The 67307-nt window shown below is 66.8% G+C and overlaps 2 protein-coding genes across 2 annotated transcripts; one reads left to right on the top strand and one right to left on the bottom strand.

Annotated features, from left to right (window-relative positions):
- The first annotated feature begins 27593 nt into the window (after positions 1-27593).
- Positions 27594-47556, top strand: COL18A1 (collagen type XVIII alpha 1 chain). Its single transcript, XM_060184507.1, has 41 exons — positions 27594-28041; positions 32371-32924; positions 33648-33740; positions 34007-34066; positions 34267-34390; positions 35165-35226; positions 35358-35534; positions 35618-35644; positions 36093-36155; positions 36242-36328; positions 36627-36680; positions 37303-37461; positions 37599-37661; positions 38057-38083; positions 38324-38446; positions 38566-38622; positions 38917-38943; positions 39133-39168; positions 39250-39321; positions 39534-39569; positions 39785-39874; positions 40142-40171; positions 40418-40444; positions 40665-40727; positions 41023-41097; positions 41508-41534; positions 41617-41670; positions 41837-41911; positions 42756-42824; positions 43140-43182; positions 43451-43513; positions 43826-43869; positions 44101-44214; positions 44461-44614; positions 44685-44758; positions 44839-44967; positions 45127-45159; positions 45455-45697; positions 45848-46045; positions 46546-46661; positions 47271-47556. The coding sequence occupies exons 1-41, from the start codon at positions 27609-27611 to the stop codon at positions 47479-47481; spliced, it is 4266 nt and encodes a 1421-aa protein (XP_060040490.1). The 5' UTR covers positions 27594-27608; the 3' UTR covers positions 47482-47556.
- Positions 47557-48483: 927 nt separating this feature from the next.
- Positions 48484-55661, bottom strand: SLC19A1 (solute carrier family 19 member 1). The gene is made up of 6 exons (XM_060184506.1): positions 55548-55661; positions 53963-54169; positions 51241-51973; positions 50418-50610; positions 50119-50260; positions 48484-49041 (listed from the first exon to the last, which is right to left on the bottom strand). The coding sequence occupies exons 2-6, from the start codon at positions 54131-54133 to the stop codon at positions 48823-48825; spliced, it is 1458 nt and encodes a 485-aa protein (XP_060040489.1). The 5' UTR covers positions 54134-54169; positions 55548-55661; the 3' UTR covers positions 48484-48822.
- Between the last annotated feature and the right edge of the window lie 11646 nt (positions 55662-67307).

The following is a 67307-nucleotide window of genomic DNA, read 5'->3' as shown; positions in this document are numbered from 1 at the left end:
CTCCCTCTCTTCCACTCTCCCACTCTTTCTCTTTAAAAAGTCTTTTATAGCTCAAGGACCGGCATAAGGATCCCAGTTTGAGCCCCCGGCTCCCCACCTGCAGGGGAGTCGCTTCCCAGGCGGTGAAGCAGGTCTGCAGGTGTCTGTCTTTCTCTCCCCCTCTCTGTCTTCCCCTCCTCTCTCCATTTCTCTGTCCTATCCAACAACAACGACATCAATAACAACAATAAAACAATAAGGACAACAAAAGGGAATAAATAAAAGTCTTTTATTATCTCTATTTATTTGACAGAGACAGCCGGGATCTGAGAGAGAGGGAGAGAGACGGAGAGACACCTGCAGCCCTGCCCCACCACTCGCGAAGCTTCCCCCCTGCAGGTGGGGATCCGGGTCCTTGCTCATGGCAGCAAGTGCGCTCAGCCAGGTGTGCCACCCGGTCCCTCTGTCCCCCCCTCCCCCGGCCTTTGCCCTGAGGCATGAAGTCTGGAAGGTTCTGGGCCCCCAGCCTGGGAGCAGTGCCGGCCGGCCAGGTGTACAGCCAGGTGTACAGGGCTCCAGACGGGGGAGGTGTCTGGGCAGCCTCCCGCGCATGGATCCTGCTGGAGCTAGAAGGCCCACCTTCTCCCCAGGGCTGTGACCCCCAGCTGAGACCACAGAGGCCCCTCAGGCCAACTGGGGGGACACAGCCTGGAGGTGTCACCTGGAGGTGGACCCCTGCAGCCTGGGGACGGCCCACTGGGGGGGCTGACAGCCCTGAGGGTCCCCAGACCCTGGGCGGGCATGTCCCTGGGAGTCAGTGCTCCTGGGGTCTCACAGATGCCTGGTGCAGGGAGGAGGGACGGAGTAGGATGGGTCCTCCCGGGCCTGGTGGGTGGCTCTAGGCCCCTGGGTGTCGGGGGCATCTGGAAGCAGGGCCACAGGGGCTGGGGGTGGCTGAGGGCGGGGTGCGGGTCTTGCACACTCCCAGCAGGGCACAGGCTGGTGCAGGGCCCCTGAGCCCCTCTGCCAGCTGCCGCCCCTTGGCCCAGGTCGGTGCCCCTCTCAGGAACCCTAGTGTCCGCCGTTCACCTGGGTTCACCAGGGCCATGGGTGGGGGCGGGGAGGGCTCCTCCCCCAGCTGCTGGCTGTCCCGCCCACCCCGCCTCACAGACTGGATGACAGGTCTCCCGTGGGTCCCTGTGGGTCAGCACACGCAGAGACGCACACAGGGGGTACACAGACATCTGTGCAGACAGACACACATGCTCACACACAGGCACACGCACACGCACACACACACACGTTGACACAGCCTGGGCCCAGTGCCCCAGTCGGCCAGGTCTGGCCCCAGGACCCCGGCTCCCCCCACCCAGCCTGGGTCCCCCAGCACCTGGCCCCCTGCTGGGAGGATGAGGTGCCCTCCCAGAGGCTGCCTCCCTCTCTCCAGGGCCCCTCGCCCTCCCTGAGGGAGCCCCTTTCAGGAGTACTGGGTCTGCGGCCTGCGGCTGGGTGCTGCGGGTGGGAGGTCCTTTCGGGGGCTTCTTGCCAGGGTCCCCCCAGGGTCCAGGCCCCCGCCCCCCCACCAGGCCAGGAGGGGCGCACGCTGGAAAGTCTGACAGGCCTGCCCTGCCCACCTGGGGGCGGCATCTGGGAGCCATTTCCTGCAGCTCTGCAGGCCCTGGACGGCAGCCAGACGGTCACGGGGTCCCCTCCCCCTGGGCAGCCCTGACGGCACAGGACGCTGCAGACGCCACCTGAGACAGGCTCCCAGACTGTCCCTCTGTGCCCCAACCGGGTTTGAGTCCTGACCCCGCACCTGGGCAGGTGGCCTCTGGACAGAAGAGGCTGCAAGACTCAGGAGATGACCGGCATCACCCTGTGCCAGGGACAGCAGAGCAGGACACCGGGGCCTGTGGGGGTGGGCGCTCCATGCGGCATGGCATGCGGGGGAGGAAGGGCCGGACGGAAACGGGACAAAAGCCGGCCGTGAGTCACAGCAGCCTTCTCCCTGTCTGTCCGGAGAGGCCTCACTGCTGTCTCAGAAAAAGCCCTAGAAAAGTGTGGGGGGGGGGGTGAAGGGGAGGGGAGGGAGGGGAGAGGAGTAGATAGAGGGGAGGAGAGAGGAGGGGCGGAGAGGGAGAGGAGTAGATAGAACGGGAGGAGAGAGGAGGGGAGGGGAGGAGAGAGGAGGGGAGGGGAGGAGAGAGGAGGGGAGGGGAGGAGAGAGGAGGGGAGGAGAGGGAAGGGGAGGGGAGGAGAGGGAGAGAAGTAGATAGAGGGGAGGAGAGAGAAGGGGAGGGGAAAGGAGGGAAGGAGAGAGAGGAGGCCTCTTGCCTCAGCACCCAGCACCCTCCCTGCCCACAGCCCACCCAGCACCCAGCACCCTCCCTTGTCGTATGCGTTACATTGGTTTGTTCTAGCCCTCCCCAAACCAAGAGAATTGGATCAGTCCAATTAATTTCGCGGGCCTGCTTGGCCCCGCCCCAAGGAACCCTGAGGGAGGGTTCCTGAGTTCATGAGTTCGAGAGTTTCTGAGTTCGAGAGTAAGGGAGAGGGTTCCTGAGTTTGAGAGTGCCAGAGTTGGAGAGTTCCTGAGTTCCTGGGTTCGAGAGTTTCAGAGTTACAGAGTAAGAGAGAGTTCCACAGTAGAAGAGTTTTCAGAGGGTTCCCCAGTACGAGAGTTCCAGAGTTCCAGAGTTGGAGAGTTCCCGAGTTACAGAGTAAGTGGGAGTGCTTGTGCCACCGCAAAGAGACAGCCGAGTTCTGTTTGGTGATTAGTTTGTCTTAGTTTGTGAATCGTTGTTCCTGAATAAAGAAATACAGCTTCCCTGCCCAGCCGTTGTCTCCGCGTCTCTGTTACCCACCGTGAAGCAAGCCAGCCTGGCCAGAGCCTCCGAAATTTTAACAACACTCCCTGCCCACAGCCCACCCAGCACCCGGCACCCTCCCTGCCCACAGCCCACCCAGCACCCGGAGCCCTCCCTGCCCACAGCCCACCCAGCACCCAGCATTGATGGGATTGGGTGAGACAGGGTGCCCCACAGCCTGGTGTGGGGGATCTGGGCGGGTGTGGGGGTGGCCCTGCCCTCAAGGAGGGGACGACACAGAAGCCGGGACCTGGCAGGCACCCAGGGATGGTTCCCATGGAAACGGGCATCGGCATGGAGCCAGTCTGGCCCTCCAGGGTCAGGGCCCCGCCAAGCTGCCCTCCCGCCAGCCTCTCCACACTCAGGCCATTCCCAGGGCCCCTGACTGGCAGCAGGAGGGGTGGAGGCCATCTCCCCACCCAGAGAACAAGGGGCCTCTCAGCCCCCCAGGACCCCCTCTGCCCATGCTCAGACAGCCCAGTACAGGGGCCACCATGACCAGCACCTGACCAGCTTCTGACTTGCAAGGTGCTGCACTGAGCTGGGGCTGCCACCCACAATGGAGGGAGGGCTCCACAGGGCCACTGTCCAGCTGCCTTGACACTGTAGCCCTGTGCCTGGCAGGATGAGCCCGGGGGCTGAGCACCTGTGGCCCGGCCAGGCCCCTCCCCCCTTACAGGGGACTAGGCCAGGGGGACAGCTCTGGACAGGGGTGGCTCAGGGGCAGGGGATACAGGGACCTGGTGACACTGTCTAGGGGCCTGGTGACACTGTCTAGGGATCTGGTGACACTGTCTAGGGGCCTGTTGACACTGTCAGGTCCTGGTGACACTGTCAGGGACCTAGTGACACTGTCTAGGGGCCTGTTGACACTGTCTAGGGGCCTGTTGACACTGTCTAGGGCCCTGGTGACAGGGTCCTTGTGACACTGTCAGGTCCTGGTGACACTGTCAGGGACCTGGTGACACTGTCAGGTCCTGGTGACACTGTCTAGGGACCTGGTGACACTGTCAGGGACCTGGGGACACTGTCAGGTCCTGGGGACACTGTCAGGGTCCTGGTGACACTGTCATGGTCCTGGTGACACTGTCTAGGGCCCTAGTGACACTGTCAGGTCCTGGTGACACTGTCTAGGGACCTGATGACACTGTCAGGGTCCTGGTGACACTGTCAGGTCCTGCTGACACTGTTGGGGTCCTGCTGACTGTCTGCGTCAGCCCCCCTTATGGTTTGTGTGTCCCCTGAATCTGCTAGTGGGGTAGGGCTCAGTCCAGAGAGTGTTGGCTGTGACACAGGCGGGTACACGTGCCAGGACTGGGCCGGCACTCTTTCCAACCACAACCTGGCCACACCCAGCCCCACCAGGCTCCCCAGCCCAGCACCCAGCACCCAGCGCCCAGGGCCCAGCATGAGTGGGGGGCATCTGGGGGTGTGTGAGCTCCAGGCAGGGGGGAGGATGTGAGTGTGTGTGTGCAGGTGGAGTGTGTGTATCCCTGGGGCTGTGACAGACGGCCAGCCCTCCCTGCCTCACCAGTGTCCTTGTCCTCCTCTGCTGCTCTGAGGCCCAGCATCCCTGTTGGGTGCAGTGGGGCTGAGCCGGGTGCAGTGGGGGCTGAGCCGGGTGCAGTGGGGGCTGAGCCGGGTGCAGTGGGGGCTGAGCCGGGTGCAGTGGGAGATGAGCCGGGTGCAGTGGGGGCTGAGCTGGGTGCTGTGGGGGCTGAGCCGGGTGCAGTGGGGGCTGAGCCGGGTGCAGTGGGGGCTGAGCCGGGTGCAGTGGGAGATGAGCCGGGTGCAGTGGGAGATGAGCCGGGTGCAGTGGGGGCTGAGCCGGGTGCAGTGGGGGCTGAGCCGGGTGCAGTGGTGGCTGAGCTGGGTGCAGTAGGGTCTGAGCTGGATGCAGTGGGGGCTGAGCTGGGTGCTGTGGGGGCTGAGCTGGGTGCTGTGGGGGCTGATCTGGGTGCAGTGGGGGCTGAGCTGGGTGCAGTGGGGGCTGAGCCGGGTGCTGTGGGGGTTGAGCCGGGTGCAGTGGGGGCTGAGCCGGGTGTAGTTGGGGCTGAGCCGGGTGCAGTGGGGGCTGAGCTGGGTGCTGTGGGGGCTGAGCCGGGTGCAGTGGGGGCTGAGCTGGGTGCTGTGGGGGCTGAGCTGGGTGCAGTGGGGGCTGAGCTGGGTGCAGTGGGGGCTGTGCTGGGTGCAGTGGGGGCTGAGTGGGGTGCAGTGGTGTTGTTTTTGACGGGTTATGTTGTTTTCGTCGGGCTGGCTTCACGGGCAGGTGACAGATGACCAGGGACTCATGGTTGAGCTGTAGGCAGTATCTCTTTATTCATGCAGGACGCAGCACAATCTAAGACGAGCTAAGCTAAACTCAAGGTAAAGTACTCTAAAACTCACAATGCTGTCTTTATATATACTTGTCAAGTAGGGTGGAAACAGGATGTGACATAGAGAGGGTGGAGAGAAAAGTGACTGGTGAAAATCAGAGTGTGACAAAGAGGGGGCAGATTAGGCGAGAATCCTATCACTGAACCACAAATGCCCTGGAGGGAGGGTGGAACTTGTTAACAGTGGTTATGTAAATAGAATGAAGTGGTTATGTAAATAGAATAGTGTTAAGCAGGGGGGATTTAAACCAAATGAAAGGGGTCTCATGCATACCAACACTGTGGGGGCTGAGCTGGGTGCAGTGGGGGCTGAGCTGGGTGCAGTGGGAGATGAGCCGGGTGTAGTTGGGGCTGAGCCGGGTGCAGTGGGGGCTGAGCCGGGTGTAGTTGGGGCTGAGCTGGGTGCAGTGGGGGCTGAGCCGGGTGCAGTGGGGGCTGAGCCGGGTGTAGTTGGGGCTGAGCTGGGTGCAGTGGGGGCTGAGCCGGGTGCAGTGGGGGCTGAGCCGGGTGTAGTTGGGGCTGAGCTGGGTGCAGTGGGGGCTGAGCCGGGTGCAGTGGGGGCTGAGCCGGGTGTAGTTGGGGCTGAGCTGGGTGCAGTGGGGGCTGAGCCGGGTGCAGTGGGGGCTGAGCTGGGTGCAGTGGGGGCTGAGCCGGGTGCAGTGGGGCTGAGCCGGGTGCAGTGGGGCTGAGCCGGGTGCAGTGGGGGCTGAGCCGGGTGCAGTGGGGGCTGAGCCGGGTGCAGTGGGGGCTGAGCTGGGTGCAGTGGGCTGGGGATATGGGGGGCAGACATGTCAGGGAAGGGGCAGGCAGGTGTGAGTAGAGCTGGGGAGGGTGGGGTAGGGGGTCCTTTCTTGTCCCCTGGGGGTGCATACTGGGTGGGCTTTTAGCGGGGACTGTGTGGGTGGGATGGGCCTCAGGTCCTGCTCTGGGCCCCGGAGGCAGCAGCCCGGGGCTGGTGGAGTCTGCAAAGGCTCCTGGGCTAGCCGGGCACCCTGGCGTGCAGAGTTGTCTGTCCGCCAGACCTGTGTCCATGCTGGGCCCCCGGGGAGCCCCAGGCCGAATGGCAAGGCACCCACTTGGAGGGGAGACTGGTCCTCCAGCCCCCCTTGCACCCACAGCCAGAGCCCAAGTGGGGAGGGAGAGGCAGGCAGAGACCTCTGCCCTGTTAGGCCTGACTAGGAGCCGGACGCTGAGGAAGTCCCAGCTGCCCCAGTCCCAGGTCCCCGAGTTCCTGGCCGGTGACTCAGCACTGAGCGCAGGCCTCTGCCAGCTCTTCCAGGATTTTCCTCTGGGGTCAGACGCCCACGGGGAGGACCTCCGGGCCTCCCAGGAGGCTCTCCCTGTGTGCGCAGAGTGCAGGGCAGGGCCACTGGGGAACCCTCAGACACGTGGGGGATCTCCCCGTGGGAGCCCTCCCCTGAGCCCCACGCCACACCCAGCCCCTGGCAGGCCCGATGGCACAATAGCCAGGACTGGGAGGATGGGGACGAGAACAAGCTCGCGCTGTGCTCACAGCCAGGGAGCCCCGGCGCCGTACGGGAGGCTCTGGGTCCATGGAGGAAGCTCCCAGATGTGGTGTCTCCTGCTGGCCTGCTTCCTAGAGTTGGGAGTGGAGTGAGAAGGGAGCCCTCCGGCCTTAGGGACCCTTCTGAGGACAGTGCCCGCCTGAGGGTGGCTCTGGTTAGCAGGGCAGCCAGGCACCTGGCCGCAGGTGGCCCGGTCGGCCTCAGCCGCCATCCCAAGTGACAGGCCAGGAGCCTCCTGAGGGGCAGGTGCAGGGGGCCTGGAGAGGGGACAGCCACCGGGCCTGTGAGGTCCAGTGCACCCCCGGCCGTGCAGGCTCAGGGGCATCACCCCAGCACGTGCCACATCTGCACTGAGTCCTGTCCACGGCGTGGCCCTCGTCACGTCAGGACCCAAGGGCAGCACAGGGGGACGCTGGCGGAGGCAGGGCTGCTGCTCCGGGGACTTGGCCCTCGTTAGAGGGAAGACCGCCAGCTGCCCATGGGGGGGCTGGGAGGAAGCCGGGACGGCAGCCCCCAGGGCCTGGCACACCGCCACATGCCCCCTGCCCCCGGCTTCCTTCCCTGAGCGGGGAAGGGTTGTGAGAAAACAGGAAAAGGGGGAACCAGGCAGGTGAGGCTCAGAGGTTGGGGGCGCTGACCGAGGCGGGAGAGGGAGGAGGGAGGAGAACCGGAGGGTGGGGCTCCTGACCCAGTCCCTGGGTCCTGGGGCTAGTGGACACCCCAACCCCCGCTTCCTGGACTGGAGGCACAGACACCGTGAGCCTTGTGGGCCCTACGTCCTCCCATGGGGTGAGGGTGGCTGCCCCAGACATGAGGCCAGGGGTCCTGGGACAGGAGGTTGGAGGTTGGGCCACCAGCTGCCCAGGAAGCTGGAGCAGCCCTGCACCAGCCTTCGTGGGCCCATGGGCAGGGGACTATGGGAGGGAAGGCAAATGGGACGTCCACGGGCTTTCACCGTGTCCTGTGGCCAGCGAGAGGTGACCCCGTCCTGTGACCCTCCACGGCTGCCGTGACCCCGTGTCACATCCCCCAAGTGAAGGCCCTGACTCACGGCTGCCTCCTAGATGAGGACGTGTCACCGCTCGCTTGTGTGTTACTCAGGCTGTGTCACAGCCCCTGGGCGGGCTCCTTCTGCCCCTTGCTCCTGAGTCCCCCCGTGAGGTCCATCTCTGTGACACTCAGGGCCGCGCTGTGGCCGCCTGTGGCCTCGGGTCCCCATGGAGAAAGGCCGTGTGGTGGTCGGGGGTGACGCAGTGGGTAGAGCACTGGATTCTCAAGCAGGAGGCCCTGAGTTCAATCCCCGGCAGCACACGGTCCACAGTGACGTCTGGTTGTTTCTCTCTCCTCCTATCTTTCTCTTTAACAAATAAATCTGAGAGGGAGAAAGAGCGGGAGAGCAGGGATGGAAAGACAGGCAAACACGAGTGCTGTCAGACCTCGGTTTGGGGACATCACAGAGCGGGGTGGACCCAGGTGACTGGCCGGGGGCATGTCCTCTGCGTCCTGGGCAACGAGGTCACATGGGGTTTGTGTAATTTCTTCCAGAGAGCCAGGCAAGGTGTCGGCAAGGCCTGAGGGGCCAGCACTGTCCCCAGCTGCAGCTTGGCGCTGTTGTCCTCCTGTCCTCGCCTCCTCGGCCTGGCCTGGGCTCACTGTCCCCATCCTGCACAGCCCTGACCCACCCCCCAGGGTCCCGTCTGGCTGGGGCTCAGGTAGGCGGTCAGTGACCAGCCTGGTTACTCGTGGCCAGGCCTGGGGCTCCACGTCCCACCTCAGGTCTCCGGGACAGCTGGGCCATGGGGTGAGAAGGCCCTGGACTTGGAGAGGCGGGTATGGGCAGATGGTGGCGCAGACGGCTGACCAACGGCTGTGGCCTGAAGGTTCGGAGTGGGCGGCAGGTGGCACCCCAGACTCCCCTGAGCTCAAAAGCCCCTGGGAGGATCTGGGCTTGGCCTCTCCCAGTGGCCATCGTCCCTGGGCCATGGCTGCTGCAGGACGGTGACAGCCAGGTGGCAGGACAGTGTCCCCTGTCCCTCACGCTGTTTCCCGTCTTCTCTGTGTCAATGGCTCCTTTCCAGATGATCGGAGGCCGGCAGAGGATGGGACCACAGTCTGGAAGCTTCCACCAGTGCTGGCCAGGCTGCACACCTGCACTGTCCCTGTCACCCCTTGCTCAGTGCCACCACCCCGTCACCCCTCTGGGTGTCACCACCCGTCACCCTCCTCTCTGGGTGTCACCATCCCTGTCACCCCTGTCCCACTCAGTGTCACCACCTGTCCCCCTCTCTGGGTGTTACCACCCCTGTCACCCTCTCTCTGGGTGTCACCACCCCTGTCACCCTCCCTCTGGATATCACCATCCCTGTCACCCTCTCTGGATGTCACCATCCCTGTTACCCCTGTCCCACTGAGTGTCACCACCTGTATCACCCCCTCTCTGGGTGTCACCATCCCTGTAACCCATCCCACTCAGTGTCACCACTCCTGTCACCCCCTCTCTGGGTGTCACCACCCCTGTCACCCTCTTCTCTGGGTGTCACCATCCCTGTCACCCTCCTCTCTGGATGTCACCATCCCTGTCACCCTCTCACTGTCACCATCCCTGTCGCCCCTGTCCCACTCAGTGTAACCACCCCTGTCACCCCCTCTGGGTGTCACCACCCCTGTCACCCTCTCTGGGTGTCACCACCCCTGTCACCCTCTCTGGGTGTCACCATCCCTGTCACCCCTGTCCCACTCAGTGTCACCACCCCTGTCTCCCTCTCTGGGTGTTACCACCCCTGTCACCCCCTCTCTGGGTATCACCACCCCTGTCACCCCCTCTCTGGGTGTCACCATCCCTGTCACCCCTGTCCCACTCAGTGTCACCACCCCTGTCACCCCCTCTCTGGATATCACCATCCCTGTCACCCTCTCTGGATGTCACCATCCCTGTTACCCCTGTCCCACTGAGTGTCACCACCTGTATCACCCCCTCTCTGGGTGTCACCACCCCTGTCACCCCCTCTCTGGGTGTCACCATCCCTGTCACCCCGTCCCACTCAGTGTCACCACCTGTATCACCCCCTCTCTGGGTGTCACCACCCCTGTCACCCCCTCTCTGGGTGTCACCATCCCTGTCACCCCGTCCCACTCAGTGTCACCACCCCTGTTCCCCCCACTGTCCTCCCTCTGTTCCCTCCCCAGGTGGTGCTGTGGGAGCAGCTCCCTGTCACCCCATCTGGGCTAGGCTGGCACTGTTCTCTGCTGGCCTGTGGCCACTGCCAGCTGACAGAGTGGGGTGGCTGTGGCCCGGAGGGGACCGGAGCTGAGCTGTGAGGCTGGAGTGGGGTCTCCCCACGACACGGGGACTTCACACCCAGTGGCTCACAGTTTGGAAGGGGGGCTGAGCTGCAGGGACCCCGGTCCTGCTGTGTCCTTTGGAGGTCCCAGGGCCCAGCACCTGGGGGAGCCCAGCCCTGCCCCTCCCTCCTCAGCGTGGGCACTGCCGGGAGAGGGTGGGGGTCTGGAGTGGGGTGCACTGAGCTCCAGAAAGGGGGCTGACACTGGGGGCCGGGGGTCTGGGTGAAGGCGGGGTGACCTGGGGGGGTTGGGGGCCTCTGTGAGTCCCAGGGTTCCATGGAGGTGGGAGGCTGCAGCCTGAGGCCGGCCCCCCCCACAGCCCCATGACTCAGCATTTCCTCTGGGCAGCAGACAGGATGCTTGGGGGGGGGGCTCAAGGCTGGAGCCCCTTCCAGACCTCCTCCCTCTCAGAGCCAGCCAGGTCCCCAGGGGACTCTGCCATCACCAGGACCCCTCCTTGGGGGTGGCGGTGGGTGCCCAGTGCCGGGCTCTGCACCCGAGTCCCAGAGCCGCAGGCTGGTGGCTGGAACTGAGGCTGGACCCCTGGAAGCTGAACATCCACAGGCACTGCAGCCGGTGATGCCCAGGGAGGGGGCAGCAGTGTCCTGAGTGCCAGGGCTGGCACTGCCAGTGGGAGGGGCTCTGGGATGCAGGGGCGCAGCAGGGGGAGCAGGGATGGGGCCTGCGATCACCCCCCATCCGCAGCAGGGCAGACATGGTGGCGAGGGACTTGTGCTGGGCGTCTGAAGGGGCCCGAGGCTTCCAGGTGGCATCCCTGTGCCCCACACAGGCTCCTGGCAGTGGTTGACAGCCCAGCCTGAGGACAGAGGAACGGCGGTGCCCTCAAGGCAGAAGAAGGGCTCTCTGGGGACACCCCTCTCTCTATCACTGTCCTGAGCTGGCCTCAGGGCTGGTCTCGGACACCGAGTCCGGTGACGGCCACAGGGTCAAGGCCACAGGGGTCACTGCCATGGGGTTCGCAGCCAAGAGGGTCACTGCCACAGGGGCTGTGACCACGAAGGTCAGCTCAGGGCAGATAGCCCAGGCCCACAGAGGGCTGACCTATTTCTGGGGCCCTGCAGAGCTGGGTGGCCCCCATGGCTAGGGGCTTGGGGGGACAGAACCCAGGCCTGGAGGAGGTGGAGGGGGACAGAACCCAGGCCTGGAGGAGGTGCTGTGGGGACAGAACCCAGGCCTGGAGGAGGTGCTGTGGGGACAGAACCCAGGCCTGGAGGGGTGCTGGGGGGAGGGGACAGAACCCAGGCCTGGAGGGGTGCTGGGGGGAGGGGACAGAGCCCAGGCCTGGAGGGGTGCTGGGGGGAGGGGACAGAGCCCAGGCCTGGAGGGGTGCTGGGGGGAGGGGACAGAACCCAGGCCTGCAGGACCTGCTGGGGGGACAGAACCCAGGCCTGGAGGAGGTGGAGGGGGACAGAACCCAGGCCTGGAGGAGGTGCTGTGGGGACAGAACCCAGGCCTGGAAGGGTGCTGGGGGGAGGGGACAGAGCCCAGGCCTGGAGGAGGTGCTGTGGGGACAGAACCCAGGCCTGGAGGAGGTGCTGTGGGGACAGAACCCAGGCCTGGAGGGGTGCTGGGGGGAGGGGACAGAACCCAGGCCTGGAGGGGTGCTGGGGGGAGGGGACAGAGCCCAGGCCTGGAGGGGTGCTGGGGGGAGGGGACAGAGCCCAGGCCTGGAGGGGTGCTGGGGAGAGGGGACAGAACCCAGGCCTGCAGGACCTGCTGGGGGGACAGAACCCAGGCCTGGAGGAGGTGGAGGGGGACAGAACCCAGGCCTGGAGGAGGTGCTGTGGGGACAGAACCCAGGCCTGGAAGGGTGCTGGGGGGAGGGGACAGAACCCAGGCCTGGAGGGGTGCTGGGGGGGAACAGAGCCCAGGCCTGGAGGGGTGCTGGAGGGAGGGGACAGAACCCAGGCCTGGAAGGGTGCTGGGGGGAGGGGACAGAGCCCAGGCCTGGAGGGGTGCTGGGGGGAGGGGACAGAACCCAGGCCTGGAAGGGTGCTGGAGGGAGGGGACAGAGCCCAGGCCTGCAGGACCTGCTGGGGGGATCAAAGCCTGGCCTGGACGCGAGCCCTGAGGGGGGCTGGGAAGGTCACGGGTGCTGCCATGGTGTCAGGGTGCGGGGTGTGGGTGGGGGGTGGGGCTGTGCAGGAAGCAGCTGCCCGGGGGGGTGCAGGCAGGAGGGTGGGGCTCAGTCAGGGACCCCAGTGACCCTGGTGGGGGGGGGCTGGGCAGAGCTCCCCATGAGCGGAAGGCTGGGTTTGGGGTCCCGGTTGGAGGGGGTCGTGACCCCGGCACAGCTGCTCCGGGCTCGCGGCCAGGGTGGGGGTGGGGGTGGGGGTGGGGGCGCCCCGCCCGCGGAAGTGGACGTGGACAGCGGCCGGGAGGGGCTGCCGTGCGTGCCCCCAATTCGCAGGCCCGGCCCGCCCCCGCCTTTGTTCAGCCGCGGCCATCCCGCCCGGGCTCTGCCGGACACCCCGCGGCCCGCGGGGACCTGGGAGGACAACGGCGGGGGCGCAGGTGCCAGGACCCCGGGGTCGCCCCCGCCCCAGGCTCCCGGCTCCGCCCCGCCCCTCGACCCGACCCCGCCCCCTAACCGACCCCGCCCCCCACCCGGCCCCGCCCCGAATCCCCGGGACCGCCCACTTTCAGGCCACGCCCCCTCGTGGCCACGCCCTCCCGGCTCGGCGGGCCGCGGGCAGCGCGCAGGGCAAACGCGCGGAGCATGGAGCCGAGGTGCGGGCCGAGGTCACGGGGCGGGGGGCTCGGGGGCCGCAGGGCATGGAGCCGAGAGCAGGGGGCGCAGGGCCGGGGTCACGGGGGCGGAGGTCACGGCGCCGGGGTCACGGGGACCCCAGGGCACGGAACCGAGGTGCGGGGGCAGGGGGCCACGTGGGGCGCGGGGCCGCGGGGACGTGAAGGTGCAGCCGGGGGGCAGCGGGGCCCCCAGGGATGGAGGGGGGCTAAGGGCCCCGGGCAGGGGGGAGGCGGGGCGCCCCGCAGCTGGGGCCGGACGCAGGGGACTCGGGGCGGCCGGGGTGCGGGGCGGGGCGCGGGGCCCGCTGACCTGGCTGTCCCGCAGGTGGCCCTGGCCGAGGCCCCCGCACCTCCTCGTCTCGCTGCTGCTGCTCGGCGCGGCCCGGGGCTCCCCGGATGGCGGTAAGGAGACCCCGCCGGGGTGGGGGGCGCGGGGTGGGGGTGCGGGAGGGGGGCGCGGGTGGGGGGACCCCGCCGGCGTGGGGCGCGGGGAGAGGCCCTGCAGCAAGCAGGTGGCGGGAGGGGCCGGGTCCCGGGCGTGCGGTGCCCCTCACTCACCTTGGCGGCCTGGGTGGGGGCGGGGTGCTCGGCCCTGGGCCCCAAACTGGAACGTCGGTGCGGGGCGGGGGTCCGCGGCGGGCGCCTACTGGGGGCGGTGGGGCCCCGCTTCCTCCCCCGCCCCTGCGCGAGTGACCCAGAGGCCCCTGGCCGCCCCGGTGCCCCGCTCCCGGAGGCCTTTGTGCGCTGGCCTGCGTCCTGGTGTCGGGTCGCCGGCCTTTGATTCTGGGGGGCAGCCGCCGCCCGGGGTCTCTGCTGGAAGGTCCGCGGCTCTGGGGCCCACTGCCCTCTGTGGGGCTCGCGGGAGGAGGACCCCCCTCCCTCCCCGACACAGGCTCAGTGCGTGACCTGCCGTGGACACCCTCGAGAGGGCCCTCGTGCCCGCCGTGGGCGCCCCGTCCCGCCCCGTGCCCGCGCTCCCGTCCGCTGCGGGGCCACCTAACGCCGGGCATCCTCGGAGGCACCCGAGCCGCCCACCCCACGTCGCTGTACTGTCCCCCTGCCCCGTGCCCGGCAGGTGGGGGCCCCAGGAGGCCGGGGGCTGTCGCCCGGGTGGCACTGGGGCTCAGAAACACCGCCCGGGGCCCGGGGCCGCCCGCCTGGCTCCCTCCCTGCCGCAGGGGTAAAGCGGGAAGCAGGCTCTGCCCCCACAGTCTCCTGGCAGTGCGGTCCCTGGAGGAGTGAGGGGCCGGGGCTCTGCGGGGGACACCGTCATCCCAGAGGGGTCTCGTCCTCAGCTCCAGGACCCCCCTTGTGTGGGGACTCTCAGCCTGCCTGCTCCTCTGCTGAGCCCTCCCACACCCTCCGCTCCCCCCGCCCCTGTCCCCCTGCCGTCCTCCCCCACAGTCCCTCAGCAGCCCTCCCTTGGTCCTTCTCCTCCGGCCCCCTGCCCTGCCCCCTCCCCTGGCCCCCCGCCCCCTCCCCTGACCCCCGCCCCCTCCCCTGACCCCCACCCCCTCCCCTGACCCCGCCCCCTCCCCTGACCCCCGCCCCTTCCCCTGCCCCCCTGCCCCTTCCCCTGCCCCCTGCCCCCTCCCCTGGCCCCCCGCCCCCTCCCCTGCCCCCCTGCCCCCTCCCCTGGCCCCTTGCAGCCCTCCCCGGCTCTCCCCCACTGTCCCCAGGGTAAGTCATGAGCTGGAACTTCAGTGAGGCTGAGGCCACTGTGTCCCCGTGTCCCCGAGCGCCTGTTTCTGGCCGCCCAGGTGTGCTCTGCCCCCCACTAGCACGGCAGAGGCTGAGCATTGGGGTCCCTGCCCCCAGACGGGCTTGTCTCCTGGGACCGTTCCAGGAGGTACTGCTTCACGGGCCTCTCACACTCTGACACCCCCTCTCAGCCCCCGCCACAGCCCCTCACAGACCCACCACACCCCCTCACGACACCCCCACGACCCACCAGACCCCCCCATACCCCCTCACGACACCCCCACGACCCCCCCACACCCCCTCACGACACCCCCATGACCCCCTCACGACACCCCCACGACCCCCACACACCCCCTCACGACACCCCCACGACCCACCAGACCCCCCCACACCCCCTCACGACACCCCCATGACCCCCCACACCCCCTCACGACACCCCCACGACCCACCAGACCCCCCCACACCCCCTCACGACACCCCCACGACCCACCAGACACCCTTACAGCCCTACAGCCACCCCCTCCCCACCACACGACCCCACACTCCCTCGGCCCCCCACACCCCTCCCAGGCCCTGGGAGACGGCTGTGAATTCCAGCAGAACCCGTTCCTCAGCTTCTGATCCCCCAGGAGGGAGGGGGCATCTCCCAGGCAGAGGGGCCAGGATCCCCCTGAGCACACACATGTGCGTCAACACGTGTGCACACGGGAACACGTTTTGGACACATGGACGCGCTCTCAGCACACGGACGCACCCAGGCTGGCTCACGCAAGGACACGCGTGTGCACACGGACCCGGCAGAGCACACCAGCTCACACGGGTGGGCACACAGATGCCATGTATTCCGCACACATGTGTACATGTCCGCACCCACACAGGCTGTGCAGACTCAGAGCCGGACCCCAGCACACGCCCGCTCACGCGTGCCCGCCGCTGCCCCGGGCACGCGAGCCTCCGGGGGGCACAGAGGGCGGGGCACCCCAGGGTGCAGCTCAGACGTGGGCTGAGTCAGACCTCCCTCCTGCGCTCCACGCCTGCCTGCAGGGACGTGTCCCCCCTCGGGCGGGCGCGGGATCACACCTCTGGAATGCCTGCCAACAGAAGAGGGTCACGGGGCTGCCCCTGACAGGAAGGCGGTGCTGCCCGCGGTGGGGGGGACCCTGCCTCAGCTCCCCTGCTCCCCACAAGGCCCCCAGCATCCTGCAGGGTGAGGCTCCTGCCTGCCGGCCGCCCTCATCCCTCCTCTGTCTGTCCCCTGCCCATCTCCCAGCCCCCTGGTCCCTCGTCCCCTGTCCCTCTCCCTGCCCCCTGGTCCCCTGTCCCTCTCCCTGATCCCTGGTCCCCTGTCCCTCTCCCTGATCCCTGATCCCCTGTCCCTCTCCCTGCCCCTGGTCTCCCTGTCCCCTGGTCTCCTGTCCCTCTCCCTAATCCCTGGTCCCCTGTTCCTCTCCCTGTCCCCTGGTCCCCTGTCCCTCTCCCTGTCCCCTGGTCCCCCGTCCCTCTCCCTGCCCCCTGGTCCCCCGTTCCTCTCCCTGTCCCCTGGTCCCCTGTCCCTCTCCCTGTCCCCTGGTCCCCTGGTCCCCTGTCCCTCTCCCTGATCCCCTGTCCCTCTCCCTGTCCCCTGGTCCCCCGTCCCTCTTCCTGTCCCCTGGTCCCCTGTCCCTCTCCTTGTCCCCTGGTCCCCTGTCTCTCTCCCTACCCCCTGGTCCCCCGTCCCTCTCCCTGCCCCCTGGTCCCCTGTCCCTCTCCCTGCCCTTTGGTCCCCCATCCCTCTCCCTGGTCCCCTGTCCCTCTCCCTGCTCCCTGGTCCCCCATCCCTCTCCCTGATCCCTGGTCCCCCGTCCCTCTCCCTGGTCCCCTGTCCCTCTCCCTGCTCCCTGGTCCCCCGTCCCTCTCCCTGTCCCCTGGTCCCCTGTCCCTCTCCCTGCCCCCTGGCCCCCCGTCCCTCTCCCTGATCCCTGGTTCCTCGTCGTCCCTGTCCCCTGGTCCCCTGTCCCTCTCCCTGATCCCTGATCCCCTGTCCCTCTCCCTGCCGCCTAGTCCCCTGTCCCTCTTCCTGTTCCCTGGTCCCCTGTCCCTCTCCCTGTCCCCTGGTCCCCCGTCCCTCTCCCTGCCGCCTAGTCCCCTGTCCCTCTCCCTGTCCCCTGGTCCCCCATCCATCTCCCTGATCCCTGGTCTCCCGTCCCTCTCCCTGATCCCTGGTCCCCTGTCCCTCTCCCTGTCCCCTGGTCCCCCGTCCCTCTCCCTGCCGCCTAGTCCCCTGTCCCTCTCCCTGTCCCCTGGTCCCCCGTCCCTCTCCCTGTCCCCTGGTCCCCTGTCCCTCTCCCTGCCCCCTGGTCCCCCGTCCCTCTCCCTGATCCCTGGTTCCTCGTCGTCCCTGTTCCCTGGTCCCCTGTCCCTCTCCCTGTCCCCTGGTCCCCCGTCCCTCTCCCTGCCGCCTAGTCCCCTGTCCCTCTCCCTGTCCCCTGGTCCCCCATCCATCTCCCTGATCCCTGGTCTCCCGTCCCTCTCCCTGATCCCTGGTCCCCTGTCCCTCTCCCTGTCCCCTGGTCCCCCGTCCCTCTCCCTGCCGCCTAGTCCCCTGTCCCTCTCCCTGTCCCCTGGTCCCCCATCCCTCTCCCTGTCCCCTGGTCCCCTGTCCCCTGGTCCCCTGTCCCTCTCCCTGATCCCTGATCCCCCGTCCCTCTCCCTGTCCCCTGGTCCCCTGTCCCTCTCCCTGTCCCCTGGCCCCCCGTCCCTCTCCCTCCCCCTGGCCCTCTCCTTTGTCCTGTAGCACCCTTGCGGTCTGGCCTGCTTGGGCCCCTGAGAGGATTTTGTAGGGAGCCTGAGGTCTCTGGGCCTTGGGGTGACTGGGGGACATGGAGTCAGTACTGGGGTTTGGGCAATGCCATGTGGTATTAGCTCCCTTTCCTGGGAGGCTGTCTGTCTGTCTGTCTGTCCAAGTGCTCAGCACTGAGGCAGGAGCAGCAGCCCCACATGGGGGCACGTTGGGGACTTCAGGGCCTGGTGCGGCTCAGCCCGGGGCAGTCTGTCCCTCTCACTTGGGGACTGGAGGCCAGGAAGGTGGGGTGGGGTGGGCCTGCAGCAGGTGCCTTGGTGTCCTGCGTCTGTGTCTGCGTGGGTGTGGGCGCAGTCATTCAATACCCTGGGGACCTTGGGTGACACCCCCCCGGCCTGGTCCTGCTCAGTGCTGGGCTCCTTGCAGACTGTGCTCACAGGGACCCTTCCTCAAGCGACCAAGACCCCCCTGCCAACCCTGGGTGCTGGGTGGCCTCCGTGGTGGCTGTCCTCTGACACTGTTCTGGGGAGCAGGGGCCCTTCCTGGGGCTGGGGTTCTGTCCTCACCTGCTCTCCCTGCCCCATGTCCTTCCACCTGGCCCCCTGCCCCCATCCTGTCCTCTGCCCCCTTGTCCAGGCCCCCCATCCTGTCGTTCCTCCTGTCCAGTGTTCCCCTGTCCCCCTACCCTGTCCCTGCCCAACCCCTCACCTGTCTTTCTGAGCCTGTGGTCTTGCTGCCGGTGACTAAGCGCCACCCTCTCCCCCAACCGTGTCTGTTCCCTGCAATGTGGGCCAGGGCCAGAGCGTGACCCGGCCCTTGGAGACCCTACCTCTGGGCACCCAGCCTGCAGGCACGCAGCTGTCACCTGGTGTAAGTGGTGTGGGTGCTGTACTTGCTGCCTGAAGAGGAGGTGGTTCAGACGTTAGGAAGGGCAGCTCTTGGCCCCATCCCAGCTCTGGTGCTGGGCTGAGACAGCAGGGAGTTGAGGTGGGCTGGCCAGGGCAGGGGCCAGGTGGAGCCTTGGGGACACTGCGTCTGGGGACACTGGGCCTGGAGATGCTGGGCTTGGGGACGCTGGGCTTGGGGACACTGCATCTGGGGACACTGGGCCTGGGGACACTGCGTCTATGGACACTGGGCCTGGGGACGCTGGGCTTGGGGATGCTGGGCCTGGGGACACTGCCTCTGGGGACACTGGGCCTAGGGACACTGGGCTTGGGGATGCTGGGCCTGAGGACACTGTGTCTGGGGACACTGGGCCTGGGGACACTGGGCTTGGGGACGCTGGGCCTGAGGACACTGTGTCTGGGGACACTGGGCCTGGGGACGCTGGGCTTGGGGATGCTGGGCCTGAGGACACTGTGTCTGGAGACACTGGGCCTGGGGACGCTGGGCTTGGGGATGCTGGGCCTGGGGACATTGCGTCTGGGGACACTGTTTCTGGGGACACTGGGCTTGGGGACGCTGGGCCTGAGGACACTGTGTCTGGGGACACTGGGCCTGGGGATGCTGGGCTTGGGGACGCTGGGCCTGAGGACACTGTGTCTGGAGACACTGGGCCTGGGGACGCTGGGCTTGGGGATGCTGGGCCTGGGGACATTGCATCTGGGGACACTGTTTCTGGGGACACTGGGCCTGGGGACGCTGGGCTTGGGGACGCTGGGCCTGGGGACGCTGGGCTGGGGACGCTGGGCCTGGGGACACTGTGTCTGGGGTCTCTGGGCCTGGGGACACTGGGCCTGGGGACACTGCGTCTGGGGACACTGACACTGGGCCTTGGGGATACTGCGTCTGGGGACACTGACACTGGGCCTTGGGGATACTGCGTCTGGGGACACTGCGCCTGGGGACACAGCGTCTGGGGACACTGACACTGGGCACTGACAGTGGGTCTTGAGGACACTGACACTGATCCTGGGGACACTGATCCTGGGGACACTGACACTGGGTATAGGGGATGCTGCCCGCCAGCTGCTCTGCCCATTTGGCTATGGCTCCTCCCCGGGCATGTGCCCCCCACACCTACTCCCCACTCTGGTGGGTTTGTCCCCTTCTGGGGCTGAGCTCTCTGTCACCCTTGGGGTCCCCCGGCTCAGTTGGTGGCTGGCTCTAGGCCTCTGACTGGGGGATGGAGTGCTGCATCCTAGGATGGGGATGGTCAGGGCCTGTGCGGCCAGGTGACAGTCCCGGGGAGGTGACGGGCCTGGGTTAGGCTCCTTCTCCCGGGCTCCCTCGGTCCTCGTTCCTGGGGGCTGGTCCCCGAGTGGTGGGACCATCAGAGTCTTCACGAGTGAGGGCAGAGGGCAGAGGGCAGAGGTCAGAGGCATGCGGCCTCCCCTGGGACATGGTGGCCCTGGTGGCAGCGTCGTGTCTCCGTCGGGGCCTGCATGCAGCTTTGGCCTCCTGCCGCTCCCCTGGGCCTCGTCTCCAACCTGCACCCCGTTTCCGGAAGGTGGGAACCCTCCTGTAGCTCCAGCCCCCCACCCCTGTCTGTTGGCCCAGCTCCTTGCCTGGATCCCAGGTCACATAGGTGGGGGACCCCTGGGCACGCGTGTGGGCCTTAGCCTCTCTGACTCGCCTGGCAGTGCCCCGTCCCCTTGCCCACTCCTCCACCCTGCCAGCGGCCCCACGGAGATGCCTGGAGCTGGGCCCCGGCCGGCTGTGCAGGACTTGTGGCCTGCTCCCCCTCCCCCCTCCCCCCTCCCCCGCTCCACTCACACCTGCTCCGAGGACAGACGGTGGGCCTTGGGCATCCTGCTTGCCCAAGCACTCCACCACTGTCCCCCTCCCCTGTGACGTCAGTGCAGACCGTTCTGCTGTCTGTCTGTCTGTCTTGGCGTCCCCACCCCAGGCCAGGCTGGGCTGCCCCATCGCCCGCCACGCCGCATGCCTCCTGCATGAGCCCCCTGCGTGTCCAGTTCGGGGACGAGCCCGGGTCCCGGGACCTCGGCTCGCCGTCCAGGCCCTAGCCAGGTGCGGGAGGGTCAGCCCTGTCCACCGTGGGGCTCACAGCTGCCCGACAGGGTCCCAGGGATGCCCCCCACTGCCTCCTGCGTCTGGGGACCCTCCTTCCTCTTTGTGGAACTCTGACCGAGGGGACTGGATACCGGCGCGCGGCCTGCGGTCGTCTGAGCCGCAGGGCGGTGGCCAGGCCTGGCCTTGGGTAGCAGCCTCTCGCCCCTCGGCTCTGACCCCTGGAGGGGCCACCTAGCTGACCGCCAGGCCTGGCACCAGGAGGCTGGTGGGGGAGCCCAGGTCCCCGCACACACAGGGGAATGGGGCACTGGGCTTGGGCACTCTGCCCGGCCCCTGCTGCCCCATGACCTGCGACCCGTGACCCTTGCCAGCAGGCCTCTGTCTGCAGGTGATTTATGGGAGTGGGAGCAGCAGTGGCTGCTTCAGGCGGCTGCATTCCTGGCATAGCAGCTTATCTGGGCCCTGGGGGGGCTGGGGGCGGGGCGGGGCTGGGCTGGGGGGCTGGGAGCTGGGGGGCCTGGGTGCTGGGGGGGCTGGGTGCTGAGGGGCTGGGAGCTGGGGGGGCTGGGTGCTGGGGGGGCTGGGAGCTGGGGGTCCTATGAGCTGAGGGGCTGGGCTGGGGGGGCTGGGAGCTGGGGGGGCTGGGAGCTGGGGGCTGGGCTGGAGGGGCTGGGCTGGGGGGGCTGGGAGCTGGGGGCGGGGCTGGGGGGGCTGTGAGCTGGGGGCTGGGCTGGGGGTGCTGGGGGGGCTGTGAGCTGGGGGTGCTGGGTGCTGGGGGAGCTGGGTGCTGGGGGAGCTGGGGGGCTGTGAGCTGGGGGGCTGTGAGCTGCGGGGCTGTGAGCTGGGGGGCTGGGAGCTGGGGGTCTGTGAGCTGGGGGCCTGTGAGCTGGGGTGGCTGGGCTGGGGGCTGTGAGCTGGGGGGCTGTGAGCTGGTGGTGCTGGGGGTGCTGGTGGGCCTGTGAGCTGGGGGGCTGGGGGGGCTGTGAGCTGGGGGGGCTGTGAGCTGGGGGGCTGTGAGCTGGGGGGCTGTAGGCTGGGGGGCTGTGAGCTGGGGGTGCTGGGGGTGCTGGGAGCTGGGGGGGCTGTGAGCTGGGGGGCTGTGAGCTGGGGGGCTGTAGGCTGGGGGGCTGTGTGCTGGGGGGCTGTGAGCTGGGGGGCTGTGAGCTGGGGGGGCTGTGAGCTGGGGGGCTGGGTGTTGGGGGGCTGGGAACTGGGGGGGCTGTGAGCTGGGGGTGCTGGGGGGCCTGTGAGCTGGGGTGGCTGTGGCTGTGAGCTGGGGTGGCTGTGAGCTGGGGGTGGCTGTGAGCCTGGGGGTGCTGGGGGTGCTGGGAGCTGGGGGGCTGTGAGCTGGGGTCTGTGAGCTGGGGGTGCTGGGGGTGTTGGGAGCTGGGAGCTGGGGGGCTGGGTGAGCCCTGGGGGTTGGGCTGGAGGCTGGGCTGGGGGAACTGGGGCCTGGGCTGGGGGTTGGGCTGAGGGGTCATTGGGGCTGGCTGAGCCCTGTGGGGGAGTCTGGGGACTAGCTGAGCCCTGGAGTCTGGGGGCCTGGGGTTAGGTTGGGGACTGGGCTATCTCTGGGGTCTGGGGGCTGAGCTGGGTGTTGGGCGGCTGTGTTGGGGTCCCCCACGCTGGCTCTCACCCCTCTGCACCACCAGGTGGAGAAAAGGCAGGACCCAGACCCCGGCCTCGTGGTGTGGGGCAGGGCAGGTGGTGGCAGAGGCCTCACAGCAGATGCGTTGGAAGGGCTGGTGACCCCAGTCTGCCACAGGGGAGGCCTCTGAGCAGTGACAGCCCCCCCCCAAGCTTTTGGAAGCAGCTGGGGGCTCAGGTGGGGTTCAGAGCAGGGGCTGGCCACCCCTCTCAGTGCAGAGCTCCCCTCCCCCCAACCCTGCTGTGGCTGAGGACCACAGAGCCCCCCCCAGTTTGGCCCTGCAGGGGTCCCCACTTCCAGGGTGAGGTGCAGGCCCTCTGGGCTCTCAGCAGCTCAGCTGAAGGCAGCAGCACCAGGACAGAGCCGGTGCAGACCTCCAGGTGGCTGCCAGACAGGGTGGGGGCAGGATGGGAGGGGACGGGGTGAGGGGGTGAGGTGGGGTGGGGGCAGGATGGGAGGGGATGGGGTGAGGGGGTGAGGTGGGGTGGGGGCAGGGGGGTGATGGGGTAGGGGGTGAGGTGGGGTGGGGACATGAGGGAGGGGACGGGGTGAGGTGGGGTGGGGGCAGGGGGGGTGATGGGGTAGGGGGTGAGGTGGGGTGGGGACAGGAGGGAGGGGACGGGGTGAGGGGGTGAGGTGGGGTGGGGGCAGGGGGGGTGATGGGGTAGGGGATGAGGTGGGGTGGGGGCAGGATGGGAGGGGACGGGGTGAGGGGGTGAGGTGGGGTGGGGGCAGGATGGGAGGGGACGGGGTGAGGGGGTGAGGTGGGGTGGGGGCAGGATGGGAGGGGACGGGGTGAGGGGTGTGAGGTGGGGGCAGGGTGGGGGCAGGGAGGGGCGAGACCCTCACTTTTCTAGCAGGAGCCCTGCCGCAGGGGTGTCCCAGGTGGGCGCCGTGGGTGAACACCTCTGGGGGCTCTGGGCTGCCCTGTGTGGGGTCACCCAGACTCATGGATGGAGGCGGCGGTGGGGGCAGCCTGTCTGCTCCACGGGGACAGGAAGAGACCTACGGCCACCCTTCCTGCTGCGCCCTCCCTGCTGTGCCCTGCCCGTGTGCCCTGCCCGTGTGCCCTCCCGGCGTGTGCCCTCCCGGCGTGTGCCCTTCCCGTGCGCCCTGCCCATGTGCCCTCCCGGCGTGTGCCCTCCCGGCGTGTGCCCTCCCGGCGTGTGCCCTGCCCGTGCGCCCTGCCCATGTGCCCTCCCGGCGTGTGCCCTCCCGGCGTGTGCCCTCCTGGCGTGTGCCCTGCCCGTGCGCCCTGCCCGTGTGCCCTCCCGGCGTGTGCCCTGCCCGTGCGCCCTGCCCATGTGCCTGTCGGTGTGCCCTGCCCGTGCGCTCTGCCTGTGCACCCTGCCCGTGTGCCCTGCCCGTGTGCCCGTCTGAGGGGAGAGCCTGGTCTGCCAGGTGGGTGCAGCTGGTGTCTGCAGCCGCTGCTTCCTGGTGGCCTCCTGCCAGCTCAGGGCTGCGGGGAAGCCTGGGCTGTGGCGCCCTCTGGTGGCTGGCTCTGGTGTGACAGGCCACTGGCTGTCCACTCTGGGCCCTTTGGAAGTGCCCGGGGTGGGGGTCAGTGTGGCCGCTGGTCTGAGGTGACCCCGTGTGGCATCCAGTTGGGGTCGGTGTGGCCGCTGGACTGAGGTGACCCCATGTGGCATCCAGTTGGGGTCGGTGTGGCCTCCTGTGTCTGCTTTCTCTGCCGCTGGAGGTGACTCCCCCGCCCGGCCGGCGAAGTCCACTTCGTGAACAACACTGACCCCCTGGGTCCACCCCCGCCCCTCCTGTCCCTGCGGCCTGTCCCCAGGGCTGGCCAGGGTTGGGGGTGCCGGGCCCCTCGCTGGGTGTCAGGACTTGGGGTCAGGAGCGTGGAGCCGTCCTTCCTGGGGGTCTGCGCTGAAGCCACGTGTGGGCCTCTGTGTGGCGTGGGGGGCGCAGACACGCCCCTGGGGGGCCCCGCGGGGCCGCCTTCCTGAGCCCTCGTCCCCAGTGCTGGGGGCTCCGCGGCCGTGGGCCCTGGGGCCCCGGCGGTGGCAGGTTTGGGGTTGGGGGGACGTGTGTCCCTGCGGAGGGCCAAGTGGGTCCGAGCCCAGGCAGAGTGGCGGGAGGCTGGTTAAATGTTAGCCGGGTTCCGGCAGGCAGGGCTGGGTGGCCGGTGACTCGGGGGAGAGATGGCCTTGACCTGGGACTGTGCCCCCTCACGTCAGCTGTGAGGACGCCGGCCTGGGGCTTGTACCTGTGGTGTAGACAGAGCTCCCTGTGGTGTAGACACATCTCCCGGCACTAACAGGCGGGTGGGGTGGGGGCTGCAGCTTGTGGGCTGGGGAGCTGCGGACCTGGGGGTCGGGGCTGTGGACCTGGTGCTCAGGGGCTGTGGACCTGGTGCTCAGGGGCTGTGGACCTGGTGCTCAGGGGCTGTGGACATGGTGCTCAGGGGCTGTGGACCTGGTGCTCAGGGGCTGTGGACCTGGTGCTCAGGGGCTGTGGATCTGGGGCTCAGGGGCTGTGGACCTGGGGGTCGGGGCTGTGGACCTGGTGCTCAGGGAGCTGTGGACCTGGAGCTCAGGGGCTGTGGACCTGGGGGTCGGGGCTGTGGACCTGGGGCTCACGGGCTGTGGACCTGGGGCTCACGGGCTGTGGACCTGGGGCTCACGGGCTGTGGACCTGGGGGTTGGGGCAGCTGTGAACTTGGTGTCCTCAGCCCCCATCCGTGCCAGTTTCTCAGACTTAAAAACCAGCCAGCAGTCACTGAGAGTTGACCCTGGAGGTGGACTAGAACCCTGATGGCTTTAGACGCCCACCAGCTGCCCTGCAGCCGGCCAGGAATGCATCTGGAGCATCACCCGGGGCCAGCCCAGGCTCAGGGCAGCGGGAGGGCGATGCTGGTGCACCCAGTGCCTGGACTGTGGGCGTCTGTGGGTGGCAGCCCTGCCCGCGGGGAGTCTGCCCGCTGGGCGTGCAAACGGAAGACTCCATCACCCAGGAATCCCGAGCAGACGTGGGCAAGACAGGGCAGAGCCTGGCACGGGGCCGAGGGCAGCGGGAGCTTCCGGAAGGCTGGGGCCTCCTAAGGTGGTCCCCTCGGTGCTGCGGGGGAGGCCCAGTAGACAAGTGGCCTCAGGCCAGGGGACTCCCAAAGGCTCATAGAGGCCTCTGCTCCCGTGTCCCCTCCCCACAGACTCCCCGAGGGCCTCGGGCTGGGCGTCCCCCCACAGGCAGCCCTGTCCCTGCCCCACTCTGAGTGACCTGGGGACAGGAAGCCAGGTGGGGTTGGGCAGCTCTGTGAGGTACCGTTTGGAAAGGATGACCCCAGCCCGGGACCCTCTGCACCCCACCGGGCACATGCGTGTCGGGGACGCTGCCAGGCGGGCCGGGAGGTTCCCTGAGCTCTGGGGTGTCCCTGGGAGTGTTGGGAGAAGCCACGGGGGGCAGGGTGGGGTGGGGGTATTGGGGTGCAGTCAGGACTGTTGGGTGGACTGGGGTGTGGGGGCATTGGGTGCCGGCTGCCGCGTTCACGGGGCGCTGGGCCTCTCCCCTGCCGCCCCAGCCGTGCTCCGGAGGGTGGGCAGGGCCACTTTGCAGGGGGCTGTGGGAGCAGGTGGTTGCATCTGGGGACACACCCTGCCCCACGTCACCCGCCCTGAGCTGGGGAAGTCAGCAGCCCCGGGGCCTGGGGGATGGAGGGGACTGGTGGGGAGGGTGGTCGGAGAGCCGGTCAGAACTCTGCTGGGGCGTATGGGAGCAGAGTGTGTGTGTGTGTGTGTGTGTGGGGTGTGTCTGTGTGTGTGTGTGTGGGGGTGTGTCTGTGTGTGTGTGTCTGTGTGTGGGGTGTGTGTGTCTCTGTGTGTGTCTGTGTGTGTGTGGGGTGTGTGTGTGTCTGTGTGTGTGGGCGTGTGTCTGTGTGTGTGTGGGGTGTGTGTGTGTCTGTGTGTGTGTGTCTGTGTGTGTGTGTCTGTGTGTGTGGGGGGGCGTGTGTCTGTGTGTGTGTGTGTCTGTGTGTGTGGGGTGTGTCTGTGTGTGTCTGTGTGTGGGGGTGTGTCTGTGTGTGTGTGTCTGTGTGTGTGGGGGTGTGTCTGTGTGTGTGTGTCTCTGTGTGTGTGTGTGTGGGGTGTGTCTCTGTGTGTGTGTGGGGGGGGTGTGTCTGTGTGTGTGTGTCTCTGTGTGTGTGTGTCTGTGTGTGTGTGTGGGGGGTGTGTCTCTGTGTGTGTGTGTGTGGGTGGGGGTGTGTCTATGTGTGTGTGTGGGGGTGTCTGTGTGTGAGGTTGTGTGTCTGAGAGGTTGTCTGTGTGTGAGGTTGTGTGTCTGAGAGGTTGTGTGTCTGTGTGCGTGAGGTTGTGTGTCTGTGTGTGAGTTTGTGTGTCTGTGTGGGGTTGTGTGTCTGTGTGAGAGGTGTGTCTGTGTGAGAGGTTGTGTGTGTGAGAGGTTGTGTGTGTGAGGTTGTGTGTCTGTATGTGAGGTTGTGTGTCTGTGTGGGGTTGTGTGTCTGTGTGAGAGGTTGTGTGTCTGTGAGAGGTTGTGTGTCTGTGTATGTGAGGTTGTGTGTCTGTGTGGGGTTGTGTGTCTGTGTGTGAGGTTGTGTGTCTGTGTGCGTGAGGTTGTGTCTGTGTGTGAGTTTGTGTTTCTGTGTGAGAGGTTGTGTGTGTGAGAGGTTGTGTGTGTGTGAGGTTGTGTGTCTGTGTGTGAGGTTGTGTGTCTGTGTGTGAGAGGTTGTGTGTCTGTGTGTGAGGTTGTGTGTCTGTGTGGGGTTGTGTGTGAGTGTGTCTGTGTGTCTGTCAGCGTGTGTTGCCCCTGGTCAAGCTGTGACTCCAGTGTGTGAGCACGCCAGTTGTGTGACCCGCGTGTCTGCTCCTGTGTGTGTGACTCGGATCTGCCTGCCTGCTCTGGGCTCTGGTGTGGGGCCCCGGCCCTGTGCCTCAGATTCTCCTGCAGAGGCTGAGTGTCCCCGGGCAGCAGGGTGGGCACTGGCTGGGCAGCGCCCCTCCGCGTCCTCTCTGCTGGCGCTGTCGTGTTCCCGCAGCGGCCCCCGGGGCGGGCCCGTGGCCATGGCATGCCCAGATGCAGGTGGGGTGGCCCTGTCTCCTGGGCTGAATGCCACACTGTCCCTTCTTTGGGCCGCTGCCAAGACGGGGAGCCCTGGGCTGGGGTGGAGGGGGGCAGGCCTGCGGGCGGCCCATGGAGGCCTGGGGTGTCCGGAGCCCTGAGGCCATGCGGCACCCGCCGTCCGGCCTGCCCCTCGGTCGGTCACACCTTCACCTGCACTGGGGGCCTGGGCGTGGAGCTGACGTGTCCCCATGTCCCCAGCCTGGGGAAGCCTGGGGGCAGGGAGCCTTGGCGCCCCTGCCCCCAGTGTGGGTGCATCACCGTGGGGGCACTAGCTGGCCGTCCCCCGCTGGGCACACAGGCTGAGGGCTGGGGCCTTCTCTCCGGTGCCTGGACCTGCCCTGGGGCCCTGGACCTTGCTGATGCCCTCCTGTCCTCTCCTGTCCTGTCTCGGTCAGCAGGCCCCTTTCCCGGGGCCCGGCCCCGCCCACCTGGCTGAGGCCCCGCCCACCTGGCCTGAGGCCCCGCCCACCTGCCCACCTGGCCCCGCCCACCCACTGGCCACTGGCCTCCAGCTTTCGCTCCCCACTGGCCTCCTCACTGGACGGCCCCATGGCTCCGCGGCCGGGTGGCCCCAGCGGCCGGCTGTCCCTGCTGCTTCTGCTGTGTCCACTTGTCACCCCGGCCGCCCCGCTGTCCTGGCTGTGGGCCACCGAAGACAACCCCCCCCTTGGGGCTCCCCTGGGCAGCCCCCCACCGCCCCCCCAGACAAGGACCAAGGACGAGAACATCGCCAGCGTCGGGGACAAGATCCTGGTGGTGGCCGATGGCATCCGCAGCTTCGTCAAGCTGTGGGGGGACACCGGCGCCCCCCAGGGCCCCGGCCGGGAGGGGACACCCAGCCCCGCCACCCCCACAGCTGCCGGGGCTCCCCCAGAGGATGGCTCGGACCCCTGGTCCAGCAGCGGGGCCCCCGGGACGCCCACCCCGGGCAGGTCCCGGGCACCGGTCAGCTCGACCCCAGAGACACAGCCACCGGCCCCAGGTAGGGCGTCCCTGTTTCGGCCGCCGGGCGGGGCCCACCCTGAAAACGTCCCCCGGGCCCCTGGCTCCACCCGGACGGCGGGGGACCCTGCCTCCAGTGCCCGGACGCCCTCCGGAGCGGCACCCACCTCCCGGCCTTGGTGATGGGACTCACACTGGGGGTGTCCCCCTCTGCCCCTGGACTCCTGGCTCCGCTGCCCCTGCGCCCTCTGCTCCCCCGGGACCGGGGCCTGGGCCTGCACCGCACACCTCGCTGCCACTGGGCCCCCCGCCCCCCTGGCCCGAGCTGCTGCACTCCCGCTGCCACCGCTTCCTGGGCGAGTTCTGCCGCCTGCTGCCCCCCCCACCGCGGTGCCCCCGGGCCCCCACCCTGCCGCCAGCTCTGTGAGGCCGTGGAGGACGCGTTCTGGGGCCGCCTCGGGGGGCCGGGCTGCCCGTGTCCTGTGCCTCCCTGCCCGCCCAGGAGGACGGGGGCTGTGTGTTCCTGGGGCCCCCGGCAGGTAACCCCCTGACCCCTACCCGCCAGGGCACCCAGCCCGCAGGGAAACCAAGGCACGGAGCGTTGGGTCACCCACAGGAGCTGTGCTCAACGCTGCCCTGTGTGGGGCCCGGGGCTGGCGGCTTGGGGCTCAGAGGTCCTGACCTCACGGCTCCAGGCTGAGCCTTGCCTCTGGGGGAGGGAGGCGAGCCCAGCTGGGGTCACCTGGGGGTCTGTTCCAGATGCCCCCTCCCCTCTGTCCTCTGGGCTGTGGGGACAGGAAGGTGCCTGCCAGGTGGGGAGGGGTGCAGGGCTGAAGCTGGGGGTGTTGGGGACAGAGCTGAGGCTGGGGCTTTAGGGGAGCAGAGCTGAGGCTGGGGCTTTAGGGGAGCAGGGCTCTGGGCAGGTGGACTCTCAAGGCCTTCCCGCTGAAGGGGCAGCCCCAGACCAGAGCTGGGTTAGAACGACTGCACTCAGGGCCTGGGGGCTGGTGGTCAGGGGCCGGGCTGGTGGTCAGGTGCTGGGGCTGGTGGTCAGGGGCTGAGGCTGGTGGTCAGGGGCTGGGGCTGGTGGTCAGGGGCCGGGCTGGTGGTCAGGGGCTGGGGCAGGTGGTCAGGGGCCGGGCTGGTGGTCAGGTGCTGGGGCTGGTAGTCAGGGGCTGGGGCTGGTGGTCAGGGGCCAGGCTGGTGGTCAGGGGCTGGGGCAGGTGGTCAGGGGCCGGGCTGGTGGTCAGGTGCTGGGGCTGGTGGTCAGGGGCTGGGGCTGGTGGTCAGGGGCTGGGGCTGGTGGTCAGAGGCCGGGGCCCTGAGGGTCTGGAGGCCTGGGTCCTGGGGTCCTTGAGTGTTAGGGGTCCTGGGAGTCTTGGGACTGGGGACTTGGGGGACGTAGGGGCTGGGAGGTTGGTCAGGACCAGGCTGCGGGGACGTTGGAGGTCTCACCTGGGCGCCTCAGGGCAGTGTCCCACGTGGTATGTTCCCACACTCCTGGGTGGGATGAGGGGCTCTGAGCCCACCCAGGGGAGGGGTAACCAGGCCTGTAAGTGAGCTCAGGGTTGAGCCATCTCGGACTGCCCCTGAGTGGTGGGGCTCCAGCCTCCTCCCCAGTGACTGGGGCTTCCGCCCTCCCCCTCCACACGCTTCAGTCAGCTCAGGTTTGAGTTTAACCAAGCCGCCAGGTGGGAATGTCCCCCGTCTGTGTCCCCTCCCTGTCAGGCACAGGCTGCGGGCTGGGTGCTGACCCCCCCACTGCTGGGTGAGGAGCAGACTGGGCCGGATGCCCCCGTTGGTGCTGTCTTGTGGGCTGTCTGGGGTCCCCGTCCCCAGCCTCACCTGTGCCGTGTCCCCCACGTCTCTGGGTTTTTGGGGAGCAGAGATTGACCTGCCTCTCGGCAGGGACCCATGAGCCATGGCCTGTGTGCCTGGGCCGAGGTGGCACCACACCCCAAGCCCCGGGAGTCAGCGTTGCTGTGGGGACCGCGTGTGGGCACAGCGATGCACACAGCGGTGCACACATGGACCTTGTGGTCAGTGTGACCCTGTGTGTGTGCATGTGCTCTGTGTGTGACCTCGTGTCCCTGGGCTGCATGTGTGGGCTCTGTGTGTGACCACGTGTCGGTGGGCTGCATGTGTGTGCTCCGTGTGTGACCACGTGTCCCTGGGCTGCGTGTGTGGGCTCCGTGTGTGACCGCGTGTCCCTGGGCTGTATGTGTGGGCTCTGTGTGTGACCGCGTGTCCCTGGGCTGTATGTGTGTGCCCTGTGTGTGACCGCGTGTCCCTGGGCTGCGTGTGTGGGCTCTGTGTGTGACCACATGTCCCTGGGCTGCGTGTGTGTGCTCCGTGTGTGACCGCGTGTCCCTGGGCTGCGTGTGTGGGCTCCGTGTGTGACCGCGTGTCCCTGGGCTGCGTGTGTGGGCTCCGTGTGTGACCGCGTCTCCCTGGGCTGCGTGTGTGGGCTCTGTGTGTGACCGCGTGTCCCTGGTCTGCGTGTGTGGGCTCTGTGTGTGACCCCGTGTCCCTGGGCTGCGTGTGTGTGTGCTCTGTGTGTGACCGCGTGTCCCTGGGCTGCGTGTGTGGGCTCTGTGTGTGACCGCGTGTCCCTGGGCTGCGTGTGTGTGCTCTGTGTGTGACCACGTGTCCCTGGGCTGTATGTGTGTGCTCTGTGTGTGGACTGTGATGATCCTGTGGCCCTGGCTCTGGTCCCTGAGTCCCCGCGGCTGCTTTGAAGCCTGTTTCTCAGCAGTGAGGTCACAGAATGTCCTCAGAGTCACGACATCCTCACCCCCGCAGGCCTCTGGGCAGTGGGTGGACAGTCACCTCAGCAGGTCCAGAGTCTGCAACGGTCACCTGGCAACACTCTGGGTGGGACAAACACAGGGTGACCCGTGCCCACCTTGTGTCCTACAGAGCAGTGACCCTACCCTAGGTCCTGTCACCCCACCTTCAGCACCTTCCTCCCTGCCCCTCACCCTCCTCCCTGTCCACACACACACACACACACACACACACACACACACTCATACACACAACGCTCTCGCACACAACACTCACACACTCTCACACTCGCACACAACACACACACTCACACATAATACACACACACTCACACACACACACACACACTCTCACACACACTCACACACACACTCACACACACTCACATACACTCACACACACACACACTCTCACATACACTCACACACACACACACTCACACACACACACACTCTCACATACACTCACTCTCACACACACTCTCACACTCACACACACTCACACATACACACACTTTCACACACACACACACATAACACACACACACTCACACACACATTTTCACTCACACACACTCTCACACACACACACACACACACACACTCACACACACCCATGCCTAGGACTCCCCCCTTGTCCCCTGGTTCCAGCCACCTCACTGCCAGTGTTGGGGGTCCGGGTCGCTCCTGCCCTGACCATCAACTGGAGCCCCTGATCTCCCCACAGCCCGCTGGGTCCTGTGATGCCCCCGAGACCGCGTGCTCTGGGAGCTGCTGGCGGCCCGCACCGGCCCATCCCCCCGTCCCCCACCCGCCCCCCCGTCCCCCACCCGTCCCCCCACCCCCCATCCCCCACGGGGCTCCAGCACTTGAGAGCCGGTCTGTCCACTCACCTGTCTCTGGTCAGCGGGCCTGTGCTGGCCTGGCGCTGAGGGGTGGGATTGTGCTGGCGCCGCCACTCTGCCAGGGGCTTTCCTGCGTCCCAGGCCTGAGCCACACCCGGCCCCGCAGGTCCCCATCCATCTCCCTGGTGGGTCCCCGTCTGCTGGGGACCCTGTTGGGGCCACCTCAGGGCCGACCTGTCTTCTAGGGAGCTGTGGCAGTGTCGGTGCAGACTGAGCGGGGAGCGGGGAGCGGGGCAGGTGGGTGGGGGCCCGCTCGGCTCTGAGTGTCCGGACCCTGCCCCCCCACCCCCGCACTGTAGCAGGCTCCTTGCCCCCTGGCGGTTTGGGCCCGGGGCCCCAGGCCTGTGCTGCCTGGAGGTGGGGTGTGACCCTGTCTGGTCCTGGGTTTCCGGCCGAGTCCGGGGGACCCTCAGCCGTGTCTCTGTGACTCGGTTTCCCGGTGCCTCAGTCCACACCTGCATTCTCTCCGCTTCAGTCCTCCACCTCACTCAGCCCCCGAATCAGCTCCACAACCCCCTCCCCAGCCTTCACAGCAACCCTGCCATCCAGCCCCCTCTCCTCCAGGCAGTTGCTGGAGCTGGTGTCTCCCCCTGCCCAGCCCCCTGCCCCAGCCTCCCCCTGCCCCGGCCTCCCCCTGCCTCAGTTTCCCCACCCGCCCTCACGGTCTCTCTCCTGCAGGTGGGGTGCTGGAGCTAACACTGCCCCAGCTGCTGGGGGAGCCGCTGCCCCCGGGGGTGCGGCCACTGCGCGAGCCAGGCCTGGACGCCGAGGCCTTCTCCTTCGAGCCAGCGGGGGACACGGGGGGCGGGCAGCCCGCGCACCCCCACCTCCCGGACGGCTTCCCCCCAGACTTTGCGTTGCTGCTGCGGGTGAGGCCGGCCGCGGGGGGGGCCGGGATGCTGCTGGCGCTCACGGACGGGGCGCAGGCGACGGTGTCGCTGGGGCTGAAGCTGGATGCCGTCCGGCACGGCCACCCGGACCTGCTGCTGCTGCTGGCCCCGCCCGGCACCCCCCGCCCCCCCCAGCCCGCCGCCCGCTTCCCGCTACCCCCGCTGGCCGGACGCTGGACGCGCCTGGCGCTGGGCGTGCAGGGCCGCATGGCCACACTCTACCTGGACTGCCGGCCGGCACAGCGGGCCGTGCTGGAGCGGGAGCCCCGGGTCCTGCCCCTCGAACCTGGCGCCAGCCTTTTTGTGGGCCAGGCGGGGGCTGCGGACCCTGACAAGTTCCAGGTAAGGGGGGACACTGCAGACGGGGTCTCTGGAGAGGGGGCTCTGGTGACTGGGGACACTGGCACGGGGGGTACAGACAAGCAGGGCCTGGGGGTTCGTGTCCTGGCCGACTCCACGCCCACAGGACAGCCGGGCCTCCCCTAGGCTCATTAGGGATTCACGTTGGTGTGCGACACCCCCACCCTGCGGTGGGGACCCCCTCACGGCACCTGTTGCCCCAGGCAGGGCTCCCCTAGAGCAGTGGGGAGCAGCTCCCCAGGGTGGCGTATGGTTCATGAGCCCATGTCCCCGGGGACCCCATGGCGGGCAGAGCCAGAGCCTTCCAGGAATCTGTCCTGCCCCCGTGGGCGCTGCTGGGTGGGACGTGGCCACCAGACGGGTCCTCTGTGCGGGCGGTGTCCCCGGGGACAGAGGGCTGATTGTGTGGACAAAGCTTAGCGGCCGGCCAGCCCCAGCCTGTGTCCAGCGCCCCCTCCGCTGCCACTCAGCCCCGGCCCTGCCGCATCCCTGGGGACGCCCCACCCTCACCTGTTAGTGGCACTGGATGGACGGTCCCTGAGGCCTCTGGACTTGGTGTCACCCAGGGCCCCTCACCTGGGTCCCCTGACCCCAGGCCTTCACTGGCCCCGACTGAGGCGCGGCTGGTTCCCTCCACCTGCGGCGACCCCCACCTGGTGACCCCGCACGGGACCCTCTGTGTTGGCACTGACCCCTCTGTTTCAGGGGGACATCATGGAGCTGCGGGTGCGTGGGGACCCCCAGGTGAGGCCGGAGCACTGCTTGGGGGATGAAGACACCGAGGATGATGATGATGGGGTGAGTGTCCCCTCCGGGCCCATGACAGCCCAGCAGGATGGCCTGGGGACTATGCCCCCGGGCGAGGCATCCAGCGCAGTCACGGCGTGTGTGGGGCTGAGTGTGCGTGTAGACCCGGCCCTCCCCATGTGCTAGTGTGGGAGGCATGTCCAGCTGGACCCCGGTCCCATGCTCCAGTGACGGGGCGCCGGCCCGGGGACAGGTTTGGAGCGGGTGTCCTGCTGGGAGCCGTGCGGGTCTGCTCACGCCCCCTCTGTGTCCACCAGGTGTCTGGAGACTCGGGCAGTGGACTGGACGAGGGCCTGGACCATCTCGGGAAAGAAGGGGTGAGTGTCCTCTGGTGATCTGTGAGGCTGGCGGTGCGGCCGGGCCAGGGAGCCCCTCAGGCCTCAGCGCCAGGGCACCTCATGGTGCGGGAGGCAGCCCCACGGCCCCTGTGTCAAGGAGGCCTGAGGCCATCGTCCTGCGTTCTGCACGGAACACCCCTGATACGCCCCCACACTGGGGTGACAGCCACTTTCCCCAGGTCTCCCCGAAACCCAGCCTCCCTGGGGCTTCCCCTGTCAGCCCTCCACCCATGGCTGGAGGGAGCAACATGAAAGATTCCAGAACTGAGGAAATGGAGGAGACAGCGGCGCCTTCATTAGCAGGTGGGACCCTCTGGGTGCGCGTGGGTGTCCATGTGAGCCTGTGGCATGGGCCTCACTGGGAAGATGCCTGGGCTGGAGAGATAGCTCAGTGGGCAGAGCGCCCGCACGGGGGGGGGGGGGCTGTGTCTGTGTCTCTGACTCCACTTGAAGCCACGTTGAAGTCCCGCCTGGGGACGGGGCAGGGGCTCCCTGAGAGAACAAGGAGGGTGAGGGAGGGTGTCAGCCGGCACCCAGGGCCCCAGCTGTGGCCTCTGCCATGGCCGCCCCTGCCTGTGATCAGTTCTGTCCATGGCTGTCTCTGGCGGCCTCTGACCGCGGCGGGTCCCGACTGTGACTGGCACAGGGGGATTCTGGGTAGGTACTCTGCCCGGCCTGCGGTCCTGGCTGCTCCTGGACACCGGGTGGCTCGTCCACAGGGGCGTTGGCGTGGGCCGTGGGAGCCCGTGAGGCGGCTGCACTGGGAGCCCCCCTTCCTAGCGTGGCAGGCTTGGGCTCCCCAGCACCCCTGCACCCCACACCCCCACCCCGTGCTAAGGAACCTCAGTGGGGCTTGGGTGACTCGTCCACGGTCAGAACTGGGCCCCGGACGGCCTGAGAACAGGCTGCCAGGTGTCACACTGCCCCCGTGTGTCACTGGCGTCGACTCTGTGCAGAGCCGCTCAGGAGGGAGCAGAGGGTGTGAGTGTGGGTGCTGAGGGGTCCTCAGGTTTCTGGGGGACAGTGGGAAGGTGGTGCTGGGCTCCCCGTGGCTGACGGTCACCTCTGCCTCCCCAGGTCAGACGCCCCCTGGCTCAGCCCAGGCGGTCTCGTGGAGCCCCGGGGAGAGCAGGAGACAGGTGAGGCCCTGCCCTGGGGCACCCAGGCCCGAGCAGACAGTGCCTGGCACTCACAGGGGACCCCAGGATGACCCAGAGCCCAGCCACAGGACACCAGCTTGATCCGGGCTGTACCCTCTCGTCTGTCCCAGGGTGGCCTGAAGGGACAGAAAGGGGAGCCGGGTGCTCGGGGCCCCCCCGGCCCGGCTGGTCCCCAAGGCCCCGAGGGACCAGCTGCGCAGAAGCCAGGGCCACAGCCTGTGCCTGGCCCAGGGGGTCCCCCTGGACCCCCGGGGAAGGACGGCCCCCCCGGCAGGGACGGCAAGCAGGTGAGTGTCCCGGGCAGGTGGGGCCCGATTGTGGGGGGGTTGGAAGGGGGACTTCCCAGTACTGACCACTCCCCTCCCCCCAGGGCCAGCCAGGCGAGGAAGGGAGACCCGTAAGTCTGCCCCCTCGGTGTCTGGCTTCCCCACTTCCTGCCGGGGTCAGTGTGACCAGCTCCCTGTGCAGCACACATGGTGGTGACGTGGAGGCCACGTGCTGGGGTGACCGGCCAGGGTCACAGGCCCCCCATAGCGAGGCGCACTGCCCGTCCTGCTGACCCGGCCAGAACCACATGGGCCACATGATGGCGGGAGCCCTTCTGGCACTTTCCCCTCTGGTCACTGTGGTGACCTGTCCTCCTGCCCCCAGCACTATCCCCTCTGGTCACTGTGGTGACCTGTCCTGCCCCCAGCACTGTCCCCTCTGGTCACTGTGGTGACCTGTCCTGCCCCCAGCACTGTCCCCTCTGGTCACTGGTGGCCATGTCCCCCGCGCTGTGAGCTCAGTGTCCCCTCTCCCCTGCTCAGAGCCGTGTCATGCTGACTGGAGCCTCTGTCTTCTAGGGTGACCCAGGGCCACAGGGCTTCCCAGGGACTCCCGGTGACGTGGGCCCCAAGGGAGAGAAGGTGTGAGGGGATGGGGGCCAGGGGCACCAGGGGTCCTCCCTGTCACGGGGGCTGTGAGCGGAGCTGACCATGTCTTATGCTTCCAGGGGGACCCCGGGATTGGGCTGAGAGGCCCCCCAGGTCCCCAAGGCCCCCCAGGCCCCCCAGGACCCTCCTTCAGACCTGAGAAGCTGGTGAGCCTGTGTCCTGACCCGTCTGGGGTATCCCTGGATCAGGGTCCCTGTGTCCCACCCGCCGTGTCCCGTCCCACCTGTGTCCTGCCCTGCCCTCAGGCCCGGGGCTTCTGGGTCCCAGCTCCTTCCTGGAGGGTGGGGGGGGGGGTCTGTGGCTTTGACCAGATGGGAGGAAGCGAGGGCTGTGGGTGCCCCGTACCTTGGGGTGCCCTGCTTCTCTGTGCCAACATGGGGGTGGACACTGCCCACGGGGGTGGGGGCTTGGCCAGGCCACAGGGTGACACCCACGTTCCCTCAGACCTTCATCGACATGGAGGGTTCTGGCTTCAGCGGTGACCATGAGAGCTTCCGTGTGAGTGTCTGGCCACGGTCCCAGGGTGGGGTGTGGGGGTGCTGGGCCAGGGTCCCAGGGTGGGGTGGGGGGTGCTGGGCCTGGGTCCCAGGGTGGGGTGGGGGGTACTGGGCCAGGGTCCCAGGGTGGGGTGGGGGGTGCTGGGCCTGGGTCCCAGGGTGGGGTGGGGGGTACTGGGCCAGGGTCCCAGGGTGGGGTGGGGGGTGCTGGGCCAGGGTCCCAGGGTGGGGTGGGGGGTGCTGGGCCAGGGTCCCAGGGTGGGGTGGGGGGTGCTGGGCCAGGGTCCCAGGGTGGGGTGGGGGGTGCTGGGCCAAGGTCCCAGGGTGGGGTGGGGGGTGCTGGGCCAGGGTCCCAGGGTGGGGTGGGGGGTGCTGGGCCAGGGTCCCAGGGTGGGGTGGGGGGTGCTGGGCCAGGGTTCCAGGGTGGGGTGGGGGGTGTTGGGCCAGGGTCCCAGGGTATGGGTGCTGATGGTGCTGGGCCTGGGCTCCAGGGTGGAGTGAAAGGGTGCTGGGGTACTGTGCCAAGGCCCCAGGGTGCTGGGAGTGCTGGGTGGGCCAGGGCCCAGGGTGCGGGGTGTTGGGGGTCCCGGGGCCCAGACCTGACCCTAGCTCACCCCCTGTAGGGCCCCAGAGGCTTCCCCGGCCCCCCTGGCCCGCCCGGAGTCCCAGGCCTGCCCGGAGAGCCCGGCCAATTTGGGATGAACAGCTCAGTGGTCTCAGGACCCCCAGGCCTCCCTGGTGTGCGGGGGCGTGACGGAGTCCCCGGGCTGCCCGGCCCCCAGGTAAGGCCACTCCACCCACCCCACGCAGGGGCGTCAGGCCACAGCCCTGCCTAGCGTCAGCTCCAGTGCCCACCAGCCCCCGTGCCCTCGGGAAGCAGGGCTCCCATTCTGCCTGTCGCAACACTCTGCTCCCCCAGGGCCCCCCAGGCCCTCCAGGAAGAGATGGTCAGCGTGGAGCCACAGGACAGAAAGGCAGCATGGTGAGTCACTGGGGGTGCTGGGCTGTCCTCGTCCTCACCCCCATCCCCCATCCCCCGTCCCACAGGCCAGTGTCCACGGGCCCCAGTGAGTGGCAGGGTGCCCAGCAGCCATGGGACAGAGGGTGCTGCCGCGGGTGGGGGGGGATGGAGACCCCTTCAGCCTCACCTCCCAGGTGGATGCTGTGTGGGGCTAGGTTACCAAGCGTGCCTCCCTGGAGATCTTTCCCCTCCAGCCCCAAGAGTGAGAGGGGATGGTTAGGGGTCGGTCATGGAGGGGGGTGGTCAGAGGGACAGCTGAGAGGACGCTTGGCACTAGGGCAGAGGCTCGGTGTGGGTGGGCCTGATGCCCCCCACCCTCGCACACTTTGCCGTCAGGATTCCTCTCTCCCCCACAGGGTGAGGCAGGTGCCCCAGGACTGAAGGTAAGGCTTGCCTGGGGGTGGGGGGCTTGAATGCCGAGAGCCCCCAACCCACACACACACGTCCTAAGGGGGTGGGTGTTTCTGAGCCCCTCATTCCCTGGCATACTGGCCCAGTGTGGTGGGGGGGTGGGCGTCAGAGGGCCGGGGGCTAGTGCGTGAGAGCACATGTGTGAGCCCGTCCCCTGCCCCCACCCTCAGGTGGGCCCCAGGGTACCCTGTCTGACTCCCCACTCTCCCCAGGGAAGCAGAGGGGACCCTGGCCCCATCGGTGCACCTGGGAAGAATGGCTTGGCGGGCCCCCCAGGACCAGCAGGCCCCCCCGGGCCCCCTGGGCCCCCTGGCCCCGGACTGCCCGCCGGCTTTGTGAGTACTTGGTGTCTGGCTGAGGGGGCCACGCTGGGCTGGCCCGGGCACCCCAGCTTGGGCCCCCAGGAGCCTGCTGGCATGGTGCTTCCTGTGGCCTGAGACCCTGTATCCTGCAGGACGATATGGAAGGTTCTGGGACACTCTTCTGGCAGAGAGGTGCGGGCGGGTCCCAGGTAGGCCTCGGGGGCAGACCTAGCCTGAGCCCTGGGATGCTCTAGAGAGACCACGTCTGGCGGGGGCCCTGCTGCCCTGGGAGTCACCAGGGTGGGCAGGGGGCCTGTGCCCACCAGGCTGACCCTCCGCCCCTCAGGGGTCCCCCAGTGTCAGGCCTGGGGTGCCCACAGGTGGGGCCATGTCCGGTGTCCTCCCTGTACCCTCTGACCCCCTGTGTGGTGGGGCCTGCTCTGGGGGGTCATCCCATGAGAGCCCCTGGGACCAGCTGGCTGACACCCCCCCTCTGCCTGCAGGGACCCGCCGGCCCCCCCGGAGCCAAGGTCAGTGAGGGCTGCGTGGTCCCCCCAGACCCCTGGGGTCCCCAGTCCCCCAGGTCCCCCAGGGATGAGCTGAGGGTGGGAGACTGTTAGAACACTCCAGGCTGGGAATGAGCAGGGGCGGGGCCCGGGGGAGGCCAGGGTGGACCCTGCCAGGGGACTGCCCACTCACGACCCCCTCCACCCACCCAGGGGGACCCTGGGATCGCAGGACCACCCGGGACCAAGGTGAGAGCAGAGCACAGCAGGTGGGCAAGCCCCCCCCCCCGTTATGACAGAACCCCCACACATCCCCACTGTGTCCTGCAGGGGGAAGCAGGTGCAGACGGCCCCCCCGGATTCCCCGGCCTTCCCGGCAGTGAGGGCACAGCTGGTCCCCAGGTGAGCAGGAGGCTGGGAGGGTCTGACTCAGGCAGGGGGGTGTCCACTGCGCACACCCACTCCTGCACCGGGGGCTCAGCCTATGTTGGGGGTCTGGGCTGTCCGGGCCCCAGGGTTACCTGCCTCTTCCGGCCCCAGTGACCATCAGGGGGTACCTTCACGTGGTCACCCGTGGGGGCCGCTCAAGGTGACCCCCTCCATGGTCTCCACAGGGCCCCAGAGGAGACAAAGGAAGTCGGGGAGAAAAGGTGAGGGGGTGCTGCCCAGTTCCAGCCTCCCATGTGCCCCAGACCTAGGCGCTTCCTGCAGGGAGGGTGGGGAGGCGGTCTCAGCTCAGAGCCTGCCCAAGGGTGGGGGCACCGGGCCTTCCTCACAGCCTAGGCCTGACTCCAGGGACCCCTCCCCAGCTCTGGGTGCTGAAACGACCCTCCACAGCCGAGCCCTGGACGCCTCTGTCTTGCAGGGTGACCCCGGGAAGGACGGCGTGGGGCTCCCTGGCCTCCCCGGCCCCCCTGGTCCCCCAGGCCCTGTGGTCCGTGTGTCGCAGCAGGAAGTAAGGACACACGTGGTGGCCTGAACCGTTCCCCTCTTGTGGTGGTGTACACACGCTAGCCGTGTCCATCCTCAGGAGAGGAGCGGCATGGCCTCCCTCCCTGTCCATCTGGGTGGCCTCGGGTCTTCAGAGCAAGTCCTCCCCAGAGCTTGCTGGGTGGGAGAGGGCAGCCCGTGGCCAGCTCCCACCATCTGGGGGCCATGGCCTCTGGGCGCTGGGTGGCGGGGTTGACCTGTGTCTCCCTTCCCCTCCCCGTGCTGCTGACAGGGTGCGGTGGCCGGAGTGCCAGGACCTGAGGTGACCGGTGACCCAGGCTGTGGGCTGCCCTGTCCTGCTCCCAGCCAGGGGCTCTGGGCTGGGTGGGGCCCTGGGCTAGGTGCTGGGCAGGGGTGCTGGGTTGAGCAGGGGCCCCAGGCTGGGTGGGGTACTGGGTGGGGGTGCTGGGTTGAGCAGGGGCCCCAGGCGGGGTGGGGTGCTGGGCTAAGGGGCTCTCAGGCCGGTCGCCTGGGCTGTCCCTGCAGTTCTGACTTGTGCTGTCCGCAGGGCCGGCCTGGTTTTGCTGGCTTTCCTGTAAGTGGTGGTGACGGTGGGGGGCTGGGTCCTTCCTAGGAGTGGCCAGGCCCACCCAGTGCACCTGGCCCTTCTGCACGAAACACACGCTGGGGGCATCCCTGTGGTCCCTGCAGTCCGTGGTGGGGGCCGTGGCCGGTCAGGACGGGTGGACACGAGGATGGTGTGAGCCAGCACGTGGGAGACACCACGGGGCCCTCACTCCCATGCCCCCCCTCAGGGACCTGCCGGACCGAAAGGTGACCTGGGTTCCCGAGGCCAGCAGGGTCCCCCTGGACCCAAGGTGAGGGGCCACCACCTGGATGAATGCAGTGCTTAGGCCTACTCCCATCATGGGGTGCCCACCTCACTCCCTGGGGCCCTGGGTGATGGTGCTGACTCCCCCCCGAGTCCTGGGATTCAGTGTTGACTCCCCCCCCAAAAGGCCCTGGGTGCTGACCCCCTCAGAGGCCCTGGGTGCTGACCCCCCCCCCCGGGCCCTGGGAGACGGTGCTGACCCCCTCAGAGGCCCTGGGAGACGGTGCTGACCCCCTCAGAGGCCCTGGGTGCTGACCCCCCTGACCACATGCTGCTTCCAGGGTCAGAAGGGGGAGCCGGGTGCTGTCCTTGGTTCAGATGGCAGGGCACTGACCACCCCTCAAAAAGGAGCCAAGGTGGGGGCCGGGGAGGGGAAGGGGGAGGGTGTGGCAGGGGAGGGAAGAGGGCTTAGGGCCAGGGTGGGGGTTTGGGGGATTCCTGGAAGGTAGCCCCTCTCCTGTGGTCTGGATCCTTCCACGGCCTGGACCACACTGGGGGTCTTCCAGGTTTCCCCCAGGCCTGCCACCGCCCTGCCGGCCTCAAAGGAGAGGGAGCCCACTGTGGTCTGGGGTCCCCTCCTGGGGGACCTGCCCTGCTGCACGCCCCCTCCCTCAGGCCTGAGCTGGGGGTGGGAGGTCTGGAGCCTTGGGTTGCTTGGGGCCCCTGTGCCCTGGTTGCACCCCCCCAGCTCCTCCAGAACTGTCTGTCCCGCCCTCCCTCCCTGAGCCACCCCCATGGGTGACTGATGGCCCTGTCTCCTGTCCAGGGGGAGCCCGGCTTCCGAGGAACCCCGGTGAGTGGGTTGTTGCCCCTGGGGGCGCGGGGGGGGGGTGCACACGCCGTTCTAATCCCTGATTCCCTCCCCTTCCCTGCAGGGTCCCTATGGCCGCCCAGGACACAAAGGGGAGATTGGCTTTCCTGGACGTCCAGTAAGGAAGGGGGTGGGGGGGCTTCCCTGGGCTGTGGAGGGTCTTCCCTAAGCTATGGGGGTCCTTCCTGGTCCATGGGGCTCCTCCCTGTCCTTGGGGGTCCTCCCTGGGCTGTGGAGGGTCCTCAGAGACAATGGGATGTGGTCACACTACACTCCTCTATCAGGGGCGCCCTGGAATAAATGGACTGAAAGGACAGAAGGGGGAGCCAGGAGCTGCCACAGTTGGTTTTGGGGTACAGGTGAGCGATGGGATGGAGTCCAGTCCCTCAGCTGCCGTGTGACACAGACCTGCTCGACAGCCTTTGGGGACGGGATGATGGGGGCAGGTGTCCAGGGGGCCTCTCACCACTCCTCACAGCTGACCAGAGGATGAAGGATGGCAGGCCCCCAACACTGGGGAGATGGTCACCCACAGACCCACCTCGGCAAAGCCGTGGCCTGGACATTGGGGCTGGCAGCCCTGTCCATAACTCTGTCCCCAGCCCGCTCCCCTCCCTGTCCCCAGCCCTGTCCCCAGCCTGGTCCCCTACCTGTCCCCAGTCCTGTCCCCAGCCCAGTCCTCAGCCCTGTCACCAGCCCTGTCGCCTCCCTGTCCCCAGCCCTGTCCCCTCCCAGTCCCCAGCTCTGTCCCCTCCCTGTCCCCAGCCCTGTCCCCAGTCCAGTCCCCAGTCCTGTCCCCAGTCCGGTCCCCAGTCCGGTCCCCAGTCCTGTCCTCAGTCCTGTCCCCAGCCCTGTCCTCAGTCCTGTCCCCAGTCCTGCCCCAGCCCTGTCCTCAGTCCTGTCCCCAGTCCTGTCCCCAACCCTGCCCCAGTCCTGTCCCCAGTCCTGTCCCCAGCCCTGTCCCCAGTCCTGTCCCCAGCCCTGTCCCCAGCCCTGTCCTCAGTCCTGTCCCCAGCCCTGTCCCCAGCCTGTCCCCCACCTAGAGGACTCAGAGAGGGGCAGCTCTGGTGGACCACCTGAGCCCACACACCTGGGGGCTCCTGATAGCTGTGAGTTCTAGAACCTTCTGCCCACACCTGCTGTGTGGCCAGTGTTGGTGGCCTCCAGGAACATGACTGACCAGAGCTTTCTGTTACCACACAGGGTCCACCTGGCCCCCCTGGGCCCCCCGGACCCCCCGGACCCCCTGGGACTCCTGTCTATGACAGCAACGTGAGTCCGTTTCCCACAGCTGACTCTGGACGGGATCTCTGTCAGGGGGGGGGTGAGGGTGGGGGTCCCGGGGTTCCTGCCCTGCTGCAGGGCTGCCGGCACAGGAAGCGGTTGGGTGTGGAGCTGGGGCCAGACCCAGGGGGCCGGTGGGGGTGGGTGCCGGCTTTTGGGGTCTCAGTCCTCGGAGTGACCCAGAATAGGGCCAGGCCTCACCTGCCCAGGACCGCTAACTCAAGTCTGTCCTGAAAGGGGGGACACTGGGCGAGGCCCCCGGTCCCTGTTCCCCCCAGTGACCACCGTGTCCGTCTGTCCCAGGCGTTTGTAGATTCTGGCCGGCCTGGGGCTCCGGGGCAGCCAGGTAGGGCATGGGGGGTGGGTGGGTGGGTGGGTGGGAATGGGCAGAGGCTGGACAGTCCAGGGTGGGGGTGTCTACCCCACAGACCCACACACGCCACTTCCACAGCTTGGCCCCACCTGTGGGGCCAGAATCGCCAGGGAGGTCCTGCCCTCTGCCAGCCCCCCTTTCCACCCTCTTCCCAGTCCAGCCCGTCCCCCTACACGTCCAGGCCTGGGGTCAGCGCCTGGCCCTTCACCCTCACCTCACGGGCTCCACCCCTGCCGCTCAGGGTACCCCGGACCATCTGGACCCAAGGGTGACAAAGGAGCGGTGGGCCCACCGGGACCTCCAGGTGAGTGCGATGGGAGGCCTGGACACGATGGTGGTCACCACCTCCTGGAGAGGAAGCCCCCTGGGTCCTGCGGGTCTGGATGTGGGGCACTGGGCAGGGAGGGGTGAGGCCAGGCTGGCAGACCAGCAGGATCAGGGGCGGGCTGGGCTCCCCCCAAGCAGCCAGTGCGGTGGACGGAGGGCACAGGGCTGGGGGCACTGTAGGCTGGACAGCTGGGGGCTCTGAGCTCTGACCAGCCGTGTGCCAGTGAGGGGACAGGGGCCCGGAGGAGGGACACGGGCCTTGGGCCCCTGACCACCCTTCCCCCCACAGGACACTTCCCACTGGATATTCTCAATCTGGGTGCCGAGATGAAGGTGGGGGCCACCCTCTGCAACCCCGCTCCCCGCCACCCCCACCTGCCCCCATGTCCATCCTGACCACACCCCTCCTGACCTGACCCCACACCCCTTCGAGGCTCGATGTTTCACGTGCCGCCATATCCATGTCCCCCCACCTCCCCCCAGCCGCACCTCTGCCCGCCCCCCATCCCCACCCAGACCCCCGCCTCTCCACCCCCCTTCTTCAGACCAGCCTTCTGCCCACAGGGGGAGAAGGGTGACCGAGGACCCTCCGGACAGAAAGGGGAGCGTGGGGAACCCGGGGCTGGCGGATTCTTTGGCTCCGGCCCCCCTGGCCCCCCAGGCTCACCGGGGATTCCGGTAAGTGTGGGTCCCCATTGGGTCGGGTCCTGGGGCCTGGGGGGGGGAGCCGGAGTGCCACTGGACGCTATGGATGGACACGTGGCCACCGGCTGTGCCCTGCCCACTGGCAGAAATCTGCAGACTTGCACCTGCCCACCGGGTCACATGGGGCCGGTGGGTGCCCACCTGACCCCACATCCCAGCCTGGCCCCACGTCCCTGGACTCATGGGCAGCTGGGTGACAGTACTGTGACTCCACCCCAGGGCCCCAAGGGAGACAGCATTCAGGGTCAGCCTGGCCCACCCGGACCTCAGGGACGCCCAGGCATCGGCTATGAGGGGCGTCAGGGTCCCCCTGGCCCCCCCGGGCCTCCTGGGCCCCCAGGACCACCTTCATTTCCTGGTCCTTACAGGCAGAGTAAGTGGGGGGAGCAGGGGGCTGGGGGTCGAGGGGCAGGGGCCCGCGTGCTGACCCTCCTCTCTCACAGCCATCAGTGTCCCCGGACCCCCGGGCCCGCCAGGCCCCCCAGGGCCCCCCGGGAACATGGGCACCTCTGCAGGGGTGAGCGCGGACCCTCCCCGTGAGGCTGGGTGGGCTTCCTGGGCCGGGGGTCCGGCCGCCCCTGACGCCCCCGCCCCCAGGTGCGCATCTGGCCCACCTACCAGGCCTTGCTGGACAAGCTGCCCGAGGTGCCGGAGGGCTGGCTGCTGTACGCCGCCGACCGCCAGGACCTCTTTGTGCGCGTGCGGCACGGCTTCCGGAAGGTTCTGGTGAGCGGCCGTGGGTGCTTCGCCCCAGGCCCAGGAGAGAGGCCCAGCGGCCATACTGACCTGGGGGGCAGCTGGCTCCTGGGCCTGGGCTGCTCTGTGCCTGGGGGTGGGGGTGGGGGGCGGGGGCTGGGTGCAGGGTGACCTCACTTCCTTTTCCAGCTGGAGCCACGGACGCCACTGCCCCGAGGGACGGTAAGGAGCGGGTCCTGCGGCACGCCAGGCTGGGGGTCCTCAGTGTGGGGTCTGCCTGCACAGCACGTCTGGGTGCCCCCACCCAGGAGGAATCTGCTGGTCTCTGATGCACAGGGTGGCGGGCTGGGGGGGGCCAGGCCCAGGCTGGCTGGGGGTCTCCGGGCAGTAGGCGTCCTCGTCCACACAGGAGTCCGAGCCCCCCGGCCCCGGGCTGAGGGGTGCAGACACCTTGGAGTCACCCCGCCCCAGGGCCCGGGCTGAGCGGTCAGCCCCCCACGCAGCCCCTCTGTCGCAGGACAATGAGGTGGGGGCCCCGCAGCCCCCCGTGCTGCATGCGGGCGGCCCCCACGCCCGCCGTGAGCTGTCCCACCCCTCCACCGAGCGGCCCTGGCGGGCGGACGACATCCTGGCCAGCCCCCCGCGCCTGCCGGCCCCCCAGCCCTACCCCGGGCCCCCCCACTACGGCTCCTACCTGCACCCCCGGCCCGCCCAGCCCACCAGCCCTCCCGCCCACACCCACCATGACTTCCAGCCTGTGGTGAGTAGGGCCTCCGGGTCACGTGCTGGCCCAGGGGGCGTCTGGGGGCCGCAGCGGCCGGCGCCGACCCTCGGGGGTCTCCGGAGGCCGGACGGGCAGTGCTCCGCGTGGGGGGCTTGGGGGCGGCCCTGACGCCTCGCCGGTCCCCAGCTGCACCTGGCGGCGCTGAACGCCCCGCAGTCGGGGGACCTGCGCGGGATCCGGGGCGCGGACCTGCAGTGCTTCCAGCAGGCGCGTGCGGCCGGGCTGCCCGGCACCTTCCGCGCCTTCCTGTCCTCGCGGCTGCAGGACCTGTCCAGCATCGTGCGGCGCGCGGACCGCAGGGCTGTGCCCATCGTCAACCTGCAGGTGGGGCGGGGTCACCCTGGGGGCGGGGTCAGCCTGTGGGTGGGGCGGGGTCAGCCTGCGGGGGCGGGGTCAGCCTGCAGGAGGGGCGGGGTCAGCCCGCAGGTGGGGCGGCGCCAGCCTGGGGGCGGAGTCAGCATGCGGGGGGCGGGGTCAGCCTGGGGCGTGGTGAGCCTGCGGGGGGCGGGGTCATCCTGCAAGAGGGGCGGGGTCAGCCCGCAGGTGGGGCGGCGCCAGCCTGGGGGCGGAGTCAGCATGCGGGGGGCGGGGTGAGCCTGCAGGGGGCGGGGTCATCCTGCAGGAGGGGCGGGGTCAGCCTGAGGTGGGGCGGGGTCAGCCTGCGGGGGCGGGGCCAGCCTGCAGGAGGGGTTGGGGGTCAGCCTGCAGGTGGGGCGGGGTCAGCCTGCGGGGGTGGGGTCAGCATGCAGGAGGGGCGGGGTCAGCCCGCAGGTGGAGGTGGGTCTCCACCTGCCAGCGTCCCAGCCCTGGCTGACACCCCCCAGGACGAGCTGCTGTTCCCCAGCTGGGAAGCCCTGTTCTCGGGGGCCCAGAGCCAGCTGCTGCCGGGCGCTCGCATCCTCTCCTTTGACGGCAGGGATGTCCTGCAGCACCCAGCCTGGTAGGTGCAGCACCCCAGGGCCCCGCCCACTGCCACCCCCAGGTCCTGGGTCCCAGGTTTAGTCCGCACCTCACCGGGAGCCCAAGCTGGGCAGGCCTCTGGTAAGGAAATAGCCGCCAGGTCGGGGCAGGGGTGCTTATCAGGCAGAGGGAGCCCCAGCACCACATGGGAGAACCACAGCAACAGGGGGGCCTCACAGCACTGTGCATCAGACAGGGTCAGGGCCCGGCTCGCTGAAGGAAGCTGTGTGCTGCCTCCTCCCTTTTAAGTGCGGACCCCACTGGTGACAGGAGATGGGGCAGCCTGAGGCCCGGGTCCCTCCCTGACCGTCCTGAGAGCAGCAGTTCCACCATGTGCCCAGAGCCGCCCAGCCTCTGTGGGACAGTGTCAGGGGGACCCCCGCCACTGGGAGGTCTCGGCTCGGCCAGCGTGGCCTCGCTCCAGTGAGCCTCCCTGCCCACTGTGACCCCAGCACGAGGCCCCTGTGTGTCGATGGGCTTGGCGTCCGGGTCCTGGGCACACAGGCGGGTCCTTTCCCTGGTGCTGAGGGACGGGCCCCCAGCCCTGCGTGGGTGTGCCCTGCCCAGCCCCTGACCACGTCCCTCGCAGGCCCCAGAAGAGCGTCTGGCACGGCTCGGACCCTAGCGGCCGGCGGCTGCCTGAGAGTTACTGTGAGACGTGGCGGACGGAGGCGGCAGGGAGCTCGGGCCAGGCGGCCTCGCTGCTGGGCGGCCGGCTGCTGGCCCAGGAGGCCACCAGCTGCCACCGGGCCCTGGTGGTGCTCTGCGTGGAGAACAGCGTCCTGCCCACCTCCCAGTAGGCTCGCCGGGTGGGGGCACGTCCTGGGGCCGCTGCGTGTAGCCCCAGAAATAAAGGAAGCCAAAGACTTTGTAAACCGGCGTCCAGCCACCTCTCCCCGCCAGACCCACCGAGGGTCTACTCCTCAGCCCACCGCGGCGGCCCCCGCCCGTCCACGCTGGCATCCATGTGACCCGAGGCCACGGCAGGACTCGGGACAGGGTCAGACTGCCCACCTCATGCCAAGTGTGACCCCGGCATGAGGGGCCCTGAACCCTAGCTGTACTAGAGCCTGGAATGGCCAGGCTGCCTTTGTGGGGCATGGGGTGTGTGGATGGGGGGTTGGAGACACTCCCCGGCCAGCTGGGCTGCACTCAGCACCCCACCCAGCTCCTCCATCCCCTGCAGGAGAGCAGAAGGTGTTTGGGCCATGGGGAGGGTGTGCCGGGTCCCAGGTGCCACACCTTACACAGCAGCCCTCCAAGACCCCAGGCCGGGCGCCTCGACCCCTGAGGTTCAGAGAAGCCACACACCCAGGTGCACATGGGGTTGTGTGTGTAGACGTGTGTGCATGGTACAGGCACACGTGGGGGTAATGGGCGCTGGGCTCTCGACCATGGTCTCTGCGGTGGCCAGAGGACTGGGCTGCTAGGCACAGGATCATCAGGCCCTGATGGGTTCTGAGCCCAGGACAGGGAGGGAGCAGTGTGCAGGGTGTTGGGGGCACACACACACCCAGGCCCCTCTGTGGGTCATTCGAGTCCATTGCACAGGCCGCCCAGCAGTGGGTGCTGGGGGCCAGCCCAGACCAACACCCCCACTGTGACCCCAGCCAGGCCTGCAAAGTCACCCCGTCCCCCAGCTGACCTAGGGGACCCCTGGGTGCCAGCCAAGCTGGGTGGACGGGAATGAGTCACAGGAGGGCGGCTGACTGGGGGCTGTGCCCCTCGTGGGTCACCCGCAGCACCCAGGCCAGCCAGGGGCAGGGAGGGACTGTCCCCCACTCCCAGAAACAGACCTGCTTGATGTTTCTCGTTTATAAATGTCAGAAATCAGTAATAACACCAGGACAGGGGCAATCCAGCTGGGCCCAGGGCAGCAAGGGTGGGTGCACCGCTCCCGCCCCGCATCCAGTGAGACGCCCAGTCCAGGATGCGCAGCCTGGTGTCCGCAGCAGCGTGGCCTGTGGTGGGGCGATGTGAGGGCATGGGGCCCTGAACTCTGGACAGCAGGACAGCGGCTCGGCGTAAGGGCGGCTGGCCACGCTGCTGAGACAAGCAGCTCCAGGTTCAAGACCTCGGGGCGGAGAGCAGGGCAGCTCCGACAGCCCCAGTCAGCCAGCGGCTCTGGTCAGGAACGGGGCTCAGTCTTGGGGCGGCGTGGGGGGCTCAGGCCTTGGTGGTGGCCGACTCAGCTGCTGCAGGTCCCCGTCCTGGGCCGCCATCTCTGCAGGGCTGCTGAGCTCCTGAGCCACGGGCAGGGGTGGGGGGTGGCCCTTGCGCAGGTGCCGCAGCCCCTCCCACACGGCTCCCAGAAGGTAGAGCGCTGAGAGCGCCAGGAAGTAGATGGAGTAGATGAGGAACTGTGAGAGGAGGGGGGCAGGGGGCAGTGAGGGGCGCCCACAGGCCCAGGAGGAGCTGTGAGGGGGCGCCTGCAGGTCCAGGAGGAGCTGTGAGAGGGCGCCTGCAGGTCCAGGAGGGGCTGAGGGGGCAGTGAGGAGGCGCCCACAGGCCCAGGAGGAGCTGGCTGGAACGCCCCCTCCCTTCTGGTCCAGACCCAGGCAGCCTGAGTCCTGCTCCCTGGCTGGGACCCCCCACTGTAGGGGTAGGAAGGGGAACTTCCCTCTTCCCTCTCCCCCAACACACAGATGCCCTGCCTGGTATTCTGAGGCAGGGCAGCATCGGGCGGCTGGAGCTAGGTGGGGGGCCTGGAGCAGGGTGGAGGGGAGGGCTGGGGAGTGGGGGTGAGTCCGGGGAAGACTACAGCCAGGAGACGTGCAGCAGGGCAGAGGGGAGTGGGGTGAGTCCGGGGAAGACTACAGCCGGGAGACGCGCAGCAGGGCAGGGGGGAGTGGGGTGAGTCTGGGGGACGACTACAGCCAGAAGACGTGCAGCAGGGCAGGGGGGAGTGGGGTGAGTCAGGGGATGACTACAGCCGGGAGACGCACAGGAGGGCAGAGGGGAGTGGGGTGAGTCTGGGGACGACTACAGCCAGGAGACGCGCAGCAGGGCAGAGGGGAGTGGGGTGAGTCTGGGGACGACTACAGCCAGGAGACGTGCAGCAGGGCGGGGGGAATGTCCTTTGGACTGTCTGGGTCTGGGCCGGCCGTGGACTCGGCCAGTTACTCTTTAACTGGGTGGCGTGGCCGGAGGTCACTAACCTACTTTGTTCGATGCGGCCGCTGGCCGAGAGGCATCCAGTGGGGCTCGGGACACCATGGTGACGGCCCCTTGCCTGGAGCCTGGCCAGCGTGGGGGGAGGGACAGTGGGGGCTTCCTGGCACCCACGCCAGGGCAAAGACCCCTCCAGACGCCCTTGGCCCTCCCCCGCCCACATGGCTCCTGTCGAGTGTCTGGGACCACCCAGGCAGGTCAGAAAAGCAGCCCCTTTTCTGTGAGCACGGTCAACCCTGGGCATCCCTCTGTACCCAAGAGCTCACCTGCGAGTGGACGGGGAGGCCCAGGCCCCGGGAGTCGGATACTAGGAGCGTGATGCAGGTCTTCAGGACCGTGGCCAGGAAGGTGTTAACCCCGAAGGCTAGGGCGCACAGCTCCTTGGAGAGCGAGGACGCAATCTGGGAACTGAGGCCGGTGCTCACCACGGTGAGGACCCAGCGGGCACAGGAGACCAAGCCCAGCAGCGTCCAGGGCTCAGCACCGGCCGCTCCCGTACAGGAAGGGTCTCCCTCCCCACCGGACCGGCACCCACCCCAGGGCACCCTGGCCCGGCCCCACTCACGTGGCGATGGGGACCAGGAACTGGTAGGCGCCCCGGAACAGCACGAAGGCAAAGTAGCAGAGCCAGATGCTGCGAGAAGTATACATGAGAAGGACCAGGCCGGCCTGCAGCCCCATCACAGCCGCGATCACCAGCTTCCCCCATACGGCCCAGCGGATCTTCACAAAGCCCGCTGCGAAGGAGGTCACGGCGCCTGGGGACAGAGCAGTGTGGCCACGGCGCCCAGGGTGGTCGGCGCGGGGTCAGGCACAAGGGGACCGTGGCGCCCAGGGCGGTCGGCATGGGGTCAGGGCCAAGGAGGCCGTGGCGCCTGGGGACAAGGCTCAGAGTCAGAGACGACGTGGTCGAGGTCACTGGTCAGGTCATAAGGTCAAAGGCAGGGGTCAAGGAGTGACAGGTCACAGAGACCTTGGGGTGGCACATCACAGGGTCAGGATTCATGGGAGACAGGTCACAGGGCCAGGGGCTATGTGGGGACAGGTCACGAGGAGGGCCATGGGAGGACAGGTCACAGGGGGACAGATCTCAGGGGCAGGGCGAAAGGGGACATGTCACAGGGGTGGGGACAGGTCAGGGCCGTGGGGAAACAGGTCACAGGGTGGGGCTGTGTGGGGACAGGTCACGGAGGGTGGACAGGGGTGGGGCATGGGGGGACAGGTCACAAGCAGGGCTATGGGGGACAGGCCATGGGGGGACAGAGGCGGGGCATGGGGGACAGGTCACTGGGTGCAGGGGTGGGGCATGGGGGACAGGTCACGGGGGGGGGGACAAGTCACAGGGCTGGGCAGTGCAGGGACAGGTCACGGGCAGGGCGGGGTCCTACCGAGCAGGGTGGAGGCGGCATCTGCAGCCCCGTTGTACAGGGTGGCGCTGTCCACCACGCTCCAGAGCACGTGCACGTAGTAGACGATGAGGTAGTAGCCCGCTGAGCTGCAGACCCACCAGAGAGACCAGAGGCGCAGGGAGGGCCGCCGCAGCCCCCCGCCCAGCGCCTGCAGCATGCGCACCGGTATCCGGCGTCGCCAGCCCCCGCGCTCGGCGCCCCCGGCCCCCGGTCCCGGAGCCATGCGGCACAGCTCCGAAGGCGCAGCCCCTGCGGCGGGCGGGTGGAAGAAGAGGCTGCGGCGGGGCCGGCGCAGGAGCAGCGACAGCAGCAGGCTGCAGAGCAGGAAGCCCAGCGACACCCGGTTGAGCGTCCTTAAGTGCAGGCCCGCGGCCGACACCAGCAGCTGGCCCAGCACCGAGCTGGCGAACACGCCCAGCAGCACGGCGGAGCGGGACAGGCCGGCGGCGCGCTGGTAGCTGCGGGGCCGCACGAGAGAGAAGATGTAGGAGGAGTAGGCGATGCGGGCCGCCATGGTCAGGGCGTAGCAGGCCTCCATGAGCTGCATGTGCGCCACGGAGCTGCCCAGCAGCAGCAGCAGCCAGACGGCCACGAAGGCCAGCGCCTGCAGCACCAGCACCGGCGTGTAGCGCAGCAGGTCCGTCAGCAGGAACACCGGCACCAGCACCGCCAGGTAGGTGTACGACAGCACCGGCGTGATCTCGTTGGTCACCTGCCGGGGCGGGCGCCGGCTCAGGCCCAGGCTACCAGAGAGCCGCCCCGGCCCCGCACAGCCGCGGCCAGCCCGCCTGCCTGTCAGTCCTCAGCCCCGCCCCCAAGCCCCGCCCCGCGCGGCAGTCCTCAGCCCCGCCCCACGCGTCAATCCTCAGCCCCGCCCCCAAGCCCGGGCCCCGCCCCACCCGTCAACCCTAAGCCCCGCCCTCCAAGTCCGGGCCCCGCCCCACGCGTCAATCCTCATTCCCGCTCTCCAAGCCGGGCCCAGCCCCACCTGTCAATCCTAAGCCCCACCCACCAAGCCCCAGCCCCGCCCCACCTGTCAATCCTCAGCCCCGCCCTCCAAGCCCGGGCCCAGCCCCACCCGTCAATCCTCAGCCCCGCCCACCAAGCCCCAGCCCCGCCCCACCTGTCAATCCTCAGCCCCACCCACCAAGCCCCAGCCCCGCCCCACCTGTCAATCCTCAGCCCCTCCACATACCAGGGCCCCGCCCACCCGCCCTAGTCACAGCCTCGTCCTCACACTGGCCCCGCCCACAGGGCATCAGGTCTTCCTAGCCCCCCACAGGCCCTCCAGCCTGCCCACCAAGCCCCTCTCCACCTGCCACCCAGGAGCCTCGGGTGCTCAGGGCACGAGCCCGGGGTGACCCCCTCTGAGGCCTCACGGACCCTGCAGACACGCAGAGCAGACACAGATGGGGTGGGAGCAGAGCAGATTCAGGGAGAGGTGACCCCCCATGCTGGCTGGGCTGGGGACTGAGGGCAGGACCTCAGGTGGGGATCCCGGGGTCACCAACCCCAAGGCCCCATAGCAGGGCCCCGGCTGCGGAAAACCCCAGATCAGAACATCCCCTGGGATGGAGGCTTCCTGGTAGGGCACCGGCCGAGCCTCAGACCTGCAGCACCCACCCCCACTCCAGTCACCCAGATCTCTGGACTCTGGGGAGCTGCCAGGCACCACGCCACGGGCATGGCGCCACGGAGGCCCCAGGGCGGGCACAGAGTGACAAGGGCCTGGCACGCGCCTCTGCTATCAGATGGGCATGGGTCTTGGGGACCGTGGCCCAGACAGACACCAAGGAGCGACCGTCAGAGGAACCCCAGCAATGCCACCATCTGGGCTCAGAGCCCAAGGCTGGACCAGGACTTGGTCAGCCCTGGGGACAGGGCTCTGGGACACTGTTCAGTGGGCAGGTGCCCACGTTACAGGGGCCTGGGGTGCTGACCCAGTGGACAGGAGACCCTCAGCACAGGGCCTGGGGTGCTGACCCAGTGGACAGGAGACCCTCAGCACGGGGTCTGGGGTGCTGACCCAGTGGACAGGAGACCCTCAGCACGGGGTCTGGGGTGCTGACCCAGTGGACAGGAGACCCTCAGCACGGGGTCTGGGGTGCTGACCCAGTGGACAGGAGACCCTCAGCACGGGGCCTGGGGTGCTGACCCAGTGGACAGGAGACCCTCAGCACGGGGCCTGGGGTGCTGACCCAGTGGACAGGAGACCCTCAGCACGGGGCCTGGGGTGCTGACCCAGTGGACAGGAGACCCTCAGCACGGGGCCTGGGGTGCTGACCCAGTGGACAGGAGACCCTCAGCACGGGGCCTGGGGTGCTGACCCAGTGGACAGGAGACCCTCAGCACGGGGTCTGGGGTGCTGACCCAGTGGACAGGAGACCCTCAGCACGGGGTCTGGGGTGCTGACCCAGTGGACAGGAGACCCTCAGCACGGGGTCTGGGGTGCTGACCCAGTGGACAGGAGACCCTCAGCATGGGGTCTGGGGTGCTGACCCAGTGGACAGGAGACCCTCAGCACGGGGTCTGGGGTGCTGACCCAGTGGACAGGAGACCCTCAGCACGGGGTCTGGGGTGCTGACCCAGTGGACAGGAGACCCTCAGCACGGGGCCTGGGGTGCTGACCCAGTGGACAGGAGACCCTCAGCACGGGCCAGCCCACGCCGTCCCCATGTTCTGCCCCCCACAGCACCCTCACCTGTTTGTGTGTGAAGTTCTGGCTCAGCAGGTAAGGTGTGATGAAACTCTCCCCTGGCCGCAGCTGGGCCACGAAGCCGTAGAAGCACAGGAAGCCCACCTGCCAGCGCTCAGACCTCCACACAGCGCCCCACGCCTTCCCCGGCTCCCCCTCCTGGGTGGGGCCTGCCATGCCGCTGCTGCCCTCCACCAGGCGCGGGTCCTGCTCCTGCGGGGCGGGGTGGGGTCAGGACCGTGGCCGGGTGAGGGTCCCGTTCTGGGGAGTTCTGGGGTGTGTGTGCAGGGGAGGGGCCCAAACGCAGAGGCCTCGGGGTGAGCTGGTCTATTGAGGGTCTGGACTTGGGGAGACCCCCACCCACACTAAGTTCCCAGAGGTGGGGGCAGTCGTGAACGCCAGGCCAGCACCGTCCCCAGGCGCTGTGACTCGACACGCAGCTCCGGCTGCAGCTGGCTGGGCGCGCTGAGCCCCGGGCCCCAGGACAGCAGGCCCCCACTGTGCGGGACCGGGGGAGCCCCGCGGGCAGCGGACACCCCTAGAGGGCCAGGCCACCGGAACCGGGACAGGGTCCCCGAGCCTGGGGCTCCTGAGAGAACGGTGGGCAGACCCCCGCGCCCTGGGCCCCATTCCTGCAGGAAGGTCTTCAGAGCCCAGGGTGTGTCACCCAAACGCCGCCCGTCCTCAGGGGCAGCAGGTGAGAGCGGCTGGGGGCTCCGGGCGGGCAGGGCCCACCTGCTCCACAGGCACAGGGGGTGGGTGGCCCGGAGCCGGCAGGACACACCGCAGCCTCAGGGTCACACCCTCGCACAGCCCCAGCCCTGGGAGCCCCCTGCAGGCCCAGCTGGCAGGCACAGGCCAGGGGGACGAAGGACGAGTGGGGGGTCGTGGGGGGCACTGGGTCGGGGGCTGGGGTCCGCGGTAGCCCGAGGGGGGTCAGGGGCAGCAGGAATGGGGCCTGGGCACCATGGCCTCTGGGTCACCTGGTCTGGAGGTTTGGGGACTGGGGGGACCTGGGGGAATCGGGTCTGGGGGGTGGGGGGCCTGGGGTCTGCTGGGGACCCGGGGAGGGGTCAGGGGTCGGCCGGGGACCCAGGGAGGGGTCAGGGGTCGGCCGGGGACCCAGGGAGGGGTCAGGGGTCGGCCGGGGACCCGGGAGGGGTCAGGGGTCGGCCGGGGACCGGGAGGGGTCAGGGGTCGGCCGGGACCGCGGGGGCCGTGGCTCTGGGTCTGGGGTCGGCCGGGGGAAGAAGGCCGGTCCCCACTGTGCGGACAGGGCAGGTGGAGGCGCGCTGGGCCCCTCTAACGGCGCCCCTGCCGCGGGGGGCGGCCACCATCCCGGGGAGCAGCCCGGGGGTCCCGGTGCCGGCACGCGGCCTCTGCCCCCGCCGCCCGGGCAGCGCACGTGCCAAGAAAGCCCCACGGGACCGAGGCCGCGCGGCGCAGGAGCGGCCCCCAGCCCCCGGCCCCCCGCCCCGGGCAGCCCCCGGCCCCCCGGCCCCCAGCCCCGGGCAGCCCCCGGTCCCCCGCCCCGGGCAGCACCCAGCCCCGCCCCGCCCCGCCGTAGCCCCCGCGCCCCCCGCGCCCCTACCTGCGCTGCGCCGCGCCCCCGGCCCGCCTGGCTCCCCGCGGCCGCGCAGACTACATGGCCACATGCCTCCGCCCGGGGGCTGCCGGGAAGGGGCGTGGCGCGCGGTCCCGCCTCCTGCGCGTGGTCCCGCCCCCTGCGCGCGGTCCCGCCCCCTGCGCGTGGTCCCGCCCCCTGCGCGTGGTCCCGCCCCCTGCGCGTGGTCCCGCCTCCTGCGCGTGGTACCGCCCCCTGCGCGCGGTCCCGCCCCCTGCGCGCCGCCGTGGGCCGTCCGGGGTGTGCAGAGGGGGGACGGGGCGGGGGGAGGGGAAGGGGCGTGGTGGCGGGGGGAGGGGAAGGGGCGTGGTGGCGGGGGGAGGGGAAGGGGCGTGGTGGCGGGGGGAGGGGAAGGGGCGTGGTGGCGGGGGCTCCCCCAGTCGCGCCCCAAACCCTCGGCGGAGACCACCCGGCGGTCCGCGCCCCACCCGACGCGGCACCTGCACCTGCGCAGCCGCTAAACAGCCTGCAGCCCCCGCAGGGGCCCTGGGACGGTGCCTCCCTCCGCAGCCCCTCCTCTCCAGCCACCCCCCTACCCAGCCACCCCCCCCTCCTCCCCAGCCACCCCTCCCCTCCCCAGCCACCCCCCCTCCTCTCCAGCCACCCCTCCCCTCCCCAGCCACCCCCGTCCCCTCCCCAGTCACCCCTCCCCTCCCCAGCCACCCCTCCCCAGTCACCACCCTCCCCTCCCCAGCCACCCCCGTCCCCTCCCCAGTCACCCCTCCCCTCCCCAGCCACCCCTCCCCAGCCACCCCCCTCCCCTCCCCAGCCACCCCCCTCCCCTCCCCAGCCACCCCCGTCCCCTCCCCAGCCACCCCTCCCCTCCCCAGCCACCCCCCCTCCTCTCCAGCCACCCCTCCCCTCCCCAGCCACCCCCCTCCCCTCCCCAGCCACCCCTCCCCTCCCCAGCCACCCCCGTCCCCTCCCCAGTCACCCCTCCCCTCCCCAGCCACCCCCCCCTCCTCCCCAGCCACCACTCCCCTCCCCAGCCACCCCCATCCCCTCCCCAGTCACCCCTCCCCTCCCCAGCCACCCCCCTCCCCTCCCCAGCCACCCCCGTCCCCTCCCCAGTCACCCCTCCCCTCCCCAGCCACCCCTCCCCTCCCCAGCCACCCCCCTCCCCTCCCCAGCCACCCCCTCCCCTCCCCAGCCACCCCCCTCCCCTCCCCAGCCACCCCCTCCCCTCCCCAGCCACCCCTCCCCACCCCAGTCACCCCCTCCCCTCCCCAGTCACCCCTCCCCTCCCCAGCCACCCCCAGTCCCCTCCCCAGCCACCCCTCCCTACCCTGGTCTACCCCGACCCTTCCCAGCTGCCCCTCGTTCCCCTTTATTTGCGCCCCCCAGATCCCCTCACCTGGGCCCAGCGAGGGGCAGCTGTGGACTCCAGACCCAGCGGCTGTGCAGGCTGCCCACCGGCGGCCACCCCTTGGGGCAGGGCCAGCGCTGACCACTGACCTCTGGAGGGTTCACGTGCTGCTCCTACTCCCGGGAGCTGCGCACCTGACCTGCATTCCTGCCAGCGCCCCACTGGGCACCGGCTCAGGGCTGCAGGGGAGGGGCTGGACGGGCCTCTGGGGGCTCAGGACGCCCCCCAGAACTGCAGGGGAGGGGGCTGGGGCACGCACAGGCGCGCGCGCACACACACCGGCAGGGAGGACCTGTCTCCGCGCTGGTGTGAGCGGCAGAAGCCCAAAGGCTGCCATAGGCCGGGGCACCCTGATGGCCAGGGCGGCCGGTGCCCTCACCGGCAAGGGGGGCGAGCGGGCCAGGCCAGTCCCCACTGGCCCTCCACCTAGGCCCCAGCACCCGAGGACCATCCCCACCCCCGGGTCACAGGGGCACGTGGACACAGGGCTGAGTGGACATAGGATTGAGTGGCCATGTGGACAGAGGGCCACATGGACACAGGGTCACACGGACATAGGACCACATGGACACAGGGCCGCGTAGACGTAGGGTTGAGTGGACACGGCCACGTGAACCAGGACCACGTGGACACAGGGCTGAGTGGTGCATGAATCGGGGCCACGTGGACACAGGATCGAGTGGACACATGGCCACGTGGACACAGGACCGCATGGACGTCTGTCCTGCACAGGCTCAGGCTTTGGCCTCCCTTGGCCGTGCAGACAGCTTGCTGGGGATGTGGAGATGGCAGGGGTGGCTCTAGGGACTTGGAGAGGACTGGGGGGCCCGGCCTGCTTCCACTGCCCCCACCAGGCAGGCCTCCCCACCACAGCTGTGCTGACCAGAGCAGGAAGCACTGCCCCTCCCCCAGGGTCCTGCGCTGGGCCAGAGTGCACGGCTGGGTGCTGGATGGGGCCAGAGATGGGGGCCCACCTCGCTGGACAAAAAGGAGGGGCAGAGCTTCCCCTTCACACACCCCCAGCAAAGGCACTGCTCTGCCCGTCTGTCCACCTTTGGGAAGCTTCCAGGGCTCCTGCCAGGGCTGTGCCCTCAGGGGTGCAGGATGGCGGGAGGCAGCTGCAGGAGGCCAGGACGGAATGTTCCAGAGTCCCGGGCAAGCCGGCCTCCAGTGGCTTCCTGGGAGGGGCAGTGTCCCTCAGCTGCCCAGGACTACAGTGATGGGGGTGCAGGATGGGGTCTCCAGGGGAGGGGAGAGGGCTATGAGCGACACAGTTCAGTACCAAGAGAGCAGAGGAGGGAACAAAGGGTCCTGGGCGTCAGTTTAAGTCACGTGTGCCACCAGGGCCAGGCCACCCAGCTGCCAGGACCAGGCCACTCAGTCACCAGGGCCAGGCCACCGAGCTGCCAGGACCAGGCCACCCAGTCATCAGGGACCTGGCCACCCAGTCACCAGGACCAGGCCACCTAGTCACCAGGGACCAGGCCACCCAGTCACCAGGACCAGGCCACCCAGTCACCAGGACCAGGCCACTCAGTCACCAGGGCCAGACCACCCAGTCATCAGGGACCTGGCCACCCAGTCACCAGGGACCAGGCCATCCAGTCACCAGGACCCGGCCACCCAGTCACCAGGGATCAGGCCACCCAGTCACCAGGACCCGGCCACCCAGTCACCAGGACCCGGCCACCCAGTCACCAGGACCAGGCCACCCAGTCACCAGGGACCAGGCCACCCAGTCACCAGGGACCAGGCCACCCAGTCACCAGGACCAGGCCACCCAGTCACCAGGGCCAGACCACCCAGTCACCAGGACCAGGCCACCCAGTCACCAGGGACCAGGCCACCCAGTCACCAGGACCAGGCCACCCAGTCACCAGGGACCAGGCCACCCAGTCACCAGGGACCAGGCCACCCAGTCACCAAAGCCAGGCCACCCAGTCACCAGGACCAGGCCACCCAGCTGCCAGGGCCAGGCCACCCAGTCACCAGGACCAGGCCACCCAGTCACCAGGGATCAGGCCACCCAGTCACCAGGACCAGGCCACCCAGCTGCCAGGGCCAGGCCACCCAGTCACCAGGACCAGGCCACCCAGTCACCAGGGACCAGACCACCCAGTCACCAGGACCAGGCCACCCAGCTGCCAGGGCCAGGCCACCCAGTCACCAGGACCAGGTCACCCAGTCACCAGGACCAGGCCACCCAGTCACCAGGGTTGTAAATTAACTTAAAAAGGCTTTTGGGGTAGAGGCTGCTGTGGAGGCAAGTAAGAGGACTCACATCAGGGAGCTGGGAACTGGTTTAAGCAATACACAGTTTATTAGGGTGAAACAAGTAAAAGGCAAAATAAGCACTTATCATCAAGGGTTAAGCGTACGCCAGGTCTATAAAGTCTGAATATAGTTATCAGAGTTTAGTCCCATAAGATAAACAGTTATCAGCTCTGATAAATGTTGCTCATGGCTGTAGAGGGTCTAACAGTTTACCGGCCAGCAGTCACGTGTTCAGTTCCCAGGAGAGGCAGCCATGGAGGATGGATGCCTGGAGCACCACCAGGAGAAGCTTCTAACCAGGAGAAGAAGCCGCAGGCAAAGAGAGTCACGTGCTCAGAGTCCCTTCTCTGAAGCACCTCCCCAGGGTGAGGTCATTTGTGTGTGAATAGTCCCAGACTCCCGCTGGGGTCACCACAGTTCCCCACTTCTGATTGTAGACATGGACAAGATGTACAGTCTGTGTGAGCACAGGAGAAGTGAGCAAATCTTCAGTGATTCCAGGGTGACCCCTGCAAGCTCTGCCTTCACCCCCAGAGTGCGGGCGCTATCACTGGGTGTCAGATAAGGGCTGTCAGCCTGAAGACATGTGGTCTGGTATTTGTGTAACCCAGAGACAGTCCATCACTCAGGGAAGCTCAGAACAGAGACTTACAGAGGCGCTTCCCAGTTCCAGTGGCTCCTGGGTGGCAATCGTGGCATATGCAGGGTGTTGGACGGCTATAATCCCTGCGTCAGCTCGTGTTCTGGTGAGGAGTCTGCAGATGAGAGGGGCTTCTCTGCTCAGCGTGGGTCCGAGCAGGACCTGTGAATGAGTAACTAGAACAAACACACCGCATGCCTCGTTAGTCATTTTATTTCAACCACAAAGACTAGGCAAATCAGGAGGCATCTGCTGGAGAATAGCTCTGTGGAGAAAAGTAACGCTTAGCAGCTCTCTGATTAGAATTGTGCAGCACAAAATTTAAAATATATCAAGCTCCTTGTATTCAGCTCATGTCTGAGAAACAGCCCTTTAAGGGTACATGTGGCCTTCCACAGTTAAGCGTGTAGTGGGGTAGTAAGACACGTGAAATGCATGTTTAGAAGAAATAAGCCTTCATCTAGCAGCATACTCATGGTCAGAGTCGGTGTAATGAGGAACACCTCAGCAGCAAAGGCAGAGAAAGTGTTCACAAACCTGGGCTGCGTTCTGTGCAACAGGTGGCACTTAAAGCCTGTGACAGTGTGCAGACATAGGAGCGCATTGCAACGGAGCAAGCTGAGGGCGTGAGAAACATCCATCTTTCAGAATCAACATTAGCAAGTCTACTGGCGGGAGTCGGGCGGCAGCGCAGCGGGTTAAGCGCATGTGGCGCAAAGCACAAGAACTGGCAGAAGGATCCCGGTTCGAGCCCCCGGCTCCCCACCTGCAGGGGAGTCGCTTCACAGGCGGTGAAGCAGGTCTGCAGGTGTCTGTCTTTCTCTCCCCCTCTCTGTCTTCCCCGCCTCTCTCCATTTCTCTCTGTCCTATCCAACAACAACAACAATAATAACTACAACAATAAAACAACAAGGGCAACAAAAGGAAATAAATAAATAAATAAAAATTACTTTAAAAAAAAAGTATAATGGCCTGTGACAGTGTCCAGAGATAGGAGCACATTGCAACGGAGCAAACTGAGGATGTGAGAAACATCCATTTTTCAGAATCAACATTAGCAAGTCTACTGAGGAGTCACACCAGTCTAGGCATAAAGAAACAATGGTTCGTGCTATACCAGAGAAATGTCTAGTCATTTAACTAGAGCTTAGCACTTAGGTTCTAGAATGTGCTTGAACTAGAGAGGTTAACTAGCGCACGGGAGCAAAACCTCTGTGAAAGCTCTGGGGAGAGGACACCAAACACTGGTGGATACAGTTTCTATTCTTTCACTTTTGGTTAGAATGCACAGGTTTAGAACAGCATACCATGGTCAACAATGGCTTTAGGATAACCTTGAGTCAATACAAATGTACATACCTCATACTCAAATAAATAAAACACTTTCCTGTAGAGAGTCGAAGGTTAACTTACACAGCTAAGCAGTCTATGAAGATTCACGCCTGTGGTAAGTGGCTATCCTAGACTCACCCAATAGTCCTCACTGCCATGCGGGCTGGAGAGCCAGGGCCCTGCTTACTGTTCTCTGGCAGAGAAGTATCTCCTGCATAAGTTCTGGATGGACAGTGGATTGCCCAGTGGGCATCTGGTTAAGGGAGCTTTTAAATATCTGTCATCTCCAGATACCTTATAATCAAACTGTTTGAGATTCATTTTGCAATTCTTTTGTAAATGGCCCTCATTATTACATTTAAAATAAACCTTGTTTTGCATGGGCTGTACTGAGCCCGCCACACACGTGCAGCCATGACCTGTGCTTTGTGCTTGATGCTGCACCTCAGTACATGCCTCTATCATCCGAGAAATACTGAAATCTAGATCCTCAAGTGGCCCAACAATTCCTTTACAATCTCGGTTTGCAGTTTCATAGGTTAGTTGCTTAATTATAATTCCTGGCTGCTTCTTTATTGTCTTCTTGTTTACCGACAGCTCCTAGTAACCTGTCCACAATTCTCTGTGGGGTTCTGTGGCTTCCTGAATAACAGCTGAAAGACTACATGAGTGCTAGGCAACTTGTCGCTCATTCTGACTGCTGACTGCACAGCAAGGTGCCCGTCATTTTGTCTAATATTCATATGTTCACTGGGAGGAGTAAGGGCACCCTCACCCACTAACTGACTGGGTGAGGTATCTCTGGGCACCTCATCTGGCCAAACCTTATATTCCATTTCAGTTCCTTCTCCCGTAGGGAGCATGAGAAAAGCATCAAATTTAAGGCCTCCCTCAATAGGAATTATTGTGTTTTTATCACTGGTAGCAGGCAAATCTGGGTCTACTGTGGGTGAAGGCAAAGGAGGAGGGGTTAGGAAGGGGTTGAGTGAGTCACAGGGCACAGTAGGAAGAGGTGGTAGGTGTAAGGATGGGTTAGATGGTGGGGGGTCACGGGGGTAGCCGGCTGAAGTGTGTGTGGAAGGGGGGTGGTGACCACACAGGAAGGGGGTGGAGGTGGGGGCTCCAGAGGCTGCACGGAGGCAACAGGGGGGTCTGGGCTAAGGAAAGGATTTCCAAGGATCAAAGATTGTGGTGGCGGGGTGGTGTGTGGAATAGCGAGACACTGTAAGGTCCATACAAAGGCAGGTGGGCTGGTTCAGGCTCAGCAGAAATGTGAGAACGTTTGGGTTTCAGGCCTGACAGAACCAGTTTGTGTCTGAGAAGAGGAGAGAGAAGGACAAGTGGAATTGGAAGTCTGAGAAGGAGTTAGGCAACAGTCCTGCAAAGAAGCCTGCAATTGATTTAGGGCAGAAAGGCAGAGCTTATTAATCCAAAGTTGTTTTGCTGTGACTAGACCAATACTTTTCAGTAAATAATCTCCAATTTGTGTCAATATCTCAACTGATGGAGCTGTATTTTTGGGAAAATAGATCCAGAGATCACCTCTGTTATATTTAACAACTTTCTTAATTGTCAGCCAGAACACTGAATTTTACATATCTTTAAAGTTTCTTTCAACTGTCTGAGGTGAAGACTGTCTTCTTTAGAATGCAATATACCCATTGTGGCAGTTTAGAAAAACTGAGAGCAAAAGAAAGCTTAAAAGTAATTGTCGGTCACTTACCAAGAATTAGTATATGTTTGTTGGGTCCCTGATCATCTTAAAGTAAAGTTAAGTGGTAAAGGACATGGGGGTAAAAAGAAAAAATTTAACACGTGTGGTAAATAAAAGTCAAGGGGAAAAAATTGTCTTGAGCAGAAAAACTAACAACAAAACTACAAACAAAGGGAGTGGGTAACCACAGAAACAGACTAAATTCAGAGCCACATGGAGGTGGGGTTAAAACTTTGAAACACTTTTTGTGTTTCAAACAGCCCTTTCCTGTCTCTTCCTGTGTCTCTTAGTGGTGAGACAGGCCGGTGGAGACACCCTCTGCCCCTGGGTGTGGTGTGGTGACAGCCACAAGCACCCCTTATGCGTCTTCATGGGGTCTGCTCCCCACAGGGTGGCCTGGCGGCTGGGTGGCCTGGCCCTGGCATTTTTCCACGGCGGGGGAGGGGGGGAGGAGAATCAAAGTGGATCATAGTATCTCAACACGTGTGAGAGAAAGTTAAACCGCATAGAACAAAGAACGGGCAGGGTGAAATTAACTTCAAACAACTAGAATAGAGGTGGGACGAAATTTGCAACAGGTGGAGGCGCCATTTGTTGTAAATTAACTGAAAACAAAGGTTTGGGGGTCGGGGCTGCTGCTTGAGGCACCAGCAGGAGCCGGGAACTGGTTTAAACAATACGCGGTTTATTAGGGTGAGACAGGTAAAAGGCAAAATAAGCGCTTACCATCAAGGGTTAAGTGTACACCAGGTCTATAAAGTCTGAATATGGTTATTGTTAAGTTTTCGTTTCTGACCGTACCCATTGCAAACTAAGACAAACTGAGGCCAACACAGGACATAGAGGAAGAAGTGTAAGCACATTTCTAATCCGACTTCCACAATAGGCACAGAGGACTGTGAGTAAGAGGCTTTATTGAATAGATACATCAAATTCAGGCTAGTAGTGGATTTAGGCCAGTAGGACAGTTTCCTTTCATAGATTTCTACAGCTTCACTAGGCCAGGGGTGCCCTGGCCAGACACCTTCAGTTATCTCAGACCAGACCAATCTCCTCTGAAGGGGTAGACCAGTATTCAGGAGGAGGAGCTGTGAGTAAAACGGGGAGGGCAGTCAACACACGCACAGACAAATGTACGAGGACTCAGACGACGGCTAAGGCCGGAGGAGAGGTGGGTAGCCTGTCTCTGGGTGGGCGGTCAGGAAAGTAGTCCGTATAGAACAACAAGGATCAAAGCTGTCACAAGACAAGGAGAATCAGTTCGGGATCTGACAGAGAGCAGAGCCTGAGCCGGCTGCTGTGGTCGCTCAGAAGGCTTTGAAGCTCCTGGCTGGCTCGCCAAATGTAAGAGCTCTTCTGACCCGGACCCACACAAACTGACGCGACTCCCGTATAGAAGTGGAATAAAAGGAATTGATTCTTAAGTCTGAAAGACTGAGAATAAGGCCAGTACTCAGACTTAACACAGAGATGACACCAAAAGACAAAGACAAGACAAGACAAACCCAGCTGGGTGATCTCAGGCCGGTACCAAGTCTGGTCCCGTCACTCTGGATCACCAGGCTTGAAATTCACCCTCCTTTAAAAGGGAAAAGCAGGGGGGGGGGGTCTGCATGATTGGGGTGGTCTGCATGTCCTTGCTCATTCATCTTTGGGGTAAAAGTTTCAAGGAGAACATTCCATTCTTGTCTTGTAGGGAGGAAGCCAGCAGAGTTTACAGAAGCCCAGTGGGCAGGTTAACGTAGAGCTGAGAGAGCAGGGTCACAGGGCATGCAGTTTCAAGGTAGACATTCCTGTCCGCCAGGTGCAGAGCCGAAGCAGTTAGTGCATTAGTGTAATTTCATCTTATCTAGTTTCTAAGACATCTTCAATAAACTAGTCTAAATTTGGGGAATTCCATTTTCTCACAGTTACCAGAGTTTAGTCCCATAAGATAAACAGTTATCAGCTCTGATAAATGTTGCTCATGGCTGTAGAGGGTCTAACAGTTTACCGGCCAGCAGTCACGTGTTCAGTTCCCAGGAGAGGCAGCCATGGAGGATGGATGCCTGGAGCACCACCAGGAGAAGCTTCTGACCAGGAGAAGAAGCCGCAGGCAAAGAGAGTCATGTGCTCAGAGTCCCTTCTCTGAAACACCTCCTCAGGGTGAGGTCATTTGTGTGTGAATAGTCCCAGACTCTGCTGGGGTCACCCAGTCACCAGGGCCAGGCCACCCAGTCACCAGGGACCAGGCCACCCAGTCACCAGGGCCAGGCCACCCAGTCACCAGGACCAGGTCACCCAGTCACCAGGACCAGGCCACCCAGTCACCAGGGCCAGACCACTCAGTCACCAGGACCAGGCCACCCAGTCACCAGGGCCAGGCCACCCAGCTGCCAGGACCAGGCCACCCAGTCACCAGGACCAGGCCACCCAGTCACCAGGACCAGGCCACCCAGTCACCAGGACCAGGCCACCCAGTCACCAGGACCAGGCCACCCAGTCACCAGGACCAGGCCACCCAGTCACCAGGACCAGGCCACCCAGTCACCAGGACCAGGCCACCCAGTCACCAGGACCAGGCCACCCAGTCACCAGGACCAGGCCATCCAGTCACCAGGACCAGGCCACCCAGTCACCAGGACCAGGCCATCCAGTCACCAGGACCAGGCCACCCAGTCACCAGGACCAGGCCATCCAGTCACCAGGGATCAGGCCACCCAGTCACCAGGACCAGGCCATTCAGTCACCAGGACCAGGTCACCCAGTCACCAGGACCAGGCCACCCAGTCACCAGGACCAGGCCACCCAGTCACCAGGACCAGGCCATCCAGTCACCAGGACCAGGGCACCCAGTCACCAGGACCAGGCCATCCAGTCACCAGGGATCAGGCCACCCAGTCACCAGGACCAGGCCATCCAGTCACCAGGACCAGGGCACCCAGTCACCAGGACCAGGCCACCCAGTCACCAGGACCAGGCCACCCAGTCACCAGGACCAGGCCACCCAGTCACCAGGACCAGGCCATCCAGTCACCAGGGATCAGGCCACCCAGTCACCAGGACCAGGCCATCCAGTCACCAGGACCAGGCCACCCAGTCACCAGGACCAGGCCACCCAGTCACCAGGACCAGGCCACCCAGTCACCAGGACCAGGCCACCCAGTCACCAGGACCAGGCCATCCAGTCACCAGGGATCAGGCCACCCAGTCACCAGGACCAGGCCACCCAGTCACCAGGACCAGGCTATCCAGTCACCAGGACCAGGCCACCCAGTCACCAGGACCAGGGCACCCAGTCACCAGGACCAGGCCACCCAGTCACCAGGACCAGGCCACCCAGTCACCAGGACCAGGCCACCCAGTCACCAGGACCAGGCCAACCAGTCACCAGGACCAGGCCACCCAGTCACCAGGGCCAGACCACCCAGTCACCAGGGACCAGGCCACCCAGTCACCAGGACCAGGCCACCCAGTCACCAGGACCAGGCCACCCAGTCACCAGGGCCAGGCCAACCAGTCACCAGGACCAGGCCACCCAGTCACCAGGACCAGGCCACCCAGTCACCAGGACCAGGCCACCCAGTCACCAGGACCAGGCCACCCAGTCACCAGGACCAGGCCATCCAGTCACCAGGGATCAGGCCACCCAGTCACCAGGGCCAGGCCACCCAGTCACCAGGACCAGGCCACCCAGTCACCAGGACCAGGCCATCCAGTCACCAGGGATCAGGCCACCCAGTCACCAGGGCCAGGCCACCCAGTCACCAGGGCCAGGCCACCCAGTCACCAGGACCAGGCCATCCAGTCGCCAGGACCAGGCCATCCAGCTGCCAGGACCAGGCCACCCTGTGGGGAGCAGACCCCATGAAGACGCATAAGGGTGCTTGTGGATGTCACCACACCACACCCAGGGGCAGAGGGTGTCTCCACCTGCCTGTCTCACCATTAAGAGACACAGAGACAGGAAGGGGCTGAGCAGGATAAAGCCAGGGGACAGAGGTGAGGACAAAGGTGAGCACAGGGCGGATAGAGTGGGGATGGGGGCTAGAGGGGCGACAGAGGCAAGTTACAGAGGGGGGTGGGGACAGAGGTGAGGACAGGGGGACATGGGGATAGATGGGGGATGGGGAACAGAGGAGGTGGAGGGAGGGCAGAGGGGAGACAGGGTTGGGGGACAGAGGGGGAAGTGGGGGGACAGAGGGAGAGGCAGAGGGAGGGACAGAGGGAGGGACAGAGGGGGTAGAGGGAGGGACAGAGGGAGGGACAGAGGGAGGGACAGAGGGGGCAGGAGGGACAGGGGGCAGAAGGAGGGACAGAGGGAGGGACAGAGGGAGAGGCAGAGGGGGGCAGAGGGAGGGACAGAGGGAGGGACAGAGGGAGGGACAGAGGGAGAGGCAGAGGGAGGGACTGAGGGAGGGA

This window comes from Erinaceus europaeus, unplaced genomic scaffold (assembly GCF_950295315.1).
Source record: "Erinaceus europaeus unplaced genomic scaffold, mEriEur2.1 scaffold_344, whole genome shotgun sequence".
Classification (NCBI taxonomy): Eukaryota; Metazoa; Chordata; class Mammalia; order Eulipotyphla; family Erinaceidae; genus Erinaceus; species Erinaceus europaeus.
The sequence above is the reverse complement of the archived record's forward strand: the minus strand, read 5'-3'. Positions and strand labels throughout refer to the sequence as shown.

Excerpts from the sequence above, each read along its gene's own strand:
- SLC19A1 (XM_060184506.1), bottom strand. The coding sequence starts at position 54,133 with ATGGCAGGCCCCACCCAGGAGGGGGAGCCGGGGAAGGCGTGGGGCGCT. Across the intron at positions 50,611-51,240 it reads TGCCGCCTCCACCCTGCTCG|GCGCCGTGACCTCCTTCGCA; the intron begins GTAGGACCCCGC and ends CTCTGTCCCCAG. Across the intron at positions 49,042-50,118 it reads GCCTCCCCGTCCACTCGCAG|TTCCTCATCTACTCCATCTA; the intron begins GTGAGCTCTTGG and ends CTCCTCTCACAG.
- COL18A1 (XM_060184507.1), top strand. The coding sequence starts at position 27,609 with ATGGCTCCGCGGCCGGGTGGCCCCAGCGGCCGGCTGTCCCTGCTGCTT. Across the intron at positions 42,825-43,139 it reads CTCCTGTCTATGACAGCAAC|GCGTTTGTAGATTCTGGCCG; the intron begins GTGAGTCCGTTT and ends CGTCTGTCCCAG. Across the intron at positions 44,968-45,126 it reads ACGGCTTCCGGAAGGTTCTG|CTGGAGCCACGGACGCCACT; the intron begins GTGAGCGGCCGT and ends TTCCTTTTCCAG.